Source organism: Rattus norvegicus, chromosome 8, assembly GCF_036323735.1.
Source record: "Rattus norvegicus strain BN/NHsdMcwi chromosome 8, GRCr8, whole genome shotgun sequence".
NCBI classification, from domain to species: domain Eukaryota; kingdom Metazoa; phylum Chordata; class Mammalia; order Rodentia; family Muridae; genus Rattus; species Rattus norvegicus.
In genome coordinates this window covers 47695125-47767213 of record NC_086026.1, presented here as the reverse complement: position 1 = coordinate 47767213, position 72089 = coordinate 47695125, and the positions used below count along the sequence as shown (strand labels likewise).

The 72089-nt window shown below is 38.3% G+C and overlaps 2 protein-coding genes and 1 pseudogene across 9 annotated transcripts; 1 reads left to right on the top strand and 2 right to left on the bottom strand.

Moving 5' to 3' along the window:
* Or8b53c-ps1 (olfactory receptor family 8 subfamily B member 53C, pseudogene 1) lies at positions 12547 to 13478 on the bottom strand (annotated as a pseudogene).
* Vwa5a (von Willebrand factor A domain containing 5A) lies at positions 21367 to 54862 on the bottom strand. Of its 8 annotated transcripts, none has more exons than NR_172059.1 (20): positions 54730 to 54808; positions 51112 to 51169; positions 50794 to 50996; positions 50298 to 50520; positions 50004 to 50179; positions 49615 to 49729; positions 44330 to 44499; positions 43579 to 43667; positions 43266 to 43410; positions 42588 to 42667; positions 39179 to 39293; positions 38297 to 38461; positions 37915 to 38015; positions 37357 to 37616; positions 35803 to 35871; positions 35611 to 35709; positions 35021 to 35151; positions 31888 to 33027; positions 30893 to 31022; positions 21367 to 23750 (listed from the first exon to the last, which is right to left on the bottom strand). NR_172059.1 is itself a non-coding variant. In XM_063265319.1 (20 exons), exons 3-20 carry the CDS (start codon positions 51152 to 51154, stop codon positions 32354 to 32356), a joined length of 2391 nt encoding a protein of 796 aa, XP_063121389.1. In that variant the 5' UTR covers positions 51155 to 51169; positions 53749 to 53829; positions 54730 to 54855; the 3' UTR covers positions 30915 to 32353. The 8 variants fall into 8 exon arrangements, 7 of the variants coding, with proteins under 7 accessions (XP_063121389.1, XP_063121388.1, XP_038937251.1 ...); XM_063265319.1 differs by lacking the exon at positions 21367 to 23750 and adding an exon at positions 53749 to 53829 and having other exon boundaries at positions 30915 to 32433; positions 32901 to 33027; positions 54730 to 54855; XM_063265318.1 differs by lacking the exon at positions 21367 to 23750 and adding an exon at positions 53749 to 53829 and having other exon boundaries at positions 30915 to 32433; positions 32901 to 33027; positions 35611 to 35727; positions 54730 to 54832.
* Positions 54863 to 66861: 11999 nt separating this feature from the next.
* Positions 66862 to 67797, top strand: Or8g51 (olfactory receptor family 8 subfamily G member 51). Its single transcript, NM_001000596.1, has one exon. It carries the CDS (start codon positions 66862 to 66864, stop codon positions 67795 to 67797), a length of 936 nt encoding a protein of 311 aa, NP_001000596.1.
* The last annotated feature ends 4292 nt before the right edge of the window (positions 67798 to 72089 follow it).

The window sequence follows — 72089 nt, the reverse complement described above, 5'->3', positions numbered from 1 at the left end:
AGAATTAATGAACTGCCCAAGGCTGAATGAAGAAACCATTTGATTTAAGTATCTTAGCAGCTTTGTGTGTGATGGACAATGGTGTGAAGGTGTCGCAATGGTCTCAGACTCAGAAACTATATGGGTATCTGCCCTGCTAACTGGCACTTATGCACAACAGACCAAATTCATAGTCCTATCAAAAGACCTTAAATTGAGAAAAGACAAAAGACTCAATATATATAGCAGATATGCCTTAGCTATCTGAATAGCCTATGGACATGGAATAGAAGACAGCACAGACTCCCAACTTAAAGGGCCAGTAAATATCTTCAACAAAATTATAAAAGAAAACTTCCCTAACCTAAGGAAAGAGATGCCCATAAACATATAAGAAGCCTACAGAGCAGAAATTGTGGAAATGACACCCTTCACAATAGTCACAAGTAACATAAAATACCTCCTAGTGTCGGTAACTAAGCAAGTGAAAGATCTGTATGACAAGAGTTTCAAGTGTCTGAAGAAAGAAACTGAAGATCTCAGAAGATGGAAAGATCTCCCATGCTCATGGATTAGCAGCATTAATTTAGTAAAAATGGGCATTTGCTTAAAGCAATCTACAGATTCAATGCAATCCGCATGAAAATTCCAACTCAATACTTCATAGAGTTAGAAAGAGCAATTTAAAAATTCATTTGGAATAGCAAAAAAAAAAAAAAACCTCAGGATAGCAAAAACTATCCTCAACAATAAAAGAAATTCTGAGGGACTCACCAGTATTACAGAGCAATATCCATTTTAAAAAACTGTATGGTATTGGCAAAAAGACAGGCAGCTAAATCAATGGAATAGAATTGAAGATCCAGAAATGAACCCTCACAACTATGGTCACTTGATGTTTGAGAAAGGAGCTAACACCATACAGTGGAAAAAAGACAGCACTTTTAAAAATTGGTACTGGTGGGGCTGGGGATTTAGCTCAGTGGTAGAGCGCTTACCTAGGAAGCGCAAGGCCCTGGGTTCGATCCCCAGCTCCGAAAAAAAAAGAACCAAAAAAAAAAAAATTGGTACTGGTTCAACTGGCAGTCAGCATGTAGAATAATGCAAATTGATCCACTCTTATCACCCTGTACAAAGCACAAGTTCAAGTGGATCAAGGACCTCCATATAAAACCAGAGAAATTCAAACTAATAGAAGAAAAAGTGGTGAAGATTCTCAAACACATGGGCACTAATGGAAAATTTCTTGAACAGAACACCAATGGCTTATGCTCTAAGATCAAGAATCGACATTTGGGAACTATTAAAATTGCAAAGCTTCTGTAAGGCAAAGGACACTGTCATTAGGACAAAACAGCAACCAATGTATTGGGAAAAGACCTTTACCAATTCTATGTCTGATAGAGGGCTAATATCCAATATATACAAAGAACTCAAGAAGTTAGACTCCAGAAACTCAAATAACCCTATTAAAAGTTATGGTACTGGTTGGGGATTTAGCTCAGTGGTAGAGCGCTTGTCTAGCAAGTGCAAGGCCCTGGGTTCGGTCCCCAGCTCCGAAAGAAAAGAAAAGAAAAAAAGTTATGGTACAGAGCAAAACAGAGAATTCTCAGCTGAGGAATATTGAAATGCTAAGAAGTACCTAAAGAAATGTTCAATATCCTTATTCATCAGGCAAATGAAAATCAAAACAACCCTGATATTCTACCTCATATCTGTCAGAATGACTAAGATCAAATGCTCAGGTGAGAACAGATGCTGGTAAAGATATGGAGCAAGAGGAACACTCCTCCATTCTTGGTTGGATTGCAAGGTGATACAAACACTCTGGAAATCAGTCTGGAGGTTCCTCAGAAAATTGAACATTGTCCTACCTGAGGACTCAGCTATACCTCTCCTGGGCATATACCCAAAAGATGCTCCAACATACAACAAAGACACATGCTCCACTATGTTCATAGCAGCTTTATTTATAATAGCCAGAAGATGGAAAGAGCCCAGATGCTCTTCAATAAAGGAATGGATACAGAAAATATGGTACATCTACACTATGGAGTACTATTCAGCTTTCAAAAGAAATGACTTCATGAAATTCATATGCAAATTGGTAGAACTAGAAAATATCTCCCTGAGTGAGGTAACCCTATCACAAAAAAAAAAAAAAAACCCACATGGTATGCACTCACTGATAAGTGGATATTAGCCCAAGAGCTTGCATTACCCAAGATAAAATCCACCGACCACATGAAGCTCAAGGACAACCAAACTATGGATGCATCAGTCCTTCTTAAAAGGGGGAACAGAAATATTCACAGGAGGAATTATGGAGACAAAGTTTTTAGCAGCGACTGAAGGAATGCCCATTCAGAGCCTGCCCCACCTGGGGATCCTGGCCATATACAGCCACCAAACCCAGATACTATTGCTGATGCCAAGCAGTGCTTGCTGACAGGAGACTGATCTATCTGTCTCCTGAGAAGCTCTGCCAGAACATTACAAATACAGAGGTGAACGTCAGCAGCTAACCATTGACCTATAAACTAGGTCCCCATTAGAGGAGTTAGAGAAAGAATTCAAGAACATTAAGGGGCTTACAACCCTATAAGAGCAATAATATCAACTAACTAAAGCTCCCAGGGACTAAACCGCTACCCAAAGAGTATACATGGACAGACCCATAGCTCCAGCTGCTTATATAGCAGAGGATGGCTTTGTTTGGCACCAATGGGAGGAGAAGCCCTTGGTCCTGTCAAGTCTGGATCCCACAGTGTAGGGGAATATCAGGTCAGGGACGTGGGAAGGGGTGGGCAGTTAGAGAGGGGGAACACCCTCATAGAATGGGGGGATGGGATTGGATAGGGGGTTTATGAATGGGAAACCTGAAAAGAGGATAACATTTGATATGTAAAGAAAAAAATCATAAAATCAAAAGAAAGAAAAGAAAAGAAGACCTAGAGATCAAAAACCTCAAGTCCTAGATGGACAGATATCCCCCAAGTGCTTGAGCTGTAATTTCACAAATGCAAATCAACCAAAAGATAAAGGATCCTAGTTGTGCTGCGCCAAAACTGGTGCCTACTATTAAATGCACTTAACTGAGGAATGGCCAGGCAAACATGGTTTCAGATCCCTACTAGTGCTTTTAGATACCTTTTCAGGGTGGACCGAGGCCTGAAACAGCAAAAAGAGATATCAATAGGAGAGGTATTTCCTAGGTGTGGAATTCCAGTCCTCCTATGTTCTAACTGACATAGGACCTGCCTTGGGTGCTCAGGTAACACAGGGGACAGGAAAAGTCACTGAGGCAGATTGGAGTCTACATAGTATTGACAGTCCCCAAAGCTTAGGGAAGGTAGAAAAGATGAATAGAACTTTAAAAAGGACCTTTACTACATGAAAAATGGACACTACAGGGACTGAGTGGTTCATCCATTTTCCCTTTATAGGGGTTACCCTATACATTAAGTTTAATCCCTTATGAAATCATGTTTGAAAGAACATTTTACCTAAACTAAAATATGAGTGTTAGCTGAAATTGATGATTATCACCTACATGACTCTCTTGAACTCCTATCACACATGCAAAAGCCGCTCTGCTAAAACCTGAAGGATGCCCCAGATGAAAGTTTATTGGTTGAATGCTCAGGGCTTCTAGGTACCTAGAGTATGAGTTCTAAAGTCATTAATAGACCGAATGCATGCGTCTGCATAGTGAACCTATAACAGTAATGCAGGTTATTAATTCAAGCATTGCCCATGATAAATGTGTCATGCTTTTCTTGTGACAAGAAAGAAAAGGTAAGTGTAGAATCCAAAAGCTATGTCAGCCAAAGAGAAATGAGGGACACAGTGGTAACCAGGATAGACTCTCCTTTTATGGGTAACATCGTTAGACACCTAAGACAGCAGAATACACGGCTAATTTCAGAAGACCGTTGGCAGCTTGCACAAGCATGGGATGGAGGAGCCTGTGAGGAGAGGAAACAAGAATCAGAGCTGTGTGAGAGGAGAAGGAGCCTCTTTCCACAGCCCTCTTCAGTCATTCCTAGCGTCCCCCTTCAACTTTGATTGAGCTTCTGCAGTACCCTTGACTCTTCCTCATTTCTTCTTTTGATTCTGCTTTAGCCAAGGTGACTCAATTCGATACTATCTCAAAATGAAACTCAAATAGACTCTCGAGATAGATCTCAATCCTGGGGGTGATACAAAAATTGATACTGCTGTCTTACCTAATTTAAAATTAGAAGGTAGATATTTTAATGTCTGGGAAAGGCTTCTACTTGAAGCCATGTGTTACTAACCAAAAGTCAGTGATAGAGATGGGATAACTGCTTATGAGCCACAGGGAGTTTGATGATGAAAAAAAAAAAAAAAAAAAGAAGCCATTGGTCTTGCTGTCGCTTTTGATTGCCTACAAAAGAGAGATGATAAGACTCTAAACCTATTGCAACCACCCACTTTGGTTTTATGATATAGAGAAATCAAGAAATGCAATAAAGGCTGCTGATGTAGAAAAAGTATCAAGGATCTTAGCCCTACAAACTATATTATCTGTTGGGTAGGATATTCTCAATGAAGTAATAGTTGCATGACTATTGTGGTAACATCTTAAGGCTTATAGAGCTTGAGATTTATAGCCTTCAGTTGTATACCCAATGCTAGTCCACCAGGATTCAATAGAAAATACCAAAACAATGGTCATAGACGTGTCACCGATTAAACAAATTGGGGTACACTATAAAATAAAAGAACATAAAATGTGGAAAGGAATAAGTAGTGAAGAGAAAACTGATGGAGATGGGAGAGTGAAAGGAAAAGGTGAGAGAAGATAGCAAGCAGAATCTGTTTTGTACATATATGACTTTGTCACAGAATCAATAGAGAAAGATAACAAATGTGCTCTACATAGTTTGAATAGAGAAGAACTTTAACAGAAAGCTGATTTTCAGTTATGTATTGATAGTAATCATTTTAACACAAAATAATAAAGGATACAACTATTACCTACATCAACAAGTGAATTAAATTCATCTGATGAAATTCAGTTACCATTCACTGCTCAAATACAAAAGGAGTAATCTCAAAGAGAAAACCTCTGGGAATGGAGACTGAAATGTCAGGTACTTGAGTCAAGGATATGGCTCCAATCTGAGCACTCTAGAGGCTCTAGAAATAGGCATGCTGATACACATTGATGACAGCCTGGTCTAGTATTAGCTTTTTTTTATTATTATTATTAACTTGAGTATTTCTTATATACATTTCGAGTGTTATTCCCTTTCCCAGTTTCCGGGCAAACATCCCCCTCCCCCCTCCCCTTTCTTATCGGTGTTCCCCTCCCCACCCTCCCCCCATTGTCCCCCTCCCCCCAACAGTCTAGTTCACTGGGGGTTCAGTAGCTTTTTAGAGCAGTCAGGGCTACATAGCAAAGCCTATCTTAAAGCAAGGAAAACAAATTTTATACTATAATGTAAGCTATAGAATGAGATAATATATATCAATATATTTATATATAAAACCTGAAATGAAATGCGCTTCAGAAAACAAATCTACTGGAGAAAACAAACACTGGTAAAGAGATTTGAGGGTATACCAAAGAGGCCACTCTAATAACTATTTAACATTAAAAAGGACTTAAGGTAAAGATGTCAGGAAAATAAATCTTTAAACCATGAAACACTATGTTCCCATGCACAAAACTGAATAGGACAAAGAACATGAATGGCTAATTTTATTAAGAAGTGAAGCTTTGGAAAAACACTCATAAAGTTGTTCTGAAACTGCCATCCCACTGAAACTGGAAAAAACTGGTCCATGTGGGTAAGCATAATTATGATACTCTGCTTTGCTATCTATAGAGCTTGAGTCCCAGCTTTTCTTGTAAATACATAGTAACATTTGCCTTTAGCTTACTCACTCCATCTCAGATAAATTAAATCTCCAGTGGATTGCTTGTGACATATAGTAAATTACTACAATGCTCAAAGAAAGTGGTCATTATGAGCATCAATATGGGATACAGTGAGCTACTTCCTGGAAAAACCACCACTTCTCTCTGGCTATATGCAAATTAGGTCTACATTTAAGCAAACCAGTAACAGATAAAATAATCTACATATGTGGGAAAAGACACATACCGAGAAGCTCAGTGTGATATAGAAACAAGAATAAATTCTCATAATTCAGAAGGATTAAAATTGAGCTAGCTTTAAAATAGGGAGTGATAGAAACTGTCTAGCACTCCCTGTGGTAGACAAACAGGATATACACCATGACAGCTTATCTGCCCATATACTATACATTTGATTAACTTTCTGTTTTTTAATGAAAGCATAATATAGAATTATATCTATTTGGGCTATATGCAGCTTTAGAAAATAAGGACCAATAGTATTGTGACATGAACTTTAAGGGGAAAATTATTTTTAAATTTTATAGAGAATTTCAGGTAGTTAACTGAAAAAAATGTTTTAGGCACTGTATTCCCCTGATAGCATGTGGAAAAAGTTGTATGTGGTGCTGCTCTGGATCCAGCCATCACAGAAAGAACCATACTCCTTCCTCATACTTGTACTTCTTGCTGTTTAACTTAACTTGTCTAATGACACTAAATGTGTCACTCACTTCTCGTCTATGAAGACAATGAACTGGAAAAGATAGAATATATCTATTGAGTTTCTGTTGAGTTCACTAGAAGATAGCAGCATTGGTCATCATGGACGGCAACTGCTTCCAGTCTTTGAAGCCTCTTCACATAGGGGTGGGGACACTGGGACTTCACTATCACTTGTTCAATGATGTCACAGAGACCCTTAAGATCCCTGAGAAGTTTCACACTCTCCCTTTTTCCTTCCTCTGAAGCTCGGTAGTACCAACTGCCTAACACATGGATTAAAGGAAGAATGCTGGTTGTCTTTCTCTTTCCTATATAGAAGATAAATATACAGAGTACTTAATCAATGCTACAAGGAAGAACTACTCTGAATTGGGTTACTGAAGAATGTTATTTTTTATCCCTGTTAGCTTAGCCTACTAAATCTTTTTTCTGTTCTAAGCTATGCAGAGCTTTTTGCTCTGTCTGTGCTACCAAAGCTCACCTGAAAGGGATGTGCAGGAATGGAGCGTGCATTGTAAATATTCCAGAAGGGTGTCAGGATTTCAGTGCCCAATAAATTGGCTTCTAAACTTTCACTCTTTCCATTGAATCCTCCATTGTTTCCTCGGTGTACCTCACACTCTCCCTTAGAGAAAAAAGCATGTCAGTCCCACAACAGTAGCACATATTGCAACTCCTATCACAAATATACTACCAGAAAAATTACTCCTGACAACCCCAATATTCAGGTCAACTCTGCATTAGTCTTTTCTAAAGTCCAGATCCTCCTTTAAAAGCACATTCTTTCAGAGTCCACTGTCTTCCAAGAAACTTAGTGAAAGAGATTTTCATTGGAAGATCCAAATCCACAGATGTTAAAGTAACAAGCCATAGGTGAACTCTTCAGCAACAGGCACAAAGTTCCTGAAGATGAGAAAAGATAAGAATGTGGAGTGAGAGAGGACTCTACTAAACAGACAGACACAAGTCTAATCTCTAAAGGTAAGGACTGTCACCATCTTATGTTACCTTGTATTTCATGGCTGAGAACATAGTGTCTATATTTGCTGTGGCTCAGATATGGATCCGACCTATAGATACAAATGAACCTACTCCTACCCTCCCAAATCCTCTTCACATGGATAGTGAAGTTCTGGCTTACCTAGGCAGGGTCTATGCATATGTGAGGATTCTTCCCTGTGCTCGTGGCAGATTCTATACTTGCTGAGAGGTCCATGAAGAACACGAATTTTCCACAGACCTTTGAGGCCTCAATTTATGCGATATCTGGGTAGAAGTTTACCATTGCTCAAGAAGCTCCCCCCCCAAAAAAAAAACATCTGTATAGGAAGGAGAGGAACTCTATGAAGTACAAGGAAACTCAGATGTTCTAGTCCTAAGAATCAGTTACCAATTCAATAGTGATCTCAGAGATCTCAAATATAGAACCCTGATTTTTTTTCCTTTTCTGATTTTGCACAGGACTAAATGTGAACTTTCAGTTTAAAACTGAAAGGAGCAGAATAGAGGGGGCACAAGAAAGGAGAAGGTGACTGACTGTTAAAGTCAGTAAAACAGAAGAAGTAGTGTGTGCAAATTCTAGGCATCTTAACATTTAAATAGGATATATAGCATGTTCCTAACATGAGTTTAAAGATATAGTCAAGATCCCTAACAGAAGTAAATCTCTACTAAATTTTATTCATTGGAAACTAATGGCATGGATCATTGATTAAGTCTTCATTCAAATTTTGGGGGCCAATATAATCCTCCTATGCCTACTGCCTAAAATACCAAATTCCAAGAGCAAAGTACTCAGAAAAATTGATCTAGAACACTAGGTGAGAATGTTATAAACATGAACAGGATCCATATCTTTAGATATGTACCTTATGCACTGTTTTAATTTGTAAAGTATATTTCTCCCTATCCTGGGAGACATGTGATTATCTGACACTAGAATGATTTTGAGAAGCAAGAATGTTGCCCACAAGAACGATGAAATGGATGTCCACACTGCCTAAAGAAGGTCATACAGTTAGGTAGTCAGCCTTCCACATATGGTGTCTACCTGTTCTTTCTAATTAACTCAAATGATCTCACTTTCATAAGTCAGAGCTTCCTTGTTTACAAATGAGCGTCTCTACTTCTTAGCCTCACAGCCCTTTTCCACAGTATCTAGATAGTAATTCTTATTGCAAGAATATTGTAATGTCAAGTGATAACAAAATGTTTAAGGAATTCAAGTTAGGACTTACCTCACACCTTACTGTTAATTATAATTTTATACATTATCCTTTTTAACTTTTGGCAATTATTTGTTCGAAGTTTAACATTTTACTTAGTTCATTAGAGCTATGCTTCATGTTGGAATAACATTAAATGGTTTTTGTGAGGTAGGCTACCTCTTCTGCGGCACTTTTGCTTCTGAAATATTAGAGAACAGGCAGACATTTGGCAAATATGTGTACTGGAAAGCAAAAGGTAGGAATCAAAACTGGAATGTATTATCAAGACTGAGATATGACCAACTATATCCTCCAATAGCCTGCAAAGCTGGTCACAGAAAAGACATGAGGAAATATTCATGGGATCGAGGACATGTCACAGAAGGAGTCTGAGACCTCAATTATTCATATTGAGATCCAGAATCAAGAGGTTCTGTAGGGTGAATTTTAATGATCCTGACTGAAGACCAAATATGAGTTTAAATATTTCATATGAATCCAAAAAAGATATCAAGAAATCAATAATCTCAACCAAAACAGAGCATAGATCGACAGGGGAGATGTAGTTATCAGAAATACAGAGAAGCTGTAATTCCCCTGAGTGACCTCAGATACAAGGTACCAAATGATGCGGGAAGAACAGAAAGCCCCCATTTTGGTACAGTATGAAATCACCTTTGCCAAATATTTATAATATGACGTTGGGTATGGAAACACAGCTTTTAGAAACGTCTTCATAGTGTTTATTGTCACTGCAGAAAAAGCCAACTCCAGATGTCACATTATTAAAATCATTGACCTCCAAGGAGAACCCATGAATACAACTTGAAAATGAATAAGTTTTAATACCCTTCTTGGGTATGTATGATCCCTGCTAACCAGCGCAGAATGGGCCAGATAAACAAAAGAGAGCAAAGCACCAATATACATTATGCTAGCTTTCATAAAAGTTAAGTGTATCTTTAAGCAAATGATTAAAATGGCAACTACTATATTTAGATAATAACCAAAACTCACTGAGAAGCTAAGCTTAGTGTAAGAATAAAATCATTAAGCTACAAAGAAAGGGTTTGAGGGATGGTTTTAACACTTAATTTCTTCATGACACAGGAGATCTATAAGAATTCTATGTTAAATTTGGCAAAATTACTACTCATAAGAAAAGAAAGGAAAAGAAAAGAACAAATGAGCAAAATGGCAGCAAGATGGCATGCAGATGTGATAAATTAATCACCAATCATATTTACCTAATGTGACATTATTATGCATCTAAAAATAATTATAATATAATTATTTTCCTAATGTACTAATTATACTGTTAAGAGGAATTACAACTCCCTTTATCTTCCTATTATTTGGAGATCTTCTATCTAAAAATCTTCTGATTTGTAAATGTACATTACTATTTTATTGGATTTTTTATTTACATTTCAAATGTTATCCCTTATCCCTGTTTCCCATCCATAAACTACCTATCCAGTGCCCCCTCCCTGATTCTATGAGGGTGTTCCCATACCCACTCACCCCTTTCCACCTCCCTGCCTTGACTTTCCCCTATACCACAGGACCAAGAGCTTCTCCTCAATGCCCAAAAGGGCCATCCTCTGCTACATATGCAGCTGGAGCTATGGGTCTGTCCATGTATACAGTTTAGATGGTTGTTTAGTCCCTAGGAGCTCTGGTAGGTTGGTGTTGTTGTTCTTAAGGGGTTCAATTCTTTCTCTAACTTCTCCATTGGGGATTCCATTCTCAGTTTAATAGTTGGCTATGAGCACACACCTCTGTATTTGTCAGAGTCTGGCAGAGCCTCTCAGGAGCCAACTATATCAGGCTCATGTTAGCATGCACTTCTTGGTATCAGAAATTTTGTCTGGGTTTTGTGGCTGTATTTGAACTGGATCCATAGGTGGGGCAGTCTGTGGATGGCCTTTGCTTCAAACTCTGTCCCAAATTTTGTCTCCATATCTCTTCCTGTAAATATTTTTGTTCCCCCTTCTAAGAAGGACTGGAGCATCCTTACTTTGGTCATTCTTCTTGAGCTTCATGTGGTTTGTGCATTGTACCCAATATATATATATATATATATATATATATATATATATATATATATATATATATATATATATATATATATATATATAAACTTAAAAAGATAGACTCCAGAGACTCAAATAACCCTATTAAAAATGGGGTACAGGCTAAAAATTCTGAACTGAGGAATATCAAATGGCTACAAAGCACCTAAAGAAATATTCAATATCCTTAGTCATCAGTGAAATGCAAGTCAAAACAACCCTGAGATTCTACCTCACAAAGGTCAGAATGGCTAACATAAAAATCTCAGGTGACATCAGATGCTGGTGAGGATGTGGAGAATTAGGAATACTCCTCCATTGTTGCTGGGATTGTAAGCTGGTATAACTACTGTGGAAAACTGTCTAGTAGTTCCTCAGAATATTTGATATAGAATTACCTGAGGATGCAGTTATATGACTCCTGGGAATATACACAAAAGATGCTCCAACATATAACAAGGATACGTCCTCCACTCTGTTCATAACAGCTTTACTTATAATAGTCAGAAGAGGGAAAGAACCCAGATTTCCCTCAAGATAGGAATGGATACATTTACACAATGGAGTATTACTTAGCTATTAAAAGCAATGAACTACTTGAAACTCATGGGCAAATAGATGAAACTAGAAAATTTCATCTGGTGTGAAGTAACCCAAACACACACACACACACACACACACACACACACACACACACACACACCACCCCAAAAATGAAGACCATAAAATCATACAGTTTTATATTTTTAGTATTAAATAAAAGACAGGAAGGTTAAGATTTAAAAGATGCTTACAAAGACTATGAGGCAAAACACAAATCTACAAAGTTCCCTCTGAGCTCAGTTTGTGTCACTCATCTCCTGTGTAACATGTGCTACCTTAAGTGAAGTTTACACACCCAGTGAGAGTCCATGGAGAAAGCTGGTATTCCTTTTCCAGCAGTTGTCCATTGGAGATGGTTTCTTGCTTCAGTGTGGGAGACTTTGTCATCTCCTTCTGCTTTCAGAGCTGGGATCCTGTCTAGCTTTAATTATGCAGCCAGGTGCATGCTGCCACCACCATCCCTCTCAGTTCATTCATGCTTCAGTCCTGCCGTGTGTGTGGGGGCTTTTGCCGTTCACCATTCCCTCCAGCCCTTAGCCCTTTCTGCAGCTGTCTTGTCATGCCGAGAAAGACTATGTGCCCCATTCTTCCCTGGTGTCTGTGTCTTAAAAATGTTTTTCCGCCTCTTTCATGATGATCCCTCAGCACTGGGGGGTGGGGGGGAGGATTGCGATGTACATGTTCCATCTGATCATTGCACAGACACAGATTCTCTGCACGTTAAACATGTGTGAGGTTCTGTGATCACCCCCTCCTGCGGCACTGGCAAACATCTCAGATGAAGCCTGAGAACTGCCTAATCTGACCATAAAGAGTTTGGAACTTATATGTCAGGTTGATATTTTGTCTATTCAGCAAAACAACATGAGGGAAACCTCACTGCTGGTGCCTGTGAGGGTCACAACATGTGTGTCATTTTGGTTCTTTTATTATTACTTTTTTTTTTGCCAGATTCGTATGACCTGGAATACATTTTCACTAAACTGACAAAAACCAAGAAACATAACACACCAAAACAAAACAAAACAAAAAAAAACACCTATTCCCAATTAAATTAAATTTCCGATTAAAAAAATTTCCTTCTCAGAGTTTTTCTTAATGCAACTTTAACATCTTTGTTCCTCAAGCTATAAATTAATGGATTTATCATTGAATTAAAGTGGTATAGATAATTGAAGATGTATTTCCATTATTCATTTTTCCAGCTAAGTTGGGTTTGAGATACATAAATGCACCAGATCCAAAGAACAGAGAGACAGCAATTATGTGGGAACTGCAGGTGCTGAAGGCTTTTGACATGCTCTCAGTGGATTTCATTTGGAATATATTGAAAATGATGAAGCCATAAGAGATAAAGATGATCACAGTGGGCAGAATGATGTCCTTTCCTACTACAATTAACACCTCTATTTCATTGACATAGGTGCTGGTACAGGAGAGCTGCAGCAAAGGGAGGAGATCACAGAAATAATGGTTGATTGTGTTTCCATCACAGAAAGTAAGTCTCAGGACACATCCAGTGTGGATCAGGGCACCAGAAAACCCCATTAAATATGAAGCAAGCATAAGATAGGAACACACCTTGGGAGACATGACTATGTTATACAAGAGTGGATTGCAGATTGCCACATAACGATCGTAGGCCATTGATGTGAGAATGTAACACTCAGAAATGACACAGAAACAGAATAAATAGAACTGGGTCATACATCCCACATAAGAGATAAGATTTTTTGTGACAACAAAGGTCATCAGCATTTTCGGTGTAATTACAGAAGAGTAACAAAGGTCTATAAAAGATAAGTTAAAAAGGAAAAAATACATAGGGGTATGTAAGTGAGAATTCAACACAATAAGAATAATTAAAGCCAAATTTCCCAATGCAGTTATCATGTACATTACCAGAAAGACCAGAAACAAGGGTATTTGGAGGTCAGGCAGACCTGTTAATCCCAAGAGAATGAATTCAGTTACCACAGAGCCATTTACCAAAGCCATCCTTTTATAAGATATCTTTGGAAATATAAATAAATGGTGGATTAGAAGATCGTGCAGGACTTACCACCATTGTGTTACAGAACTGAGAGCAGGGCTGACAAAATCAAGGGGAAAGCAAGAAGTATGATGCACACAGCAGCATCACCCTTATCTATTTCTTTTGGTTTTTTGGTCTCCGTGACACAAATAGAAACTCTAGCCTCTGAATTTTACAATCCATCCAGACTGAACTCTGGGTTAATTAGAATCATGAACACTGTTTCTAATTTAAAAAAAGAAAAAGAACCAGAATCATGAGCATGAGGTTCCATAGCATGAGAACTGTTACATGCACAGTGAACTTACTAATTTAAACTTTACAGCACAAGTATCTACTGACTTAGAAAAAATACTTCGTTTTCTTGTCTTGGCTATTCATCTGGAAATTTCTTTCAAATCTTAGGACTTTACAAAATGAGAAGAAAGTGACACAACTCCGGTTCTTGGACTGTACACGTATGAAGGCACTAAAACAAAGCACATTCGGAGACATATTACATGAAATGAACTCCACATGTAAAATCTGTTATATTCACAAAAATTGAGAGTATGATGATGTCTACTGAAACTGCAGAAGGAAAAATTAGATGATTATGATAAAAATAAAATAACGTTCTATTATCTAATATAATTAATTTCTAGACTGCTTAGTGTGGATATACCATGTTACATAGCATATTCAGATTTCCTAACATGATATAGTAAAATAAGATTATCATTGCATACATACACACACATCAACACATCAAACCTTTCTAATAGAAGGGAGCATGCGCCAATTAGCTTCATTGAAAAGTAACTTTACAAGAATTGCAATGAAATGTATATATACATACATAATCTTTTAAACCATTTCATTCAAGTTGTTTTAAAGATTAGGAAACTAATGTGACTGTTTTCAAAGCTTGCTTTGTCATTTCCCGCTGTCTTCCTTGATAAACAGTTTTTTGAACCACAGTATTGGTCCATTTTCTTCTAAAAGATACAGCACAACACATTCTCTAATTCTACAAACTTTCTCATACTTAAAAAAATAAACCTTAATCCACTAAAAAAACTAGTGGAAAATGAAGATCCGGTCTACAACCACACTAGCCACTGAGAAACCAGACACTTCAAATGAGTTTAATGACATACTACACAGGGCTATATGCAAAGTAGAAGCTTACTCAGTATTTTTCCAGGACCAGAAAGTAGATATCAAATGAGAATGAGATGATAGCAGTTTCATAGTATTCCGTGAGTGGTAATTCATATCTTGGGGATTTAAGTTGTGCACAGATTTCTCTATGGGGATTGTGCATATTCTGTGCTTGAGCCAACTCTGAATGAGTATCTTCCAACCACTTCCATCTCCTCAGGGATAGCTAGTGTTTTGATTCTTTCCTTCATCGTTCATGTATCTCACCTGATAATTGTACATACCAGCCCCTAACTATTTGATGAAAAATATATCAATAAATATAGTATCACAATTCAGGAGTTATCTTTCTTGACATATTTTCAATTCATGTTTTTAAGTTTGGTCTTCTTGGAATAGATCTAAGCACTTCAGATATGATAAGAAAGTAGTCTATTACCAAACTAATTTTCTCAGCTCTCAAAATCCATGTTACATTTTGCATAATTTCTACAATTTTGCACTTTCTATAAATTCCTGCTTGATTATCCTTGCTCTCCTTAGACATGCACATTAGTGATGGAGTTGGCAATTTCTAAGCCTGTTGTAGAACAGAGTGTGGACTACAGACTTAAATGATCTGTATTTGATTATCTCTCTCATACACTTCCTTACTACGATAGTTTGTAGAGGTTCCTGAACATCTCCATGCCTCAGGTTTGACTTTGTAAAACAGGAATTGCAAATTCATATCCATCCTTGACTGGGTCATCATGGTGATTTAGGAAAATAAGTGGAAGGTGATCAAATAATGCCCCTGACCATGGGAAATAGTGAAATATCATCTCACATGTGGTATGCTCTTGGACTTATGAAAAGGCTCTGTGCATATTAATTCATTATTATTTGATAATGTCTTAAATTAAAGGACTTTTAAAATGTAATGCAAAAAGGGGATTATTAACACCCCACAGACAACTGCTTGAGGAGGAGGTTTTGAAATGTGCTCACATTAACTTTATTAACTCTATATATCTATTAAACATCAGAGAAAGACTTTTCACTGGAATTAGTTATTCAGTGATACTCATTTTGAAATATGCTCACAATATCTAATAATTTGTAGAAGGAATATTTCTGGCAAAAAAATCACCTAATTTGTTACATTTATTTATTATCCACAAGCCTGTTGCAGAAGTCAGAACCTTATATTATATTAATATTGCATATGGTTTACATAAAGACATTCACACTCTGTCAATGTTCAGTTTATTGAGTAAAACTTGTTAAAAATTATGTCAAGTCAATTACAGTTCTCATAATTCTAGCACTCAGGAGGCTAAGGCCTGAGGATTATGAGTTCAAGATCAGTTTGTCATGCTCAACCACTGTTCTACCAAACATACCTTTCAGCAGTGTTCAACTTAATTAATAATAAAATTTCTGAACATTGGCAGTAGAACCCAACTATGTTACTGCCATAAACAAGCAGGTTGTTCTTCAATGACAAGATCCTTATGGGGAGAACCATATAACAAGAATGCAGAAAAAAACAGGAAAAAAATCAATATTGGACCATAATATTGTCTCTTCTTGCTCTTTCTCTCAAATTTATGGTCTTCTTTTTCATTGATTGTTGTTATATGAAGAAATATATAAGTATATACACACATATTCCTCAATACGCAGTCATTCTTTTCACTACCCCTAGACAACCCTTCTCTCAGAACCTCTTTTCATGCTGAGGCTGGTCCTTGGCACTACAGGAAACTCAACATTGTCAAATAACCTGGACACTTGGGGGCTCTTAGAGACTGACCCACCAGCCAGAGTGATTATGAGCTGGACCTAGGTCCCTGCATATATGTAGCAGATGTGCAGTTTTGTTTTCATGTGAGTCCCACAACAACTTGAGTGTGGATTGTGCCTGAATCAGTTGCCTACTTATGGATCCCTTTGTCCGAACTGGGCTGACTTGTCTGGCCTTAGTAGGAGAGTATGTGCCTACTCCTGCAATGACTTAATGTGCCAAAGTGGGATGATACTCCTCCTCATTCTTAAAGCAGGAGAGGGGGAAATAGCAGGAGAAGCTGAGTGAGGCGGAATGGGGAGGAATGGGAGGATAATCTTGGGTTGTAAAGTGAAGAAAGAAAGAAAGAAAGAAAGAAAGAAAGAAAGAAAGAAAGAAAGGAAGAAAGAAAGGAAGAAAGAAAGGGAAGAAGGAAGGAAGAAAGAAAGAAAGGAAGAAAGAAAGAAAGAAAGTAGACCTTTTGTGCTATATGTTCTGATTGTACTTTCCCCTCCCCCTACCAGTTCCTCCCAACTGCCTATTTAATCTGGATCCTTACCATTTTGGTTCTCTTTAGAAAAGAAACAAGTATCAAAGGAAAAATAATAAAATAAAATGAGAAGGTATGGTAAGGTAAATAAAAAAAATAAAAAACCCAGCTACACAGGAAAAATAGCCAAGCACAAAGTATAAGAAAGGCATACAAGCAAAGAGACACACATGTTCATATTTTAGGAAAGCCATAAGTGTCCCAATCTAGAAGCCATAATATAGAGGAGAAGGAGAGAGAGAGAGAGAGAGAGAGAGAGAGAGAGAGAGAGAGAGAGAGGGAGGGAGGGAGGGAGGGAGGGAGGGAGGGAGAGAGAGAGAGAGAGAGAGAGAGAGAGAGAGAGAGAGAGAGAGAGAGAGAGATTTTCTGAGATTTAGCATTAAGAAATAACCTCCAATGATGCCACTGGGCTCATTTTGTGTTAGCCATGCTAGGCATGGATCCTGGCTTTGAGAAACACTTTATTTCTCAATGAGACTTCTTTGGAGAAAACTATTCTTTCAATTGCAAGTGGCTTTAAATTGGAAAGACCTTCTATGTTACGGATCGGGTGTGAGTCCCGACTCTTCTGAGCTCTAGGACCCCGTCTGGGTCAGACCTTGTGTTTGCTGTGGCATCTCTGTAGGTTTATATGTATACCACTCCTCTTTCTTCTAGAAGGTCTTGATTCCTTGATATCATCCACCATTTCTGGCACTGACACTTTTTCTGTCTCCTGTTCTTTTTTCTTTTCTTTTCTTCCATTTTTATTAAATTGGGTATTTCTTATTTACATCTCAAATGTTATTTCCCTGTTCATCAGCCCCCAACCCATCCCCCTCCCCTTCTATATAGGTGTTCCCCTCACCATTCACCCCCATTTCCTCCCCTCCCACCAATGCCCTACTCTGAGGGTCCAGACTTAGCAGGAACAAGGGCTTCCCCTTCTATTGGTGCCCCAACAAGGCTATTCACCGCTACCTAAGAGTTGGAGCCCAGGCTCAGTCCATGTATCATCTTTCAGTAGTGGTTTAGCCCCTGGAAGCTCTCCTTGGTGCCATTATTGTTCTTATGGGGTCCTAAGCGCCTTCAGTCTTTTCAGTCCTTTCTCTGATTCCTCCAACAGGGATCCCATTCTCAGTTCAGTGCTTTGCTGCTGGCATTCGCCTCTGTATTTGACATATTCTGGCTGTGTGTCTAAGAGAGATCTATATCCAGTTCCTGTCAGCATGTACTTCTTAGTTTCAGCCATCTTATCAAGTTTTGGTGACTGTGTATGTATGCCCCACATGTGGGTCGGGCTCTGAATGGCCATTTTTTCAGTCTCTGTTCTAAACTTTGCCTCCCTATCCCCATCTATGGAAATTCTTGTTTCCCTTTTAAAGAAGGAATGAAGCATCCACATTTTGGTCATTCTTCTTAAGTTTCAAGCGGCCTGTGCATCTTGGGTAATTTGAGCATTTGGACTAATATCTACTTATCAATGAGTCCATACCATGTATGCTTTTCTGTGATTGAGTTACCTCACTCAGGATATTTTCTAGATCCATCCATTTGTCTATGAATTTCATGAAGTCATTGTTTTTGATAGCTGAGTAGTACTCCATTGTGTAGATGTACCACATTTTCTGTATCCATTTCTCCGTTGAGTGGCATCCGGCATCTTTTCAGCTTCTGGCTATTATAAATAAGGCTGCTATGAACATAGTGGAGCACGTGTTTTTGTTGTATTTTGGAGCATCTTTTGGGTATATTCTCAGGAGAAGTATAGCTGGGTCCTCAGGCAGTGCAATGTCAAATTTTCTGAGGAACCTCCAGACTGATTTCCAGAGAGGTTGTACCAGTTTGCCATCCACTCAACAATGGAGGAGTGTTCCTCTTTCCCCACATCCTCGCCAGCATCTGCTGTTGCCTGAGTTTTTGTTCTTAGCCGTTCTGACTGGTGTGGGGTAGAATCTCAGGGCAGTTTTGATTTGCATTTCCCTGATGACTAATGATGTTGAACATCTCTTTAGGTGCTTCTCAGCCATTCGATATTCCTCAGCTGTGAATTCTTTGTTTAGCTCTGTACCCCAATTTTAATAGGGTTATTTGGCTCTCTGGAGTCTATCTTCATGAGTGCTCTGTATATTTTGGATATTAGGAGATATTAGCCATCTATCAGTTGTAGGATTAGTATGGTCTCCTGTTCTGAAGGGCACTGTGAACCCTGAGGCAATAGATTTGATGAATACATCCCCTTTACACCTGAGTGTGCCAAGGTCTCTCAATCTCCACATTTTGTCTGATTGTCAGTTTCTGTATTTGTTCAAATCTGCTGTGAGAGGAAGGTTCTCAAATGAAGCCTGAGAAAACCATTAATCTATGAGTATAATAGAATGTCATTAGGAGTCATTATATTGCTTTTTTTTTTTTCAAAAAACCCAAAAGCTGGGTTCTCTGGAGTTTAACTTCTTGAATCCTTGTATATTTTGGATACTAGCCCTCTATCAGATTGATGATTGGTAAAGATCTTTTCCCAATCTATGGGTTGCCATTTTATCCTATTGACAGTGTGCCCTGCCTTACAGAAGCTTTTCCATTTTATGAGATCCCATTTGTTGATTGTTTTCTGGCCTTACTGGAAGATGATGTGCCTAATCCTGTAGAGCCTTGATGCCCCAAAGTTGGGGAATAATGAGTGTACCTTCTCAGAAGCAAAGAGGAGGGAGGATGGTTGAAAGAACTTTGCAAGGTGGGGAGAGTGATAGGTAACATCTGGGGTAGAAATAAGTAAAATAATAATTAATAAAATCTTGAACATAAATAATATGGGAAGAAAAAGTAATAAGAAATTAAGCAGAGATAACTTGGAGGAGAGGATAGTCTGGTTCCTCTTATCCAGGCAGGCAGAAATCCAAGAACATGGAGAAAGTTAGTCATCCTTTACTGACATCTTTTCCAGATAATCTGGATCCTCAGAATTCTAATAGTTTCTTTTTCTGTAAGTGCTAGACACTGGTGTCGGACTCCATATATCATAATATCTGTTAGAGGTTGAAGAATGTTTGTACTTGAAATTAATACTTGGGTTAAAATTATCTTTTCTAGCAGTGGAAATAATTTATGATAAAATTGGTCAAGCTATCTTATTCATTATATTAAAGACCATAGTCCAATTACTCAATAACCTTCCTACATAGGTTTCTTGAGGAAATGACTTAGTGGATGAATGGATACCATTTAAACATTCAAAGTGTAAGTGTATACTATCATTGAATTAATAGTGAGGCTCTAGAATAGTATAATCTATTTTGAGTGTGTATATACGGGTGCGCTTATGTTTCTATGTTTAAGTAAGTTTGAGCAATATGAAAAGGAAAATCAGAAAAAGTGACATTTATAGCTCATTTTCAACCATGGTTGCTTTGGCTGTTTGGCACCGAGAAAAAACGTGTCTAAGCTTGTGATATATTTCCTATATTGTTGATTTGTTTTCATGGTATAGATTTAAGTTTTCTGAGAAGTATTTTCCAGAAATAAACAATATGCTTTGTCAGCCTTTTGATTGGGGTAGAGTGGGAGGGCAGTCATTGCTGGGGTTAATATCACTTAATTCTTTCCCTTTAAAGATGCATTTTCTTCATAGGGATTTGGCCATAATAAGTATGCATTGGTATTAAGTTTGTTCATACTCTAGCTTTGTTTTTTGTGGACTCTAATTAAAACAAAGCACACAGGTCCAATTCCAAACAAGTTAGTGATTTTTCTAACATGTTTATGACAGGGTGTGGAAGAATGACTGCAGAGTGCTGAGGCATACTGCAGAAATTGCTTCACTTGACAGATAGTTTTTAAGGAATCTACAATGTTCATGTGGTCAGCAGTTTGGACAAGGCTGGGAGCCAGTGTCTCAGGAAATTTTTTTTCCTGCATCCCCATCTTAATCAACAATGACCTCGTAATCTCTGTATTAATATTAAATTCTATGCTTGTTATCTTGTCAATGAAGGTAAGTTTTATTTTGATATTAGACCTTGGACAAAGCAATGGCCTTATTGTGCCTAGAATGACTGTAAAACATTTTTTAAAAGACATATATATATATATATATATATATATATATATATATATATATATATATATTTCCTTTTCTCCCACATAATAAAAGACTCCATAAATACTCATCTCACTATTAAACTGAACTTAAAGGTCACCATATTCCCCAGCTCAGCCTGGCCTTCTGGGTTCCTGATTTGATAAAAAGAGAACTAGACTCTATCTGAAAACAAAATAAATAAACAGTTCAGTTTCCTTCAAGCTAGCTCATATGAGCTGATCGAGTTAATTTGCTGAAATAGACAAGAGTCACTATGAACAGTCCATTCCTCTAGTCCAAGAACAATGAACGGGATGCATATGAACCTTGCAATGAGAAGGTATAACTAATTTTATTTTCCTGCAAATACATTACCTTCCGAATGGCATGCACTTAAACAATATGAGTCTCAAACATTGCCCTGCTACGTGTCCAAGATGCAGAAATATGTGCGTCTCCCTAGAACATACTCCTTAGCCATTTTTCACTTAAAATAAGTTAACAAATAAACTCAGAATATTATAGTCAATCCCTCCTGTGTGAAATCCACTCTTGGACTTAGAAAAATCTATGATATACTGTTTGTTTCCTTTCATCCTTGGCTACTGCATGAATGCTGACCTACTCTATTCTCGGTACTTCTTAGTTTTCCCAGTAGGTTCCCATTGTTATCACCCAGAGTTCTTCATTTTTTCATTCTCATGTTAAGCACACAGTCACTCATTAAATGCTATCTGTCTGAGCTCTTTATAAAAGAAGCAAGGCACCATACTTTAAAAATTTTTGTGACTGTCTGAACAGCTACAGGCTATGCCCTGGAGCAGTGAAAATGTGGGCCGGAGAGTATTAACAATGGTTGGACATGAACTAAACATTAAATATTATGAGACTTCTGAACTCCCCTCACAATCTTGTGTTAACTGTCAGGAATATATGCAGCTGAAATTGTAGTACCCCTTACAAATACTGAAACTACGTCATTACGGATGATTAATAAGGATTAGCAAAGTTCTTGGGAAAATTAGTTGGGCAAAATTAATAACAAATATCCAAAACCCAAATGTATTCATTTTATAAAAAGAACTAATTGGATTCTTCCACATATCATAAAGACAACTTCAATTACAGAGGCACCAACATTCTTTATACATGCAAATAAACAGGGATGCCTGAGTATAAATCAGAGAAAACAAGCAAAAGTCTGTATCCATCATTTAAAAGGTCAATATTATATCCAATCATTAAGGTATTATTAGATTTTCCTAAATCTATTAACATAATCCTTGATCGTTTATATGCAGAAAGAGTTGTTTTGCACAGAGATGTCTGAGAGATGTTGGTTTTAACAAATACTACTCATATCTGAACACCTCCAATTCAAGTGAGCCCTCCATACCCTTCCTTTGATAAGCAGAGACCATCAAAGTTGCTGTGTTTCATTTATTATCAGATACCATGGTGTTCTGTGATTCCATAGGCTCATTAGGTTGCTCAATTGATTTCAGGAAAATTCATTCCTTAAGGATCAGAGAGTTCCAAGTGTGTTACATGTTAGTATGTAAGGGGCAGGGGTTGACAGTGAGACCCTGGCAGAAGTTTAAATACTCAAATCTGTAGTCCTGGAAACGGTTTTGTTTATCCTAGTGGAATAATTGGAACTCATGTTTCCTTTTATTACTAGAGCGGTGTGCTAAAGGTAAAAAGACTTTCCTTGTTTACTTATGAAGAATCATATCTTGTGGGGCATATGCAATCAAGACCAGAACACTCTCGTCCTGGATGAGGAACTTAAAGCATTCTTAAAGTTCTCTTAGGCACAGCCTAGAGTTCAGAGATAGCTTTGAGAGAGCTATTAGTTTGTCACCTCTATTCATCTTTAAATTGTAGAATTATGGTTATGGTTTCGTTGCAAAGAGATGTTACAAAGTGGGGAATATATTCCTGCAAGACTATTTGTAGAGCAGGGAACACTTTAATTCTTATATTAAAGTGTCCCTCCACTTGTTGTCTTTTGTATTGTTAAGACTCAATTACATCATTCATTTCATCATTTCAAAATGATCTAAATATACATTTAAAGACGAAAGGTCATTACTTTATATTTTAAAAGGATTTTACACAGATTTTTTTCTGATGCAAAATATTGTTCCAAAATGGAGATTGAGACACAACCAAAAGTTAAAAAATATCATGAGATGTTTATGGAAGTTAAAACTTAGAAATGATTTATGTTTTTAAAAACCTGCCTAAAGAGCAAAGATTTTATATTTAATCAAAATAATTGTGTATTCTTTCCATCGAGTTTCCAATTAGGAAATTAAGTTTTGACAGACTCAAGGATTATTTAAAACTCAGTCCTTACTGACTGACCTTCATCTAAGTGTTATTTTATACTGTTTATTCTTCAAGTCTGGTGTACTTGACATTCTATATTTCAGTAATCACACATGGAGGCCAAAGCCAATGTGACCACTATCACAACCAATATTTTGGAAATTTCCAATATGGTAGCTAAATTACAGAGAATGATCAGATACCTTCAAACTAGCCTGAAACTCAGAAATCACTAATCCTTGTCTTCAAAGAGGCCATACAGACTTTGGAAATTGGACTTCACCCATTGTACATTCCTCAAAGTGGTGGGGATCAATACAGAAGAAAATATCTTCAGTGCTTGCAGGGAAGCCACAATGCAGACAAGACCAGCAACAGTTGACCTTAGGAGTAAAGGGGAGTAGTTAAAATATCAGCATCAGGCCGGCTTCACACTCTAGCCGGAAAGCAAAGCCAAACAACATAATGATCTTCAGTAATACTGAACGTAAAGGACTGCAATACCAAAAACTAGACAAGACTGTAGAATGTCACAAGGAATCAGTGCTTATAGACCAGCCCATGAAACTCTTAATATGGGCTATTATCATTCAGAAAAGATAACCATAGCCAAGCCAACTGTAATATAAGGATAAATTCCCTCTTGACACCCCAGCTGCAAGGTAGAATGCACAACCATACCTCTCCGAAAAATCTAAAGCCCCCCTCTTCCACTAATACATGAACTGGAGAAAGAGTTTTGTCACACATTGTAAGGAGGGGAAAACATGGTTTATTAAATATAAGTAAAGGAAGACTGGTAACAACTTTCAATTCTCCCAAAAGTTTTCTCATACTACAGCTCTCAGGGGAGATTTGAAACAAAGGATGGTGTAGAGAGAATGGTAGGCAGATTCACACAGTATATCTATCAGTTAACAGAATGACTAGAAATTAATTCCTACCAAAGCTATGTGTAAAAAACACAACAGGCACAGAATATGCTGATGCTAGGTAAATATCTTACAAAGCCTCATCTCATAGTCACCTCATAGATAACTTGTGGCCTAGGGGAGATGAGCAACTGTAATTTTTTTTCCAGTTCACTAACCTGTTTTTATCCCTGAGGAATCCTTTGCTTACTTTTCCTTCCTTCCTTCCTTCCTTCCTTCCTTCCTTCCTTCCTTCCTTCCTTCCTTCCTTCCTTCTTCCTTCTTTCCTTCCTTCTCCTCCTCCCTTTGTCTTCTCTTCTCTTCTCTTCTCTTCTCTTCTCTTCTCTTCTCTTCTCTTCTCTTCTCTTCTCCTCTCTCTCTTCTCCCCTCTCTCCTCTCTCCCTCTCTCTGTCTCCAATCTCTTTCTTTTTTCCTTCTTTCATCCCTTTATTCTTTGTTTCTTTATGTATTTATTTCAACAAAAGTTCTTCCTTTTTATTAAAATCCACAGATGTCTGATCCTATATCTTTTCTAGACAGAAGAACCTAATAATCTCAGCTGGTACCCCAAGATTCTGATCTAAGACCTAACCACCTCAAACCTGTGAATCAGCTCACAAACTTACTTATCTATGTGCATGAACCTGGTTGGGGGGATGAAGCGGGGACATTTGTGTACAAGCCAGAGCTGGACATTGGGTGTTTATTTTGGGATGAATTATAATGATAATTTGGCATGCACTGTTTAAACTTGCTGAGAGCAGACTCTAAGCACAAGATGGACTATCCTTACCTCACGGTTGCTACTGCAGTTCCTCTCCTCCAATTTTTTGCAGTCCCTTATGTATACAATAACATCAAGTGCTAATACTTTTATTTTTGCTAATTTTTATCCCCTTGATCTCTTTTCATTGTTTTATTGTTCTAGCTAGAATTTCAAGTACTATATTGAATAGATGTGGGGAGAATGCTCATCCTTTTCTTGTCTCTGATTTTAGTGGGATTGCTTCATGTATCTCTATATTTAAGTTGTTATTGGCTGTTGGTTTACAGGAAACTGCTTGTATTTTGTTTAGGTATAGGCCTTGAATTCAGGATCTCTTCAATATTTTTAATATAAAGGGTTGTTGTATTTTGTAAAATTCTTTCACAGCATCTAAGGAGATGATTATGTGACTTTTTTTCCTTTGAATTTGCTTCTATAGTGTATTACATTAATTGATTTTCATATATTGAACAAATCTTGTACCCCTGGGATGAAGCTACTTCATTGTGGTGAATAATGGTTTTGATGTGTTCTAGAATTCAGCTTGCAATAATTTTATTGAGTATTTTTCCATTGACATTCATAAATGAAATTGGTCTGAAGTTCTCTCTTTTTTTTCTTGCATTCTTCTGTGGTTTAGGCATCACAGTAATTATTGTTTCATTGAATGAATTAGGTAATGTTCCTCTACTTCTATTTTATGAAATAGTTTGGGGAATATTAGTATTAGGTCTTCTTTGAATGTCTGGTAGAATTTACATTAAAATCATCTGGTTGTGAGCTTTTTTTTTTTTTTTTTTTGGTTAGGAGGTTTTTAATGACTTCTATTTCCTCAGGGGGTACTTACTGGCCTGTCCAGAGAGCTTACCTGCTCTTGATTTAACTTTGTATGTGGTATCTATCGGTCTAAAAATGTCACCCGTTTCATCTTGATTTTCCAGTTTTGTTGTATAGGTTTTTGTAGTAGGATCCCATGATTTTTGTTTTAAATTTCCTCCATTTCTGTTGTTATATCTCTGTTTTCATTTCTGATTTTTTTTTAATTTGGATACACTTATGGGTCCTTTAGTTAGTGTGGCTAGGAGTTTATCTACCTTGTTGATTCTTTCAAAGAACCAGCTTTTGGTTTTGTTGATTCTTTGTCTCATTCTCTTTGTTTCTATTTGGTTGATTTCTGCACTAAGTTTGACTATGTCCTGCCTTCTACTCCTCTTGGGTGTGTTTGCTTTTTTTTGCTCTAGAGCTCTCAGGTATATTGTTAATTTGCTAGTGTGTAATCTTTCCAATTTCTTTACCAGGGCACTTAGTGCTATGAATTTTCCACTTAGCACTGTTTTCCTTGTTTCCAATAAGTTTGTGTATGTTGTTTCATCATTTACATTGAATTCCAAGAAGTCTTTAATTACTTTATTTCTTCTTTGACTAAGTTATCATTGAGTAGGGAGTTGTTCAATTTCCACATGTATGTGTGGTTTCTGCTGTATGTTTGTTTTCTTAGTGAAGACCAGTCTTAGGCCATGGTGATGTGACAAGATGCATGGGATTATTTCAATCTTCTTGTAAAAATTCAGACTTGTTTTCTGACTGATTTAATGTTCAATTTTGTAGAAAGCATCATGAGGTGTTTGGAAGAAGGTATATTCTTTTGTTTTAGGGTAAAATATTCTGTAGATATTTGTTAAAACAATTTGGTCATAACCTCTATTAGGTTCATTGTGTCTCTGTTTAGTTTCTGTTTCAACGACGTGTCCATTAATGACAATGAAGTGTTGAGGTCTCCCACTAATATTTCCTCGCTTTTAATATGTGTTTTGAGCTTTAGTAAATTTTATTTTATGAATTTGTGTGCCCTTGCATTTGGGGCATATGTGGTCAGAATTGAGACTTTCTCTTGGTGGATTCTTTTCTTTGATGAATATGAAGGTCATTTTTCATCTCACTAATAACTTTTGGTTGAAATTGTATTTTATTGGATATTAGAATGGGAACTCGAGCTTGTTTATTGGGGCTATTTGCTTGGAAGAACTATTTCCAGCCTTTAACTCTGAGGTACTGTCTGTCTTTGTTATTTAGGTATATTTACTATATGCAGCAAAATGCTGGATACTGTTTGAGTATCCTGTCTGTTAGCTTACGTCTTTTTGTAGGTGAGTTGAGTCCATTAATATTGAGATATTAAAACAGATGACTGTTGATTCCTGTTACATTTGTTTTTATAGGGGACATTATGTCCTGTGGTCCTCTCTATCTGGCTTTGTTTTGAGATGATTAATATCTTGTCTTTTCTTTGATGAGATACCTCCTTGTGTTGGAGTTCATTTTGTTTTGTTTATTTTTAGAATCCTCTGTATGGTTGGATTGATATGTTTGTTCTAGAATAACAGAGCTTTGCTGGGTATTATATCCTGGGCTGGCATTTGTGTTCTCTTAGAGTCTGCATGACCTCTGATCAGGCTTTCTGGCCTTAATCTCTCTTCTGTGAAGTCTGGTGCAATTCTGATACATTTGCCTTTATATGTTATTTAGCCCTGTTCCCTTGCAGCTTTTAGTATTCTTTGTTCTGAGCATATAGTGTTTTGATTGCCATTTGAGGAGAGGATCTTCTTTTCTGTTCCTATTTATTTGTTGTTCTATAGGCTTCTTGTATATTTATGGCCATTTTTTCTTTAGGTTGCAGAAGTTTTCTTAAATGATTTTGTTGAAGATGTTTTCAGGACATTTGAGGTGGGAATCTTCACTCTCCTATATTTCAATTATTCTTAAATTTGGTCTTTTCATTGTGCCCCGAATTTTATGCATATTTTGGGTTAGGAGTTTTTATGTTTTGAATTTTTTTGACAGTTGTGTCAATCTCTCCTAAGGTATCTTCTACACCTGAGATTCTCTTCTCTTGTATTCTGTTGGTGATACTTACATCTGTAATTTCTGACTTCTTTTCTAGATTTTCCATTTCCAGGGTTGCCTCCATTTGTGTTTTCTTTATTGTTCTGATTCTTTTAGGTCTTGTTCAACTCATACACCTATTTGTTTTTCTGTATTTCTTTAAGAAATTTATTTGTCTCCTTTTTAAATGCTTCTACTTGTTTACCTGTGTTTTTCTGTATTTCTTTCAGTGAGTTCTTCATGAGACAGGATTTTAGGTCAACTTCCTGATTTTCAGGTGTGTTATTTTATTCACTTCTGTGGTGGGAGAACTGGGTTCTGATGATGCTCATGTATTTTGGCTTCTGTTGCTTACAGAGTTGTGCTTGCCTTTCATTATCTGGTTATCCCTGGTGTTTGCTAGCCTGGGTGATTCTGTCTGCAGTCTGCCTCTTTTGTCCCTGGGTTGCATCAGGTCTCCTGGTAGGCCTGTGGCCCTTGCTGTAGCAGACCTCCTGTGGAGCCCTGTGACTGTGGGGTCTTCAGAGGGGCAGAAGAGCTTCTGATCTTTTGTCCTGGCTACAGCAGATCTTTTAAAAGGCCCGGAAACCGGGAAAGGGAATAACACTCGAAATGTATATAAGAAATACTCAAGTTAATAAAAAAAAATAAAAATAAAAAAAAAAAGGCCTTCAGGCTGTTCTATCTTCAGAGGAGCAGTCAAGCTGTTGGTCTGTATGTAACTGTTCTCCCAGGAGGCCTATGGACTATAGTTTCTGTTTCCCTGTGTGCAGCAGAACTCCAGGGAAGCTTTCAGAGTGTTGGTTCAGTTGCCATGCATGGTATGGAGCCCCTGGAAAGTCTTCAGACTGTGGTGTCAGTTGCCCAGTTACTTTGTGAGCAGCAGAACTCTTGAAATTCCTTTAGGCTGTGGTGTTATCGGGGAAGCAGACTAGCTAGCAGACTGCCCCAGGCAAAATGCACAGGCTGGAAGGGGAGTGGAATTTGGGTGGCTGGGGTTTTATGGGGTTAAGTTTCCCTAGTCCATTGGTCTCCATGGGCAGCTGTCACTCTTGGGCAGGGATTCTGCCAGTTGCCCTGTGTGCAGCAGACCTCCTGGGATGCCTTCAGCCTCTGCTGTCTTCAGGGGAGTTGACTAACTTCCAGTCTACCTTGGACAGTTAAACTATTTTTAACTTTCACAAAAATATTCTGCTGTGGAACTCTTGATCCAGATTCAAGCATTACTTTACATAACTTTCAGTGAGGCTTCCCCAGTCATTTCTTCCAGATATGGTGAAAACCCAAGTTGATGTTGTTTGCTGTCTTTGATCTCTAGCCTTTTACTTAACAGCCATACCCAAGTGGGTGCTGTGCTTTGCCTAGGCTAAATCAGGAACTTGAGCTTGTTCCTTCAACAAGGCTCGCCTAGTCATTACTGAAGGATGTTGAAAGTTCCAGATTTGATAGCATCTTGATGTCTACCTGCTGTTCGCTTATGTCCTTTTAGTTTCACCTATTGCAGGCTTAATAAACTCACTCATTCGAAATTTAAAGTGCAGCGGTCATAGATATTTGCTCTGGAAAAAACAGGAGTCTTCCTGGGTCACTCTCCATCTTGCTTCGGAGATAGTATTTATCACTAAACTCGGAGATTAAACCATCTAGTTGACCTGACCTGTGAGTTCTTTGGGATATTCTGTCTCTGTCTGCAAGCATTGGGATTAAAAACAGCTCTACCATATCAATTTTATTATATAGTCTTGGAGGATCCAAACTCAGGTCCTCAGACTTCCACACATGCAGTTTATACATTAGGTCGTCTCCCAATCAAAATCTGTTCCCTATTAAGCTAATTTTCTCAAGTATTTTGTCACAGTCTCAGAAAAGAAAAGGAGAAAGAACACTGATTGCCACAAGCATCCTCAATCCTAGCTGTTCTTCTCTATCTCTTGAGTTGAGCCTGTCTAGCAGCCTCATTCATAGCACAGGCTTCAGCTGAGAACTCCCAGTCATCTCTCAAGGTGTATACAGATTCAGGAGGAACACTTACCTCCTTGTATTAGTTAGACCAGTATACTCAGGAAATAGAAACAGAGACCTGGGATTAAAAATAAAACTAAATCTATTCAAGATATCCATAGTAGTTTGAAATGGAAAATGTATGAGCAATGCCTCTGTCTCTCTGTTCTATTCATCGTGATTTTCACCTTTCATCCAATACTTATGAACATAAAGCTTACTACTATGGTCCTGATAATCACTCAAAAACAAAAGTGAGTTGCCACCTAACAGTTCTGACAGGCAGGGGGCAAATGGAGGCCTATGGCAGCCAGTGGTTTCAGAAATTACTCAGCAGACTTTTCTCTGAGGGAACTAAGCTTAATGCACTAGGGCTGACTATCCCTGTAGCCAGGGAAGAACTCTTAACTCTTTTAACTCCTTGAACAAAGTGAGAAACAAAAGTAAAGAGAGAAAATTCACACACACACACACACACACACACACACACACACACACACACACCCGCACACACTGAGTAAATGAAGCAAAAGCCAGACTATAACAACTCATATATACAAATATATTACATGTTGACCGACAGACAGATGGACAGACATGTACATAGTTACACATTAACTGAATGGAGAAAAGTTACAGCAAGCAGTCTCCAAGCATGTTACATATACATACATACATACATACATACATACACACACACACACACACACACACACACACACACACACACAAACACACACACGCATATACCTGGTGAGTTACTAACAAGGTTCAAATAAGCAGGCTCCAAGTTTTTTGTGTATATATATAGTTGGTGGAAGGAGCAAGCTCCAGCACACACCCATACAAGCTTTACACATAAACATACAAACAAATTTGATGGGTGGAACAAAGTTCCAATGCACCCTCCCACAAACTTTACACCTATACATACATACATGCACATGTATCCATATATACATACATATTTGGAGATGGAAGAAGCAGAGGTTCAATGATTTTATTTTTTCCCATCTCTTATATATTCCAGCAAAATCTTTTAAGCAGTATAAAATTACAATTGGATTACATTCTCTTTTCCTTCTAGCGAATGACTACGAAAAAAAAAAAACAGGATGTTATACAATATCTTTAGAAGAAATAACATTATGTAATATAGGTAAAGAAGAAAAATTATTACCAAGAACCCATGTACATTCATAATTAAGCAACTTGTTATAGATTTAAAATGTGTAAGTAAACAAGATAATTTTTTTTCGCCCAGCTCTTCTTACTGGCAGGCTGAAATTTCCACTTACAAAGGAAGGACTGATTATTTCATTTATCTTGAAGAGTAAGCTCAGACAGATCTTTAATGAATCTGAAATCTAAACTTTTATATAAAAGTCGGTCATATCAATTAAAATCCTAAGAATGCATATCTACTCATCAGCAATTCTTATTGAATCGTATCAGGAAACAGAAGGCAAAAATAGACATAAAAAATCAATCATCACCAGTCCAGCCTCAGTGATCCTCATGTTAGCCCTTGTTGCCATTGTTCTTGTCCTCTGACCATAAACCATCCCTAGCTTAAATGTGCCTCTCAGAACTTCGAACTGTTCGCTAGGATTTTTTAAAACCGTGTCAATAGGAAAAAAAAAAACTTAACATAGGTTCACAAAACTTTATTTTTCCAAATAAAGATTCTAAGGGTAGTGGTCACTGCTGAAAATCTTCATCTCTAAGTTGTTTCCTAGGGTAGTAATTGAATCATTAATCTGCTCCACCACCAGTACTTGAAAGATATCAAACATTATTATCGTTTAGTGCCAATGACACTGCCCAGGGTGGTGCTGGAATCCTGCTTAGACTTTTCAAACAATCCTTAGTTTATGAAGAATGTGAAGGCAACAGGCAGAGCAAAAAAATCCATTCACAGCATGAGGTCCTCAGAACATGTAATCCTACAGGTCCTACCTCAACTGAGGAGCATCCATCGTGGCTGTGCTAACTGGTAGGCCGATCCCACGAGTTTAAAGCCATTTGTTGACCATACTACATGGCTCTGCATAGAGAGGCAATAACAGTAATGCAGGTTATTAACTCAAGCATTACCCATGGTCAACACTGCATGCTTACTCTAGATCTTATGCCAACCGTTATATCATAATTGGCTTGGAAAACTTCATGTGTCATTCTGCACATGAATAAAAGTCTCAAGGAAGAAAACATGTTGGGAGACCATGCTAACTTCTCACAGAAGAAATGATAGGGGTAGAAAATCAGATACAAAGGTACTAGGAATGATCACCAAGGCTGTCAGTATGTCCTTGTTATGACAAGAAAGAAAAGGGAAGGATAGAACCCCAAAGCTATCTCAGCTGAGGAGAAGTGAGGGACACAGGGGTAGCCAGGAAAGGCTCTCCTTTCATGGGTGACACCTTTAGACATCAAAGACAGCAGGATTCACAGATAATTTCAGGAGACTATTGGCAGCTTGAACGAGCATGGGGATAGAAGAGCCTGTGAGGAGAGGAAATAAGAGTCAGAGCTGTGGCAGAGGGGAGGGAGACTCTTTCCTCAGCCTTCCTTAATCATTCCTAGCATCCCCCTTCAACCTTGATTTAGTTTCCTGCAGTATCCCTGGATCTTCCACTTTCTTCTTCTCATTCTTCTTTAGTCACTTCTGTCCACAGGAACACAGCAATGAGGACACACTAAATATCCACGACCCTTCCTACATGTCTGGGGACACTCTTAGTCAGCTAAGTATCCCCACTTGTGCTCCTTCCCTTTGCTCAGCTTGTCCCAACTACCAAGCACATTCTTTGCCTAATCCTGAAAATGAAGGATTAGCTGGAGGGACAATGTTCTGAGACAGCATAGTTGGGACAGCCATAGGGACTCTTGAGTGCGCTGCAACACATAGAGGCATGGCTCCCTGGGATGCAAATGGAAAGAAGGAAAGGGCGGAGGGGTTGTGCCCCTACCTGCATGATCATGAAGCCAGGCCACAGCCTTCCGTTCCAGAAGCTCCCACTCACACTTTAAGTCCTGGCCATTGGCATGGAGCCAGAGCACAGCCAGGATTGTGGCCCAGGCTGAGGGGTCCCCATGCTGCAAAACAGAAGGAAATTCCTATGATTCTCCAGGCAGGGCAGGAAGTCACTCAAGAGGAAACAAATAGATTTACTATCACCTTCCTCAACATTCTGCTGCTACTTGACATTTCTTTCACTGTTCTTATTGGAAAGATAGCTCAAGATAGCTTTCCATTACTACTAAGAAAATGATTTAAGTATAATCATCTAGTGTAACCATCATCACAGTCCTCAAAACACTTCCAAACACCGAGTGCTCAAATAATTGGATGGTGGAAAGAGAAGAAAATGTAAATTTGACTTCTTTTATGGTATTATACTCATCAAATTTTGTCCTCAATTGCTGAAAAAAAAATCCCTAAGAATAATCAGTAGGACATTTCCAAACATAAATATACAAAAGCATAATACAAAAAAAGTACAAAAGTAAAAGTGTTTATCTAAAGTTAGTCTATGGATTACTATAGTCTAATAACGATGGATAATTGATTCTTGCCAGCTATTGATGTGGTCACAGCATAGGGAAAATGGCATATGGAAATCTGTAATCAGAGCCCACAAATGAGGCTCATCCTGAGGAACTTTGTTCTGACCTATTGTTCACACTGCCTGTGGCTTCCTGACACCTCTGTAGCCCACGTTGCCCTGTTCTCTGTAAGTTTTCTTTCTCTACTCTTACATCTGATGATTAAAAATCAGTTGCAATTCTTGAGTTTTATTCCTGCTGCATAGTTTTTATTACTGGTGTTAGTACTAATTACAAATCATGATCTATCTCTGATCTCTATCTCTATCTCTATTCTACTACACTCTATGCTTTTACTGAATAGAATACATGGCCTCCTATATACTGGTGTTGAGTTCTCTTGGTGATCTACTTCTCCAACTAGCAGCAGATCTCACTTTTGAAATGTTAAAAAGGAATTATCATTTTGACAAGTATCAACATGAAATAATTTTAATGAAATATTCCCATGGCTTTACTCCACATAATTACGTCAGTTTATAGGCTACAGTATAGATACCTCTACTGATTAAAAATTTCCCTAGCATTGGCATTCACCGCATTCCATAGGCTCAGTAAACAGGCCTGACGAGGAGATATGATAGAAGTAGTATAATCATAGAACATCTCAAGTTTATGTAACTGTGTTTCACATTTTAATTAGTCAAAATTGTATTTTTTCTTCAGTATTTGATGTACGTCTGTTATTGAAAAGATATTTTTCAAGTATATTTAGACCATTCAGAAGGTAATCTCAAAATTTGAAATAAAGTTTACTGGAGTCATCCTATTTGGGGACATAAAAACAGCAATCATAAGGGAATTATTGGAGGCCCATCCTATAATTGAATTTAGCTCTGCATTGTCTGGCTTACACAGTGTTTGTCTTCTTTTTTAAAGATTTATTTATTTTTATTTATATGAGTAAACTTTAGCTATCCTCAGACACACACCAGCAGAGTGCATCAGAAACCATTAAAGACGGTGGTGAGCCAGCATGTGGATGCTGGGGATTGATCTCAGGACCTCTGGAAGAGCAGTTAGTACACTTAACCACTGAGCCATCTCTCCAGTTTTCTTAATGGACAATTTCTTCATCTATATGTAGCTGCATAAACAGAATCTGCCTTAATTAACGGAAATGAGAATGAAATAAATATAAGGGTATTAAGTGATTAAAACTGCCTTCACATTTGGTGAAGACCAAAATTTTACCTTTTGCAGTATAGTCTCGGTGAATAAGATTAACACAGTATAGTATTTAGCTTTCCCTTTGACATCCATCATTCTAGCCATGGCTTACAGCAGATAGGCTCTTAATTCTGTGTTCTATATGTTCCAGATAAGTAGAAGTGATTTAATCTTCTGCCTATTAGAAGTTAATGTCACCTTTGCATTACCTATGTTCTTATTTCTTACCTGGGCCCTGGTTCACTCCAATTTTCATTATATTCCTGACTTCATGAAGCACACACCCTTCCCCTTGTTTCTTTTTGCATCTCACCTGAGAAGGGTTGGCAGCCTTGGTGTCTTCCAATGTAGTGCCCAGGATCTTGGTCAGATTTTCATCCAGCTTCCAGGAGCCATTTGCATTTTGCAGAAAAATCAGCTGCAACACAACATTCTCCCCAAATGCTTTATTTAAAAAAAAATGAAAAAAGAGGAGTGCCATGAGAAATTATAGAGTCACTGGCATCAAAGCCTACCTGAGGAAATAAGAGGCTGAAGTGAGGATTCTGCAGAAACATCTAAACTATTTTCAGTATATGATGGATGTCCAGATGGTCTGGGTTCCAAACACAGCAGTAGAGTCTGATGGAGCCAGTCCCTAAAGACATATGTAGGCAGAAATAGCCAATGGGCTTAAAAAACTAGAGGACACTCAACTACAGTATGTTGGAAGATATCAAATGCTATATTGTAGATTAATAAAGCTAGACCCATTCTGGCAAATACATGGGGATGTCAAATATCACCTCCCCTCTGATACCTCAATTAGGTTACCCCTAGGTAGTAAAAGCTCAAAAGTAAGAGCACTGAAGGTTAGTTAATGGATATCACCAATCAGAGACAATAAACCGATGACCATTTCACCTTTGTGTTCATTTTGCGAGTTGCTTTTCTCGTTCGAAGAATCTGCCACTCCCTGATTTTCTATGGGTGCTGGACTTGGCATGCTAGAATACACAGTGCCTGCGAGAACAAACATTGCTGAGAATCGTTTTAGAGACAGAAACTCCCTCAGATTGTAGAAATCTGTCTCCACAGACGCCTTGGGATACTAACTTTCATGTCCATATGGAACATAGTCTGCTGCACATAATCTACGTTTTAGGCGTGAGTTTTTAAAGGGACCTGAAAAACACAAAAGCACAGTGAATGCTGCAGTAGCCTCGGTGCTCCCTTGCACAAGCAAAGATGTAAAGAGTAGAAGCATAGAAGACATCAGCTCTACTGCCTGTATCAGCCTCCATTACTATGATGTACTATTCTCCCGTCTGTGTCGCTGCCTCCATACAGATACTCCCCACTGAGCCTTCATTCTCCTTCCTATTGAGATTTGAAAACCTTTCCCATGTGCTAACAACACGTGTGCAGCATCTTACCTTCAACACAAGAGAACTCTTCCAGGTAACATTTTAAATTAAGATACTTTTACTTCCTGTCCTACAAAGCTATTTTATCTGTCCCCTTCAAAAGGAGCTCTATTGTCCCCTGAGCATCCCGGTTCAGAAGGTAAGGTAGGCAATTTTCTCAGCTCGAGAAGATATTCTTCAGCTTTCTCTCTCACCTGGGTTATCTTCCATGTGTCCTCACATATGTCAACTCTCAACTACTTCATTTACCTCTGACCAGTACCCAAAGTAGAAAAAAGTCACACCACAGGCTTCCAGTGTCACCTATGCAACATTTGACCTTGCCTTCTTCAGATACAATGACTTTGGCTTGAAGGCTACCTCATGCCCTCAAGTCATTGCTATCATGCAGAATTCTTTGATTTGTCAGAAATACTTTAATATTAGTTTTAAAATACAAAACTAATATCCCTAGTGTTTTAACTTATTGTTTCCTAATTTAAAACATGGCTTTGACCTGACCTGTGCTTAGGACCCAATGTCTCTAATTTTTCCAAATATGTCAACTTCCTTCAAAGTTTATTTTTCATTCAAGCAAAACTGAAATTACACGTATCCCCACCCTTATCAGTATATCCAATCCATTGCCATAATTTCTAATTCAGGACTAAATGGTAAAACCATATGTTAGAAATCAGTTCAGTCCCGGGCCCACTTCAGTCTTCAATTAAAGCTCCTGACCCCTGCTACAAATTATTCACACAGCACAGAACTTTTACTAAAGTCTACGGATATTTTTTAAAAAATAGCATCAATTTAACTGGACCTCCTGCCATTCCCCCAAAAATATTTTTTTATTCCTAATAAGCCACTGTGTCCCTTTCTGATCTCTTCTGATTTCATAAATTCCTTATTCTACCACTAACATTAAAAGATTCGAGACATCTACCTGCCGTGTGGCCACAGATTCAAATTACTTGTCTTTTTAATCCAGTGTTTACAGATATTTCTGCATTGTAATAAGTCTTGTGCTCTTTTGTACTTCTACAAAAAATCACCTCTCCCAGTTGGACATAATATGCTTTTCTAGAAAATTTACAGCAAGCCATATACCTTGAGTGTAGAAAGATGAGGGAAGCCCAGGAAATCTAAGAAATGTATTTCAATTTAAATTTATGAGATTCAGAAACTTACCATGGCTTAAATGATGTACTTAAATATCTGAGATACAGTAAATACAAGCTTAGATTGGGATAAAACATACCTGTGAGACGACTGCATGACCTCATAAACATAGATGTAGATGTAGCTATCATTGGCCTAGGAATGACTCTGTGGGCCAGAGGGCCCTGCACTGGCTTGTTAAGCTCTTTGTTTATGGCAACAAAGGCTGTGAAGGAGCTGAGAACTCCAGACTGAAGGCTGATGTTCATCACATCCTTTTTCTCTTCTTTTGAGACTTCATGGGATCCCAAATCCTTGGTCTGAATCAAGAACTTTGCCGCCAACCGATGAATGGTAAAACTGAAAGAAGATACTTTAGAAAATTAAAAAAAAATAACTGCAAATCAAGTCCCCATGACTCTTAAAAGCTAGTGATTGCAGTCAGAAGGAAATGCGGAGAAAAAGAGTTTAAATGGATGAATCAGAAAGAGAAGAGCTTGAAGATACAGCAGAGGTCAAGTCTGGGAAGGACCTAACCGTCAAAGGTAGCACAATAAAGGAAGAGGAAGAAAGGGAAGGGAAGGGGTAGGGAGGGAAGGGAGAGGAGGGAGGGGAGGAAAGAAAGTGTGGAGAATAAGAAGCAAAGCTGAACGCTTACTTGGCATTTTCCTTGGGTTGTAGGGAAAATGCCACCTTGTTTTCCAGACTCTTGCCCTGGAGGGTGTGCTTGAGGCACACTGCTCCTCTGCTCTCCGCTTGCTACAAATGAGAGAAAAGCAGGGCTGACAAAACAGACACATGACCTGGAAAATGGTGAGAACTAGGGAAGCTCCTCAGATCAACAGGATGTCAGGCTAAGCTTCAGGCAAAGCGTCAGGCAGTGCAGGAGCTTTTAGCCATGGCGTACAGGAGTGGATGAGTGGCTGGCAGCCGGGACAGTCCCATATCTTGCAGAAATCCCAAGTGATCACCAGTGTTAATAAAAGCAGTGATACAGTCTCCCCTGATTAAAACAAAAAGGAATAAGAATAGGGACTCACAGGCATAGGCCCAGTCAGTTGGGCATAGATGATTAACCTCTGACCCCTAAAGATGGTAGGCTGCTCTGGAGAGAGCATGTTAACAGACAGACCAGGAGGCAATTCCCAACTCAGGGAGATATCATCCAATGCACACTGTAGCGCAAGCTTGAGAGACCCAAGAGCCTGTTGGAAGAGAGAGGAGGCAGAATTATACATAAGAATGATAATAATTACTGGCATCCATGGAGCATTTACCAGGACCTAGGACATATCAGGTCTAATAACCAGTACACAATGAGAAATGCTATTTTTTTTCCTCTACTTATGTGCATGGGGATGTTACACTTGAGAGATATAAAGGTGAAGATGTGTATGAAGGCAAGATATAAGAAAGGAGAACCGTGCGAAAGAGATAGAAAAGAGACACTAACAACATGGAAAGAGAGTTGTGAAATATACTTAGTGATATATTCCATTTTTTGTATTCTAATAAAGGAAGGAGACTTATGTTTTTGAGTCTATGAGACATACACAGTTGCTTGTCTTTTCGTTTGTGTCATTTGCATGAGAATGGATTTCTATTGAATTAATTCACAGTACAGTCTATGGTTCCAGATAGAGCAGCCAAACCTTTAACTTTTTTCCTCTCTGGTCTTCAAAACAAAAGTCAAAACGGCCTTAATTATCTCCTCTCTGGATTACCAGCAGCCACAGTCAGATGTCAGACTTCCAATGGGAGAACAGAACACAACTAAGAAGTGTAGCCTTTAGGTGTATAGCTTGAGATGCATGAGAATGTGTCCTTCAGGAGAATGAATCATCTGCCTTTGCAGCTGTCTTTTTGCCCTATCTCATGCCCACTCTGGATTATATAGCTCTGTAAACTCGGTCTGTTCTCACCTTAGCCTGCATCCTGTCCTTGCCTGTGATAAACTCTGCAGTGCCCCCTGATACCCGGGCGATGTTTTTGATTAAGCTGGTGGAGGCTCCTTGTCCAATACCAAATGAGAAACATCTGCAATGACAAAATGATGAACAATAGAAATGGATTCTCTATAGCAGAATTATCAACTTACATGGTCTGGTCAAAAACACATGAAGAGATAAGGTACTTACCTCAAAACCAGTGCAATGCTCTCATTTAGAAATTGTATTTTATTTTTATGGGCTATAATAAATGCCTAACTGATACAATTTAATATCATGAGTCTTCTATGAGGAAAGACATAATTTCATTTTGCTAATAAATATCTAGGGCCCAGAGAATTTGAAGTATCTGTCCTAAGGCTATTGTTACTACAGGGCAGATAGGGTACCAGTTAACTAGCAAGGTTGCGTATAAAACAATAACAGCAAAAAAAAAAAAAAAAAAAAAAACCCAAAATATCCTTACATTACTCATTAAACTCAATAGCATAATTTTTAATGGTGAGGTATTACATAAATAGTGATTACTAATATGATCAAAAAGTCTAGTCTGCTACTTTCTCTGTCTTCGTCTTCCAGGCAATTGAGGAAAGAAGAGATAGGAAAGTATAAGAACTTGAAAGATGGATGAAAGGAAATGAGATAAATTATTTTAAAAAATTAAAAATAAGGAAGCATGATGGCACACACCTATAATCTGGGATTTGAGGATCTCTGATAAGAGGCCCAAATGATCGTGGCCCTAGGCCTGTAGAGAAGTAAAGAAACCCAGGCCTAATGCAGAACAGCATCTGGACTATGGGAGCATCGGAGGAATTAACGCTGTGTGTGTGTGTGTGTGTGTGTGTGTGTGTGTGTGTGTGTGTGTGTGTTGCGGGGGCGGGGTGTTATGTGTAGAGATGAATTTAACTCCAATGCCAGTCCTGGCTGCACAGTAAAACTGCTGCACAGAGAGCCTGGTATATGGACTGAAGGAGGAAGGAAGGAAGAAAGGGAGGGAGGGCGGGAGGGAGGGAGGGAGGGAGGAAGAAAGGGAGGAAGGAGGGAACTAAGGATGAAAAAGATCTCTAAACTGAGCTGAGTAGATGCCCTAGTGCACTGGAAAGGAAGAATTACCACAGATGAGCAATGTGTGAGGCACAGTCCTAGACACATTTGTATCAAGGGGCCAGGGGGATAGAACGGAAGGCTCAGAAAGAATCTGCACATGTGCATATGATCAGGGTGACAATCAACACTGATTTTAGTGAGGAAATTAACAGTACAGGATCTAACAAATATCTGTGGGAAAAATGAACTTGAAGTATATTTTAGAGATTCTAAAAGAAATTGTGCCTGTTGCCAGGTAACCCCAGATTCTTAGGACCCTAAACCAGGAAATTTGAAAATTCATATATTTGGGATATAGATTGTTCAAGGTTAGCCAAGATGACAGACTCAATTAGATGCTATCTCAAAATAAAACCTGAATAGAAGCCTGGGCTAGATCTCAGTAGTGGGGGGTTGGAGAAGTGATATAAAATTGGTTGTGCTGCATTTCCTAATTTAAAATTGGAAGTTAAATAGTCTAATGTCTATAAAAGGCTTCTACTTGTTACTAAACAAAAACTCAGTGCCAGAAATGGTATAAGGGCTTATGGTGCATTGTTCAGAACATTTCAGTTGAAAGGAAAAGCTACTGGTCTTGCCTTCGCTATGGTTTCCTACAAAGGGGAGATAATATGATTCTAAGGCTCATGCCACTACCCAGTTTGCTCATATGATATACAGAAATCAAGAGATGCTATAAAGGCTGCTGATTGAAAAATAAAAGGTATCAATGATCTTAACCAGCTGTGAGCCCTGCAACTGTGATATCATTTGTTCCGTAGGATATGCTCACTGAAGCAATGCATAACTATGACGCCAGATCCATAGAACTAGAACGGGAGATTTATTGCCTTCAGTTGTGTACCCACAAGTTAGGCCAACATTGTTCAAAGGATAGTCCCAATACAATGTTCTTAGAGGTGTCGCTAATTAAACAAATTGGCTCATACTATATAATAAAAGGACATAAAAGGTGGAAAGGGACAAGAACAACTTCAACAGGTCCAAAAAAAGGGAGCAATCTCAAAGAGAATCTTGAGAGAATAGAAACTGAAATGCCAGGTGCCTGAGTCAGGGATGCAGCACATAATTGCAATCCCAGAACTCTAGCGGTAGAAATAGGCAGACTGACACACTGAGGCCACCCAGGTCTACTCAGGGATTTCCAGACCAGTCATGATTTCCAAAGGGAAGACTATCTTAAAACACAAATGCAAGGAAAACAATTTTGATTGTGCAATGTAAGCTACCAAGTAAGCTACCATTTATATACCGAGTATGTACTTATTGATATATTCATATTGAAAACCTAAAATGAAATGTAACTCAGTAAAAACGGAAAATCCATTAGAGAAAACAATAACCCTTGCAAAGAGATTTGAAGGAACGCCAAAAGTGGCCACTCTAATAGCTATTAGAAATTGTATAAGGTAGAGATACTAAGAACATACAACTTTAAAGGATGGAACAGTATTGTTTCCTGCACAAAATTGGGTAAGGCTAAAGTACATAAATGATAATTCTGTGATGAAATGGAGCTTTGGAAATCATTTTTAAAGTTGACGTGAGTTAAATTAATAGAGCTTGTAAAACTGTTTTCCATCCACCGAAATTGGATAATAACTCCTTCTACTTAAAGAATGGTATGCACGAGTAATTATGTTTCTACAATGGTGCTTTGCTTTCCGTAGAGTTGGGCTCCAGTCCATCCTGGTAAATACATAATAACATTTGCCTTCATCTTACACAGACCCTCGAATGTAAGTGAATTACCAGTGGATTGCTTGTGACACGTAATACAATTACTACAATGCTCGGACACAGGCATTATGAACATCATCATAAAATATAGTGAGCTACTTCCTGGGAAACCCAACATGCACTACTTGACTATGTCTACATGCAACAATCTGGTGAGATTAAAAAGTAAATATGATGTATGTGTACATAAAGAGACACACACTGAGAAACTCGGTATGATAGAAAAATAATGAGAAATTCTCAAAATCCAGAAGAATAAATATTTGATTAACTTTCAATTTTAACTTGTCAATCCGTTCATAATGAAAACATGATTCAACATATCTTTCAGAGCTTTAGAAAAAAATAAAGAACAATAACATTTTGGTATAAACATTAAGTAGAAAAGTATTCTAAATTCTTACAGAGAACTTCAAGTAGTTAACTGAAAAATCCTCTATTCACTATGTCCCCCTGACAGCATGTGGAACAAGTCACATGCGGCATTGCTTGGGCTACAGTCAGCACAGAAGGAACCACACTCTCCTCATACCTGTGTTTCTTGCTGTTTAACTTAACTTCTCTGATGACACTATATGTGTCACTCACTTCTCCGTCTGTGAAGACAAAGAGCTGGAAAAGAAAGAATAGATTCATAGAGACTCTGCCGAGTACATTAGAAGTCAAGACATTGGTTATCATGGACAAAACTGTTTCCAGGTTTTGAAGCTTCTTCACACAGGGGCAGGGACGCTAATGCTCCACTGTCACTTGCTCCACGTTGTCACACAGACTCTTCAGACTCTTGCTACTTCATCTGCAGCTTTGTGGTACCAACTGCCTAAGCACTTGGAATAAAGGAAAAATGCTGCCTTTGATCTTATTTTCTCTTTATTGTATAGTAGATAACTTTACCCAGCATTACTCAAGTCTATAAAAAAGACTACTAAGAACTGGGTTATCAAAAATTTCCCTCTTTATCATTCTGAGGTTATCCAGTTTGTTTTTCTCTTTCCTTTTTAAAACTATGCAGAGCTTCTCTCTCTCTCTCTCTCTCTCTCTCTCTCTCTCTCTCTGTTTCTCTCTGTCTCTCTCTCTGTCTCTCTCTGTCTCTCTCTCTGTCTCTCTCTGTCTCTGTCTGTCTCTCTCTCTCTCTCTCTCTCTCTCTCTCTCTCTCTCTCTCTCTCTCTCTCTCTCTCTCTCTCTCTCTCCCCGTATTTCCAGTGCTCACCTGTAGGGGATGTCCAGGAATGGAGGATGTCTTGTAAATGTTGCGGAGGGGTGTCAAGATTTCAGTACCCCCTAAATCGGCATCTAAACGCTTCACTCGTTCCACTGCTTCCTCAATTGTTTCCTGAGTGTACTTCACACTCTCCCTTGGAGAAATAATCATGTCTAGTCACATGGCAGTAGCCCACATTGCACATTGTTACACTCCTGACAGCCCCAACGTTCAGGTCAACTCTGCATTAGTCTTTTAAAAAGTCCAGATCCCCCCTTTAAAGCACATTGTTTCACACTCCTCTGTCTTCCAAAAAACTTACGGGAAGAATTGTTCATAGGAAGATCCAAATCCATAGATGTTAAAATAACAACCCATAGGCAAACTCTTCAGCAACAACAGCAGAGTTTCCTGAAGATGAGAAAGAGAGAGTGAGCTAGAGAGAAAGAAGGCTCTACCTGTTAGCATTTCTTCTAAGCCCTGCCCAACAGGTACCTAGCAATAGCCAAATAGGAAGGAGCCTAGCTTGTTTTAAAAGGACTATTTTCTCTCTGGAGCTCTCTGATCCCTCTCTCTGTTTCTCTCTCACTTCTCTCTGGCCACTCTCCCTTCCCTGCTCTCTTCATCTCTTCTAGGCTGTCCTCTTCTCTTTATCTCTCCTCTCTCTGTGTCCTATTCCTGTTCTTTTCTGTCTCCTTTATGTCTCTGCCTCTGCCCCCTTCTCGATCCCCTTCTCATGCCCCCAAATAAACTTCATTTTATACTAGACCTAACATGCGGTTGGTACTTGAGTAGGGGATGCCTTAGCATGAGCCCACTTTGTCATCCCCTCCTGCTACTTCATACTTCATTTTACAAAGCATATCACTACCAAACACAGAGACCCAAGTCTAGTTCCTAAAGGTAAGGAATGTCACTATCTTAGGTTACTTTGTATTTCAAGGCTGAGAACATAGTGGCTATACCTGTTGTGGCTCAGATATAGGACCAACCCACAGCTACAAATGGCCCTACTCCTACCCTTTCAAATCCTCCTCACATGTCACTGCATAATAGTGAAGGTTCTGGCTTACCTTGGCAGCCTCTATGCGTAGCTGAGAATTTTCCTCTGTTCTCATGGGGGTTTGCATACTTCCTGAGCGGTCCATTAGAAACACAAATTCTCCACAGACCTTTGAGGCGTTCACTTCTGGGATGTCTGGGTAGAAGCTCACCATTGCACAAGGAGCTCCCATCAAACTATCTGTATAGAAAGGAGAAGAAGCCTGTAAGGTACAAGGAAGCTGGCTGTCCTAAAGTTCCCCAAGAATCAATTGCCAATTCAATAGAGAACTCAGAAAGCTCCAATAGAACACTGTGTTCTCTCTGTGTGCTTTTCACACAGGATTCAATTTAAGCTGCCAGCATGAGAATGAAAGGAGCACAACAGGGGAGAGGAAGGAAAACAGGTAGGTATTAACAGACAATAGCACAGCAGTATCAGTGTGTGCAAAATCTGGACATCAAAACACTCCTGTAGGACAACATAGCTTACCAGCTTCCAGCATGAGCTCAAAGATACCATCAATCAAGATCCATTTTACCAAAAGCAATCTACAGATTCAATGCAATCCCCATCAAAATACCAATCCAATTCTTCAAAGAGTTAGACAGAACAATTTGCAAATTCATCTGGAATAACAAAAAACCCAGGATAGCTACAGCTATCCTCAACAATAAAAGGACTTCAGGGGGAATCACTATCCCTGAACTCAAGCAGTATTACAGAGCAATAGTGATAAAAACTGCATGGTATTGGTACAGAGACAGACAGATAGACCAATGGAATAGAATTGAAGACCCAGAAATGAACCCACACACCTATGGTCACTTGATTTTTGACAAAGGAGCCAAAACCATCCAATGGAAAAAAGATAGCATTTTCAGCAAATGGTGCTGGTTCAACTGGAGGGCAACATGTAGAAGAATGCAGATCGATCCATGCTTATCACCCTGTACAAAGCTTAAGTCCAAGTGGATCAAGGACCTCCACATCAAACCAGACACACTCAAACTAATAGAAGAAAAACTAGGGAAGCATCTGGAACACATGGGCACTGGAAAAAATTTCCTGAACAAAACACCAATGGCTTATGCTCTAAGATCAAGAATCGACAAATGGGATCTCATAAAACTGCAAAGCTTCTGTAAGGCAAAGGACACTGTGGTTAGGACAAAACGGCAACCAACAGATTGGGAAAAGATCTTTACCAATCCTACAACAGATAGAGGCCTTATATCCAAAATATACAAAGAACTCAAGAAGTTAGACCGCAGGGAAACAAATAACCCTATTAAAAAATGGGGTTCAGAGCTAAACAAAGAATTCACAGCTGAGGAATGCCGAATGGCGGAGAAACACCTAAAGAAATGTTCAACATCTTTAGTCATAAGGGAAATGCAAATCAAAACAACCCTGAGATTTCACCTCACACCAGTGCGATTGGCTAAGATCAAAAACTCAGGTGACAGCAGATGCTGGCGAGGATGTGGAGAAAGAGGAACACTCCTCCATTGTTGGTGGGATTGCAGACTGGTAAAACCATTCTGGAAATCAGTCTGGAGGTTCCTCAGAAAATTGGACATTGAACTGCCTGAGGATCCAGCTATACCTCTCTTGGGCATATACCCAAAAGATGCCTCAACATATAAAAGAGACACGTGCTCCACTATGTTCATCGCAGCCTTATTTATAATAGCCAGAAAATGGAAAGAACCCAGATGCCCTTCAACAGAGGAATGGATACAGAAAATGTGGTACATCTACACAATGGAATATTACTCAGCTATCAAAAACAACGAGTTTATGAAATTCGTAGGCAAATGGTTGGAACTGGAAAATATCATCCTGAGTGAGCTAACCCAATCACAGAAAGACATACATGGTATGCACTCATTGATAAGTGGCTATTAGCCCAAATGCTTGAATTACCCTAGATCCCTAGAACAAACGAAACTCAAGACGGATGATCAAAATGTGAATGCTTCACTCCTTCTTTAAATGAGGAAAAAGAATACCCTTGGCAGGGAAGGGAGAGGCAAAGATTAAAACAGAGACTGAAGGAACACCCATTCAGAGCCTGCCCCACATGTGGCCCATACATATACAGCCACCCAATTAGACAAGATGGATGAAGCAAAGAAGTGCAGACCAACAGGAGCCGGATGTAGATCGCTCCTGAGAGACACAGCCAGAATACAGCAAATATAGAGGCGAATGCCAGCAGCAAACCACTGAACTGAGAATAGGTCCCCTATTGAAGGAATCAGAGAAAGAACTGGAAGAGCTTGAAGGGACTCGAGACCCCAAAAGTACAACAATGCCAAGCAACCAGAGCTTCCAGGGACTAAGCCACTACCTAAAGACTATACATGGACTGACCCTGGACTCTGACCCCATAGGTAGCAATGAATATCCTAGTAAGAGCACCAGTGGAAGGGGAAGCTCTGGGTCCTGCTAAGACTGAACCCCCAGTGAACTAGTCTATGGGGGGAGGGCGGCAATGGGGGGAGGGTTGGGAGGGGAACACCCATAAGGAAGGGGAGGGGGGAGGGGGATGTTTGCCCGGAAACCGGGAAAGGGAATAACACTCGAAATGTATATAAGAAATACTCAAGTTAATAAAAAAAAAAAAAGAAAAAAAAAAGATTCTAAACAGAGAAATCTCATCAAATTTTATTCATAAGAAAGAGATTACGTGGGTCACTGGGATTAAATCTTCATTTGCATAATATTTAAAATGATAAGTGCCACAGGCAAGCTATTCAGAAATATTGCTCTAGAAAACTAAGGGAAAATGTTACAAACATGAACTGGATCCATATCTTTAGATACATAGTTATGCAAATGAAGCATTGTTTTTAATACGTAAAGTTGATTTCTTCGTATCCTGGGTGTCAGGTGAATACCATGACACTATTACTTTTTTGAGAAACCAGAAGATTATTCAGGAGAATGGTGAAATAAATGTCCACACTGGTGAGAAGCTGGTCATACAGTCAGCCAGCCTTCTATGTATGGTGTCCGAGTTCTTTCAAAATAATTCAAGTGATTTCGCTTTCATAAGTCAGAGCTTCCTTGTTTATGAATGAGCATCTCTTCCTTTTAGCCTTAGTTTCCTTTTCTGAAGTATCCTATTACAGGGTTACTGTAAGATCAAGTCATACAATATGCTTAAGGGCATAACTCATACTGAGCAGTTAATTGTAATTTTATACATTATGCTTTTTAACTTTGTGCAGTTATATGTTTTAAGTTTAAGTTTAACACTTCACTTAGTTTATTAGTGCTATGCTTCATGCTAATGTAACATTAGAGGGTTTGGGGGAGCTAAGCTACCTGTTAAGCTTCCCTTTGCTTCTGAAGGATGTGAGAACAGACAGACATCTGGCAAAATATGTGAACCAGAAACAAAGAACTCGGAATCATAGATGGAAGAAATTGTCAAGGCTGAGATATGACCAACTCTACCTTCCGGTAGCCTGTACCATCTGCTCACAGAAAAGAGATGAGGAGATCTTCAGAGGACTAAGGAGGGGTCCCAGAAGGAAGGTGAGACCTCAGTTATTACATACTGAGGTCCAGGATTATGAGGTTCCATAGGGAGGGTTGAAATGACCAAATATGAGCTGGAATATTTCATGAGATTTCAAAGTAAAGAAAGAGATCAACAAGATCGACAAAGACAGAAGAGCTACAGAGGACATGAGGCAGTTGCAAGAAATACAGGGAAGCTGGAATTTCCCTGAGTGAACTCAGAGATAAGTGACCAAATAGTGAAAGAAGAAGAGAAAGTCCCAATTTGTGGTAGAGTGTGAAATCACCTTTGCCGAATATTGATAATACGAGGTTGGTGAGGGGTTGACTACAGAAACTGAGCTTCATAGAAAATTCCTTATAGTGCTTAATGTCACAACATAAAAAGGCAAGCCCAGATGTCATTCTGGGAAAAATTATTGACACCCAAGGAGCTCTCATGAATCCATCTTGAAAACGAATAAGTTTCAGGGCCCTTTTTGTGCTGTGTATGATCTCTACAACCCAGTGCAGAATGGGCCAGATAAACCAAAGAGAGCAAAACAATACGTGTGTGGTGCCACCCTTTTTACAAGTATGGTGCACCTCTAAGGAAATATTTAAAACACCAACAACAACTAAATGCAGATTAAAAATCAAAACTCCCTGGAAAGCTAAACATAGTGTAAGAAAAAAACAATCACATAAGCTACAAAGAATGAGTTTTAGTGATAGTTTCCAAGTTTAATTTCTTCATAACAAAGAAGAACTAGAAATAATTCTATGTTAAATTTGGCAATTCCTACTAGTTAAAAGAGAGGTAAAAAAGGAAAGAGAGAAAGAAGGAAGGAAGGAAGGAAGGAAGGAAGGAAGGAAGGAAGGAAAAAAGAAAGAAAGAAAGAAGAAAGACAGAAAGAAAGGAAGAAAGAAAGAAAGGAAGAGTGAGCAACAACATGGCATGTAGGAGTGATAAATTAATCAACAAAACATATTTACCTAAAGTGACATTACTATTCATTAAGAGAAATTAATATTTGCATACCATATAGGTTCTAGAATTGCAATTTTCCTACTCCAATGGTTACTTTAAACTCTTAAGAAGAATTATAACTACCTTTTTCTTCCCATTATTTCGAGATTTTCTATCTAAAAATCTTCTAATTTTTAAATGTACATGATTTTAATAATGACATCACAACTCATCATGTAACGGATAGTACAGATGTAACTCCTTTACATTTTAGTTGTTTAATAATTCTGGATAATAGTATAAGTCAACATAATCTTTATATCAAATGAACATTTTAATTTATTTCAAAGGAAATTAAATTGCCAAATTGAGCATTTACTTTACTATTTGTAGCCCAAATACTTTCAAAACAGTTGAAACAAATTAATTTGCTTTTACATGATCTGACAGTGTAAAAGCCACCACACAATGTAAAGCAGGAGACTTTATCAGGCTTGGACATCACTGATGAAATCAAAGGAGAAGTGGTCATGGGATCATTTTTTTATTTGTCCTTTTTGTAAAGAAGAGTCATCGTCCCATGTTGATAATGTGCTGAGTAATTCCTTGTGAATTATTTGGTTATATTTCTTTCTCTAGTTATCCAATAATCTATGTGACTTAGCCTAAGGGACATAATTACCTTATTACCTATTAGGCACACTCATGTTTCTATGTGGAAGCAAAAAGTCGACATTCAATTGACCATATACTGATCCTGGATAAAGGGTAGAAAATCAAGGACAATTGGAAGTTATATCCTAGAGGGGAACCATACTGGGAGATAAAAATACCTCGCTTCTTGTCCTGCATTCCCTTCTCCACAGCTACACTGGGGCTGTGCACTTCACGGTAGTAAATCAGGAGTTCCACATCCCGGTCAAACTTATGCCCTTCAGTCAAGGAAACCTGAGTAGGGAACCAGCAGAGGACCATGTTAGAATTCCCACTGATTGCTGACTGAGTTGCAGTCAGACTTCGGGTTGCAGGTTTCTTCCATCAGAAGCACAATCAGAAGCAGAGGAAAGATTATGAGAAAGAGGCTATGTGTTACGCAGAATAGGGATGTTAAATTGTTTGCCTCACCAAGCATTGCCAAAAAAACAAGCAAGGTGTGGGAAGGCTGAGCGGGGACCAGCTCAACAAGGAAGCTTGTGGAGACTGACAATGGTATTCTCTTCACCTGAGCAGAAGTCTTGTCATCTGTAAGGTACTGAATAGGGCTCAAGGAGCAGTTGGATTGGACCCTCTCAATACCATGCTGGGAAGTGATGGTGGCAACCATGCTGAGTGTGTAAGGCAGGGCCTCCAAAGGGACAATGGGCTTCTGTACATTCAAGCAACTGCTCGCTGACTGTTCTACAAAGAAAGTATATTAATGTTCCCTTTCATATCAACACTTTCCAGCACAACAAAAATTCTGTGTATTTTTCCAAGTCATTCTACCACTGGTTTGTCAAAGGCATAAATTACTTACCAGAAAGCTGATATCTTGGATTCAAGACTGCTGGGAGCAGGTAGCGCAGGGCCCCATCTGATTCCAATGGCAGTTCCTGCACATACCTCAAGGTAACTGCAACCTTAGTTCCAGGCTGCAGGTTCCCCACATTGCAAGAAAAGACATCCCTGGAATAATCATCCTCTTCCAATAAGTATGCTTGGTGGCCCTGGGAGAGTGCCTCCTCATACTTGCTGTGCGCCTAGAGCAAGGGTAAGCAGGGTGCATTCAAATGAAATCAAAGGTAATCAGAAACATATGAACCATTCAAAGGGAGTGTCATGGATCCTGTGAACTTTACAATTCATCTGGTATCTTCTACTTCCTTCCTTCTGCCTTACTGATTTTGGGCACATAGCATTTAAAAAGGAACAAAGAAAAGGAACAGGCAAAATCAGCACTTATGAATTGTTTAAAAAGATAAACATATATGCAATTTCAAAGAGAGAAAAGATAATGTGTTCATCCCTCAGACCTTCGTCTTATCCTGCAACTCTGCCACGATTTTCTTCCCATCCACCAAGGCTTCAAAGCTGTAGACAGCAGAGTCTTCATCCATAGGAAACACAAACATTGCCTCTATTGGGACTTTCTCCTCATTCTCATAATGTAGGGTTGCAGCCACAGCAGCCACAAAGTCATTGATGGACAAGGTGACTGAGATGCTCTTCAGTGGTACTGGGGAAGACATGAGGGTTTAGGAAATCAACAAACTTTTCCTAGAGTGATACCCGTAGGTGAGGAATTGCTCTGGGTACAGCGCTCATCGCTAAGAGTTGTAAGCCAGGCTTACCTTTCTCCTTGTTGCCAGTGATTAGGCCCCAGTGATGCTCCATGGTAACTGCCTGTTTCTGTGAAAATGGCACACGATTAAGAGGTCCAGGTTAGAGGTTACACCATCAATACCAGTAGTTATGAGTTTTGATCTTGCAGTAACAGCTTCAAATTTTTAGCGTAGCAATAACCAATAAGATGGTGAAAATGAGAAGGGATGACAGGGGTGAGGTTGCTGGTTAACGGTGCTCAGGTGGAGGCTGTAATTGTCCACTAAGCAAGAAATCTGTAAACATCTTGAGGTAGCTTCAAACACCATTCAACTCCTACTGAATGAACTATCCAAAGTGACCTGGATAGGAGCCATAATTTAACCTCATTGAACACCAGCATTCTCCACACAGAATCAAAGCAATATATTTGTGTACATTATTTCCAAGGCTAAGGTCTGGCCCAAAGGAGGCATTTATCAATGAGGATGGATGCCAGTGTTGTTCTTCTTGACATTGTTATTATTATTTACTGGGAATCGTTTCATTTCAAAATCTGTTTTTTCAATTTTTAATATATTCTTGTTTCTATGTTATGCATAAGAGTGTTTGACTAAAGGCATGTCTGTGTATCACGTGCAGGCAGACACTCTTACATATAACATTACACAGAGTAGAGGCCAGAAGAGGATGTGGAATCCCTTGGAACTAGAGTTATAGATGGTTATGAATGGCCATGTAGAACCTGGGACTTGCACCGTGGTCCTTCAGAAGAAAAGGCAGAGCTTGTAATGACCAAGCCACATCTTCAGTACCTCTTCCCAGATCTTTACCTGCATACCCATGTGATTCAAATGACATACTGTATTACACTCCTCTTACTTAATCACTTTTCCTTAGGACTTAGTATTGAAATTACCCACTGTTTTGCTCTTTATATATTTATTCTCTAGATATTGTCATGTGATCACTCCTGGTTCAATGCAGAGAAGAAATAAGAGACTGTAGCATGCACAGCTCTAAATAGCCATCTATATTGTCTTGTCTGTATTCCCACACAGGAATACCTATCACCCTGCAACCTTACTCAGAAAGCTTCTGAGAGGCAGGGGCTATTGAAATCACTGTTTTCAGTCCATTGTACTCATGACCTTAGAGCAGGGGTTCTTACCTACCTAAGACATGCCTGAAGGTCCTGTCAAATCAATCAATATCTAGCACAGATCATGGAGGGGGACATACAGTCCAATCCCTACCTGAGGAGTTTTGCAGTTCATAACTACATGGGATGGGAGAAAATTTTCCTTCACGGAATTTTGTCCTTGGTACACTGTACCTACTCCAATTTATGACCCCATACCTATTCATATGTAGACACTATTGGATTCAATAGATTAAGTAAAATATTGAAGATATGCAGTTGGGAAATGATCTGTTATGGGTCAGGAGGAGCTAGACAGTGAGGATGGGGCAGGTATGGGGACATAATCAAAATACATTTCACACATCTATACAATTTTCAAAAAATAATTAAAAATACTATATATTTGGAAAGACATTCTCAAGAATAAAGAGATTATATGTACAATATTTTTCTTTTGAAATAGACTTTGCCAATTATATTTCCTAAATTGACTATGATATATAAATCTTAAGTATGATATGATGACAAAGAGATAGAGTGATTTTTTCCAGGTTATGATTTACATGATTATTTTATCCAGAGTGTAGATATTGATCTAATCCTAATGATAGCTTGTGATAACCCTGGGAGCTTTTGTAGGACTTTCTTAACCTGACCATGCACTAGCTTGTCTCTCCCCATTGTCATTCTATGTGACCTCAGTGCCCAATACCAACAAGGGTGGTTTTTGTTGGAACTGCATCATAAGGAGCCGAAAGGGCACATCTGGGAACCTTATCATGTTTGTCCAGAAGCACAGTGATGGTTCCAAGTTCCCTAGAAGTCCAGCCCTGTCTTTCAGACTGGCTGGAAAACCCTTTTGAAAGATCAGCTTTCCACCCCAGAGCAATTCCAATCTAAGATTCTGAAGGCTGTGTAGGGGACCTCAAAGTTGTTCAAGACATCCCAACAACAAGTTCATATTTACCACCCACAATTCCAGAAAAGATTTGGCCAGCATTTTACTAGGCTGAGCTCCATGGATCTCCATTTCCATCCACACAGGGTCTCCTTGCAGGTGGCTGCATGGAGTCACCTAAGATTGGGCCTGCGGGATCACCCAGCCATCTTTCAGTCAGTCAGAGCAGCTTGGCCAGTGAGACCTGAGCAGGTGTCATCTTCAAGTCTAATGTAGGGTCACACCACAGTGAACTTGGCTGCTGCCTGGTCACAGGCACTGGGCACATCCCTGCTGCAGGGCAAATTCACATGCACCAGCTGTGTTCTACATCTGTAATTTGATCACTAGGAAAAGTCTGACAGAATTAGAATGGCTCAGATCTGGCCAGCAACAGAGAGGTAGTAGGCAAGCAAGGAAGAGGAGGAGGAGGGGGAGGAAGAAAAGGAGGGGAGGAGGGACAGGAAGAAGAGGAGAGCAAGCACAGTAGCACAAGAAAGGACTTTCCCTGGGGCCCATGAAGGAGCCTGGAATATGGCAGAAAAATTTCTGGTACCAGCTAGAAGCTTATAGTAGGAGAGTCACCTAGGAGCAGCACAGCTGAAGAATAGACTAGACTGCGTCTGGCAGCAGAGATCTCAGGCTGACAGTGGCCACTGCAGGAGGCTAAGAGAAGAGAGAGGTATCAATTACAATGAAATATTTATTTCCTGATTCCAACCCCCTCCTAGTCCTCCCGGCTTCCAGAGTCAATCAGATGTGACAAGTGGTAACACTCCTTGAGTTAAAGACTGGCTACAGATAGGACCAAAGTTATAGCCTTAAACTGGATGCAGCTATAGCGGTTCTAACAGTAGTTCCAGTGGGCAGCTTAATTGCAGGCAGAAAGCTAGGTGAGTCAGCCTGCCACACCCCTGCTGTTTACAGCTTCAGGGAGATAGTGAAACCTGTGCTTCAAGCCAAGGAAAGTACTGTGTGGATTGAAGAGCCTTGAATAAAAATAGTTATCTAACCCTTAGCCTCTCCATCTAAGACCCCAGCTCCAGATATGTACAGAAGGCACAACTTCAATTTCCCCAAGAGCTGTAGGGAAGGTTTTATGGGCTGCAACGGATCAAGGCGGGTGGATAATCAAAGCTGCACTTCGATAGGAAAAAGTAACCTGAAACCAGAAGAAAAGAAAAAGAAAAAGAAAAAGAAAAAGGAAAACAAACAAATAAACAAAAAACTCTTCTTGTAAACTGAAGGAAGAGGTTGAAGAGGGAGGTCAGAGAGAAACAGGGCTGGAGTGTGGAGAGAAGTAAGGAGGAGGGGGAGGAGCGAGGGAGAAAAAAAAAATTTTTTAAAGTTTTCCAGCCGATATCGATTTCCAGAAGGAGGCAGGGAGCAAGCGTATGAATCTGAAATTGAGGTAATTTATGTACTAACAACCAAGTAAAATCTTCTGGAAACACACCCCAGTGTGAGTTTCTGCCCCACAGCAACTCAGACCCCACGGTTTCCCACTAAAAGCCATTTATAATAAATACGTTATGCTGTTAACTAGGAAAAAAAAAAGGCTTTTACCCTTTAGAGAGATCGGGCAGGACTCTTCCCAGAGAGAGCAAAGTTCAGCAATCACCAGCCTCCTGAAGTCTCAGCAGCTTCGGAAACCAAAGTGAAAGCAACTTAAGCAGAACTTCCAGGAAGACCCGCCCCCTTTTAGGGACCAGCTATAAAGTTACACTTGTATGAGCGAAGGGATGGACTGAAAATTCTTACCGAAAAAGTGAATTTCTGCTTCTGCTTTGATAGGATGAAAAGTGTTTTGTTTAAAATTTAAATCAATTGCTCAATTTTTTTTTCCCTCTGCATGGTCTACTCAGACACTTGGAGAAATTGAAGATAGTCAAAGGTACAGGATTTGTTTTTCAAGGTTGAATGCTGAAAATGTATTATCTAGAAATTATATAACTATTGGGTTTCCGAACCTGGAACAAACACTTGAAGTACATATTTAACATACCAAAGCAGACCTGGCCTCCAGGTTGTCTCAATATCCCTCAGTTCCTACATGGCATACCTGACACTTAACCCTGAACATTTCAGCCTGGGCTTCCCCTTCCCCAGAGACGCTTTGCTACATAATTCAGACATTGTGATCTCTCCCTCTCTTTTCTCTGCTTCTCCTTCTCTCTCTTCTTCCTCTCACCCTTTTCCTTTTTTTCTGCATGCTTTCTAGTTTTCTCTCTTTCTCTTCATCCTTCCTTCTATCTCCCTCCCCATGGTGACTTTCCTGATCTCCTTTACAGCCAGGGAATTTGCCTGCTCAAGAACAGTTTCCCAATAACCCTGCATTTACATGTATTTTTAAACTGGCTTGAATTGGATCCTTTCTTTGTTTGAGAAATAACATCATACAGCTCAGTAATGAATTTGCTCACTAAGAGCATCCTCTCTCTGTTCTGCATCCAACTAATAGGAAAATTATTGAGTATTATAACGTATCATTGGCTTTAGTCTATATTTTGTACCCAGAGACAGAACACATGATGCTAAGAAATATTTTTCCTCCTAAACTTATCCCGCTAAAATGAACTTGTGTCTATAAAATGATGATTAAATCTGTAACTACTTGGGCTGTTTTAAGTTATAATAGTTCAAAATGGGTATGAAGCTACCACAAGCATATACAAGTGTGCATTAAAGCATAGTGTGAGCTCAGATTTCCTTCTATGACTAATGGATATCTTTATATGCCTGACTGACTGTAAAAGGGAATGAGTCTGTTTGGGAATCATATCCTCTACAGTGTTTCTCCTCTCCACTCTAACTGTTCTCCACTGCCTGCAGTATCTGTGCGGCAAAGTCCTTTCTCTGAGCCAAGTGGATTTAAAGCAGAGCTCTTTCTCTGAGCCAAGTGGATTTAAAGACTAGGACTTGAAGTTGGCTGCAGAGCAGATGAAAGTGTTTGCTTGGAACTTAATGCATGAAGGAGCACATCCAGGATGCTGGAGATCTACGAAATAAATATGTAAAATAAAAGTATACATGAAATTAATGGACTTTTACCAATTTTAAGCATGAATGAATTTTATTTACAAGCTCATTTGTGCTATGTTTAAAGTGAAAGAAAAGTTGAATCATTTCCTATCACACATTCAGTATAGTTAGCAATCAAGTATTTTATGGAGACACATGATATTCACTCTTTGGCAATGTACCTGGCCGTGAATCAATTTAAATGGAACAGAAGAATACACTGTGTTTCTTAATCATAGACATTTTCCAAGAAATGCATGAGCAATTTCTTCACAGTGCAAAGCCTCAGATGCTGTGCATTGCATCCATTATCTCAGCACAGCGCTTGATGCAACCGGGAGACAGCGAAACAAAAGCAAACAAAGCTAGCATTGGTACCATTGCTCATTGACAGTTTCATTTTTTATAAACAGTGGCACAGTCATATACAGTGGGAAATGCATGAGTCTGATTACCAGCAGAGCTCCTTAACACAGCCCAGCAATATGGACCAGACTGATGCAATCCCTATCCTTCTATCTCGAACCATTTGATTTGGTAGTTTGTATGTCGCACTTTTTGGAACTTTTTGCACTATGATTCATTTTATCTCTTTTCCTGAGAAAATAATGTCTGAGTCTTTGTAGGAAAAATCCTACAATTAACGTTATCTGGCCACTCTTTGGGAGCCTTCCTTTTGCCCTGGAGATCATTAAGCTCAGATAAGCACTGAGCTAGATGAGGTCATTACTCTTGGCATTTTCTTAAGGGGTCTGCCCCTGAGCAAATTCACAGTATAATTGGTGGGGGAACAACTGACAACCTCTTACTGGCCAGAAGACTTGGCTACAGGTCAAGGTCTCCTTTCATTGTAGGCTTAAGAGCTCTTTGAAGATGTAGTCTAAAGATTGAGGACCTACAGGGTATACACCTGGAATCCAAGAATTTAGCTTGACTTAGTAAACTTTTAGATTTGACTAAAATAAACTTTTTGTACTTCATAGCATAGATAATGAAACATGTAGTAAAGGAAGTTAGGTATTTGTATTTGCTGTTCATAAAAGACCAGTTGAGATATTTTCTGTCTGAAGGGAGTGCTTTCAAATAGCAAACATTTTCAATGTAAAAGCAATTTGTCATATAATAATTGTGCTTGCTTTATAGGAGATAATTTTAGATTCTTTAAATTGGAGTTCTAGGGTGTATAACTAGAATCGATCTATTTGTAAATTCTAATTGTGTCTGATATTGTAACTGGACATGTAATGCAAAATCAAGCTTATAATCTGAACCACTTGGATCATCATTAGTCTGTCATTGCTCTGAGAAACTTGTATAACTAAGGAAGCACCTGGTTCCTAGCAAGTCAGAGCTACAGAAGAGGTCTTATTGATAGTCAGAGGTGTGAAATTACCCTGACCATCCCCGGACTCCTTCTCTCCTCAGGGAAATATCCGCCTTCCCCTAGGAAGGCTAACCCCTCTGGCAAAACAGAAGGAGTAAATGTATGGTATGGTATAATATAGTAAACCAGTAATTTAGTCACTCATTACTGAAATTTCTTTTTGTAAATATATTCATTTTAGATTGCTTTTCACATAGAAAAATTAACTCTTCTATATTGTTTTCCTGTTAGTAAATGACAAGTAACTATCATAGTTAACTATCATAGTCTAGGCTAGCTATCTGTTCTAGTGGGAACGTAATATTTTGGTGTGTGGGGAAGAAACTTTCAAGTAGTAACTTTCAGCCACTGGACTGTCAGATAGTGCTTTGTGAACAGAAAAGAGAAAACTTTGGTTTTACTGAAGCATCATTGTTCCTTTAAATTGTGAGATGAGATAGATAATGATGTCCTTCTATTGTCTCCATTCTATGACTTTTCCTCTTGAAGGTAACAGCAACTGCATGAATTTTTTTCTCTTGTTTTCTAGAAAGGCTTCTCTGATGCTTTATGGCCACATGTATTAGAGAACTCTTGCCATATAATCAGTGATGACTGAATTCTTTCTGTTCCTGTATATTCAAAGGCTTCAAGAATGGCACTAAGGGGGCTAACACAGAGCTCTCCAAATAATGACTTGTGTTCTGTGTTGTGTTACATATGTCCACAAGTATAACATGAGACTGCATACTCCTTACTACAGAGCATTAGCACCTAATCCTAAGCCTGGCTGCACCACATCTGTAATAGCAACAGTGCTATTACCAATAACATGAAGCAGTGTTGGCATTGCCAGTAGCTTGCCCTGGAATACATAAGGGGATCATCTAACTATAACATCAGAACTTGTAATGAAAGACAGACTCTCCCTCTTTAAAATGTAGACTACTAATTTCTACAAACTAAAAACTGCTCATTGTATTCCTTTTACCATCTGACAATATCCATATTTGTGTACCTATTAACATTCAATATTTTATGTTACGTGAAATATGTATGACTTATCAAATGCCCTTTAACACATGTAATCAAAACTTTGGAATGATTAAAAAGCATAACAAAGTATGTCCTTTCAGGAAATATTTTGTAATTGTATCTAGAATATAATATTTTAATTTAGCATTTCATATATGCACACAAATGACATTAAGTGTGATCAAATTAGTATGTAATGTAAAATAGTATGCACAATATTTTCATAACTAGAAAAGGCTTCCATCATGGTGGATGGAGAAGTCTTTAGAATGTTAACAATTCTGAGCTTCTTTATGTAGTCCTGTCTTTATTCCAGAAGCTCCTGGTAGAAAAGTCATCTTGACTCCGCCCACTCCAGCATTTTAGGAAGGAATGCAAATGTTTAGTTGTTATATATGTCCCACAACACATGGTTATAGTCAGGTCCAACACTACGTCATCATATGGACTGTAGTAATAATGCCGCTTTTCATGGTTAAATGTGCCTTAAAACTGAGCCTTGTATTGGATCACATGCCTAATTCCACGACTTGGTCCTTATTAATGAAAAATATGTATCCTAATTCATTCTGTTATTATGGATTTTATTTTTAAAATTTAATGGGTAGATTTTATCAATTTGAAAAATAGTCTTCACAAAGTAATCACCCCAACCAACAATTTAAAATAACCCAAAGCATGTTAATTGAAAATTTTATTGCAACTCTTTTCACAAAATTTTGTCAACAAATACTAATTAAAGCATTAAGTATAATTTACTTTAAAAGATACTGTGAAAGTGCTTCCCAATGCTATTTTCCCATTTTTAAAGTGTTGAACTAACCTCCATAGTCTTGTTAGGGAAGTCCCATGGTTCCATAGTAATACATCTTGCCATTTGCAATGACATGGATAGATCTCAATAGACATGAGAGGCTCGATAGACATATTATGCTCAATCAAATAAATCTGCCTTTAAAGGACAATAACTTCATTGTGCTCTCATATGACATGTCTGTAATAGTAAATCTTATAGAGGAACAAAAAAGAGTGACTCCAAGCTCAGGGAGTAGGAAATATGCAGTGCTTCCATGAATATATAGCTATAAATGAGAATATGAATATAGTCTTGGTGTCAGTTGTATTACTTCGTACCTATGGTTAAGAATATGGTGTGCTATAGGGAAAGAATTTCCTTATCACAAATAAATAAGAAAGCCGACAAAAAGGAAAATAATAAGAGATACAACAGACTATGTAGAGGGTGGATAAGTTCATTATTCTAATTGCTACCATTTATCGGAAGAAAAACCATTTAGGTAAATGACCTGAGGTCTTTCTGTGTTATATCTGTCTTCTACCCACACTGATTAACATAAACCACTGGATTCATAGGTATTACAATTTTTTCTTTTTCTCTTTTTTCTTTTTTTTCACATCTTATTCTTATTTTAATTGGATATTTTGTTTATTTACATTTCAAATGTTATCCTCCTTCTAGGTTCCCTCTTCCCATTCCTCTTTCCCCTACTTCTATGAGGATGCTCCCCCTCCCACCTCACTGCCCTAGCATTTCCCTACACTGGGGAATCAATCCTTCAACAGAACCAAGGGCTTCTCCTCTTATTAATGCCAAACAATGCCATACACTGGAGCCATAGATCCCTCCATGTGTGCTCTTTGGTTAGTGGCTTAGTCCCTGGGAGCTCTGGTTGGTTGATACTGTTGTTCTTCCTATGGGATTGCAAACCCCTTCTGCTCCTTCAGTCCTTTCTCTAACTCCTCCATTGGGATATTCCTGCTCAGTCTGATGGTTAGTTGCAACCATTCTCATCTGTATTGTTAAGGTTCTGGCGAGACTCTCAGGAGACATTCATATCAGTTTGCTGTCAGTAAGCACTTCTCCGCATGAGCAATAGCGACTGGGTTTCGTGGCTGCATATGTGATAGATCCCCAGATGTGACAGTCTCTGGATGGCCTTTCCTTCAGTTTCTGCTCCACTCTTTGTCCCTGTATTACACCTTTAGACAGGAATGATTCTGGGTTAAATTTTTGAGAAGGGTAGGTGGCCCCATCCCACATTACTACAATACTAATATATTTATTTCATTAATGTGCAGTGTTAGAGCTTGGCTACTGCAAACCTTGTTTGATCTTATCTATTCCCTTGTTACACACTCAAACATTTAGTTTCAGAATTTTATGGTTATTGTCATGTTACCATGATACAATCATGTTGAGCAGGAGGCATGTATGCATGTTCACCTTCTATAGAGACATGTTTTCAATCATGTATCAATAATTTATATGTATGTTTATAATAAGCTAAATGTGGTTAATACAGATATTTTATGTTCTAAGTTTCTCCCTTGTCATTTACTTCATAAATCACATTGCTCATCTTTAACTCTACAATTCAAAAAAACTATTTACAGTCTTCCATTTTGCTTTATTTTCTTGGTGCATTTCTAGTCTCTCGTTTTACTGTATTCAGAATTTCCATTATATACCTATATGGAAAGCAACTGCAGGAGTAATTTATTACCTATTATGAAATATTTATAAAAGTTCATTTTGTACTTTTTCTGAATCACCACTTATTTATAAATTTACTTAAGTCAATATGTACCCCAGACCATTAATTGAGATCCTTTAAAATATTGAAAACAGTAAACAGACATGAAAGCAACCACATTTACTAACAATTACAAATCATTATTTCACAATGCCTTAAATAAGCTGAAATGCATTGACATGGCTTTAAATATTTTCTTAATTATTTTTAGCTTGAAAGTCAGTGACATAAATGCTTCATACAAACATGTCCACCAGGGCTTAATTTCTAGACTTATCCTAAAGATAACGACTATTTCAAAACAGCAAGAACCATATACCAGGGGGATAAGAGTGTCACATGAGAAATGGAAGATAAAATTTTAATTGCTCTTAGCTTCCCCATCACTCTATGCAGTTTATACCAATAATAAAGTCTTGAGAGAATATATAAATACATATATATGCCATATACATGAATATATATTTATTTGTGACACATCTTTTTTTATCATCAAAACTGCCTTAACTTTATTCTACTGATTTGAGAAATTCAAACATGAATCCTGGCACTTGATTCTCAATATGTGATCTACTTGGAACTTGAGATCTGTATCTTGGTCCTCTGAGTAAAAGAGATTGGGGAGGTTTTATTTGAACTATCATTACCTACTACAGAACTACTTCATGAGAAGGTCACTGGCCCTAAAGCTCACAGAGAACTGGGAGAGAAGTTCCCCAGTAAAGAAAAGGTGAGCAACTGGATTCAGTTTCACCTAGTGCCACTCCATGTTGGAATGAGACAGTCTGAGATCCAGTCTCTAGACAATTTAGGAAAGTAGCTGAAAAGATCATTCATATTTTGAAGAGATGTATCAGAAGTCAAGAAAATAATTATGTTTAAACCTAATATGTTTCATGTATGCTTAATAGATGATTGTGACGCTAACACAAATTGTGTCTAATTGACTTTCCTATTTTCCCTGAGGCAACATAATGCATTAATTTTCCATCTGTATTACAGGTCAGGCAGATACTGACCAGTATCTTTAGGTAGAGTATAAATAGCTTTAATATAAATACTCAATTTTCCTGACTAAGTTTACTTTGTAATACTCTATTTATGTCACACCTTCAATTTAGCACCAGTCATAGAGGAACTCCTTACCTATCTCTTCCACCTTTTAGACATCTTATTTGTTTTAATTAAACATTGATATCCTTGGGATGTTTTGATGATTGATATAGATACATAATATTGAACATGAGAACAATTTATTTAATATTTAAATTTGAATGCTATTCAATCAAGCAATCTATCTTCCTTTTCCCTTCAAGACTGAAATAGTCCAATGACTGGCAGCTTTATCTATGCCTTTCTCTATACTCAACACCTCAAACATCATTTCAGTATGTCACCATTGAATGTTTATTAGTGTCACATTCATATACAAAGAATATCTTCTTTGTACAGTTATCTTCCAGAAAGTATAGGTTATTATTTTATAACTATTGTAATATTTACATATGATTATTAGCTAACTTATTGATAGACTTTTTCAAGACAAGCTTCTAAGTCAAAGACTAATTTTAATTGCTCTCTCTGTTCACACAACTATGAGATATGTTTCTCTGCTTGCATATGCAAATGTAACTGTGAAATACTCATGAGATGATTATAAAGTTTAAGCAAAGATTTTGTTAAAGTAATACAGAACTATTTAAACAATTTATTGATGAATCTATTAAAAGCCAATAAACACTTTAAGTTTAGTGATTTCATGGTTATGTTCATGTGACATTACTAATATTTTTTTTAAAGGAACAAAATTTTGTTTCATTCTCCAAAGGAAATTTTATAGGAGAAATCAACACAGACAAATTTGGAATACAATATACAAATTTAATTGAATCAGTCACAAAAAGGAAAGCACTGAGTTTATGAGATCATGTTAGACTTCAGGGCAATTAATCAGTTGGGATAGGTCAGACACCCCCCATGGCTAGTGCCATGTCTAAAGTGTCGTAATAAGTTTTGGTGGAGCTTGTGTTCTAAGAACCTTTATTTTCTAGCACATCCTGATCAGCGGTTGAGAACAAAGAAAATTAGTCAGTTGGCCAGAAAAAACAGTGGAAACTATGAAAGCACATGTGTTAGTATGAGTCTTGATTTGTTTTGTACTCGAATGATAAAATACTAAATATTCAATGGTTAGTGACCAAAAGTGAATTTGGTTCAAGTCTGTAGCTGCTGGAAAGGTGAAAGTACAGTAGCCTCCTTTGGCCTGATGCATAACTGATGACTGTGTTTTATAACTCTTCTCAAGTAAAAGATACAGAAGAAAGGCTCTAGATTATATGTCTACCTTCTGTCTAACTCCTACTGCATTGAGAATAGTTATTTTAATTTTTTTAAATTTTGCATTAGAGGAACAAATACAAGTGATAGTATGAATTAATGACTGAACACAACAGTGGACTGTAGAACAGAGAAAAGACCCGTTGTTGAGAAACCTGAATATTTGGTATAAATTACAAGATACACACAAGGTTGACATAGACGGGAAGGGATTCCAGGCAGGTAGAAAGGTACAAGAATGTGCTGAAATCTTTCTTGTGGTCAGGCTATTCGACTGCTCTAATGAGGTGTTAGCTTTTTAAAAACATATCCTATAGTGTGGCATATTATAAAGTTTGCATTCTCTAATGTAATTCAGTGTTTTAATTTATCTATTAAATTACACATTCCTCATCATGTTCTATTGTAGAATGTTTTCATCTCCATCCTCAATAAAACTCTATGAGCAGTGACATTGGTACTTCCCTTTCTATCCTACAGTTCCTTGAAGACATCAAACTTCTTTCTGTCTGTATTACTGGCCTACTCTTGATACTTTAAAACATGGTCCCTGACAATGTATTGCCTTGCATTCTTGGTTCCTTTCACTTACAATGTTTCAAACTCTTCAAAGACATGATCTATTCAGGAATTTTAAGTCTCTTTATTGCAGAACAGTATTCCATTTTATGGAAAAAGTATACCTTACCTGTACATTCATCAGTGATGAACATCTGTTTTTTTTCCAAATTTATGATATCATGAGTACTTATACTTAATCATTAGTGTACAGATTTTTATAAGAATGTGTGTTTTAAATTCTTGTGGGTATTTCACTAGATTGCAATTTCTGGGATATATAACACCAAAATTTATATTTTGAAATGTTTCAAATTGTTTTCCAGTCAGTAATGTTTTAAAATACCACCAAAAACATATGAAGATTCTAATTTGTTTAGATCCTTATAATACTTTCAGCTTTAATTGCAATCATCCTGATCAATGTAAAACATTATTTCACTGTAGATTTTATTTGAATTTTCTTAATAATGAATGATTAAGAATAGTGTTTCCAGTGCTTATTGGTTAAGTGTACATCTCTAATAGAAGATTAGCTATTCCCAGCTTTTGGACATTACAAATTGAATCATTTGACCTTTTTATTGTCAAACTACACTAGGGTTAATGTGCACTACCTAAAAACTTTTCCCATGTCTTAATCTTTTTTCCATGCTGTATGCAATGTTTTCAGACTTTATGTAATATTCACTTTACTAATTTTGTATGACAGCCCCTGATTTTAGCACCTTATCAAGAAAAGAGTAGCAATTTCAAACTGGTAAAATTTTAGTCATCCTTCCTTCAATGTTAATATACCTTTACCTTCTATGTTTACTACCAATGGACCATTTTGAATTAGCTTGAATGAATGACTGGAGAGTTATATATTAACAACGATTACCTCATATCATGTAATTTTAAAGTAATTCTGCACTGCCTTATTATAAAGCCATTGTACACAAACTTTTTAGATGTAAGCTTGATTCTGGGATGTCAAATGTGTTACATTGATTTTCACATTTATACATATAACAGCCCTATACTATGCAATCTATTGGAGCATCACAGCGAGACTCAAGACAGGAGCGTGGACAAGGTCTTCATTCTGCCCTTTCAGGTTAGTTCTCATTTGCTTGGATCACATAATTTTCATTGAATAAAAATTGATGGGGTATAATAATTCATGCACAAGCAAATTTAAAAGAAAATCAGGAAGGTGATAGCGATATAACTGAGTTTGAGATTGGTCAGGAAAGTATGTCCATTACCACAATGATTTTCATTGACTCATGATGATGGATGCCTTTCTTTTTCTGCATGTCTTCAATTCCTTTCCATAGAAATTTACAATTCTAACTGCCATGTCTAATATTTCCCCTATTTGATGTCCATATAAACAAATTGTAATTTTATATTTTAGTGAATTTAATAGTTTTTGAGTTTGACTTTAACCTTCTGTTCTAAAATTACAGAGCATTTAAATGTTTCTTCAAATTCCTTCATATTTTAATTGAAAATTTCTATTTTATTGAAATTTTATTTATTTATTTTCACTGAATATTTTTTATTTGTATTTCAAATGTTATCATCACCTTTCCAAGTTTCCTGTCCATAAACCCTCTATCCCACTCCCCTTGCCCCTTCTTCCTTGAGGGTGTTCTGCTATGAATTCACCCACCTCTTCCCGCCTCCCTGCCATGACATTCCCTTACATTGATGGGTAGAGCCTTGGCAGGACCAAGGGCTGCTCCTCTCATTGGTGACCAACAAGGCCATCCTCTGCTACATATGCAGTTGGAGCCATGGGTCTGTTCATGTGGATGCTTTGAGTGGTGGTTTGGTCCTTGGGAGCTCTGGTTGGTTGGTATTGCTGTTCTTATGGGGTTGCAAACCCCTCCAGCTCCTTCAATCCTTTCTCTAACTCCTCCAATGAGGACTTCGTTCTTTGTTCAATGACTGGCTGTCAGCGTTCGCCTCTGCACTTGTCATGCTCTGGCAGAGCCTCTCAGGAAATAGCTATATCAGGCTCCTGTGAGCATGCACTTCTTGGCATCAGCAATATTTTCTGGGTTTGGTGACTGTATGTATAGGGGCTGGGTTTCCAGGTGGGGCAGTCTCTTGATGGCCCTTCCTTCAGTCTCTGCTCCAAACTTTGTCTCCATATCTCCTTCTATGAATATTTTTGTTTCCCCTTCTAAAAAAAAAACTGAAGCATCTGCACTTTGGTCGTCCTTCTTGAGCTTCATGTGGTCTGTGTATTGTATCATTGGTTAAACTGAGCTTTTGGGTTTATATCCACTTATCAGTGAGTGCATATCATGTGTGTTTTTATGATTGGGTTACCTCACTCAGGATGATATTTTCTAGTCCTACACAGAATATTATATTATTAAGATCCTGAAATAGAGTCATTTTTTCTTTACAATTAAAGGAACTTTATTTTTAATGTCTTATTTACATTCTTGATCTAGAATCTACACTAAAACATTGAATAAATATGTCAAAATTGCTTCATTTATTAATTCATGGTGAAAGTTTTCCACAGATATTGTTTGGGAGGTCCTGGATGATGCTGCTATTTTCATATAAACCAATATTTACAAGATAGGCATGGGGTGTTATAAAACTCCACTATATTTATTATATCTGTTTGTTGAATGTTCAGGGAATACAAATAGACCTAGACATGTTAGATATGACACATGTTAAAGTCTTGAACTGTTAGCATATATGAAGGGCTGTTGAAACAGGAAAAAAAAAACAGAAAAACTTGAATTCAATGTTCCACATCAAGAGCAGAGAGATAAACATTTTTTCTTACTTTCTACAGGAAACATCCAGATGCCAATGGCAGATAGCAATCGCTCCACAGTGACTGAGTTCATCCTCGCTGGCTTAACAGACAAACCAGAGCTGCAGCTGCCCCTGTTTCTCCTCTTCCTTGGGATCTATCTCTTTACGGTACTGGGGAACCTGGGCATGATCATCCTGATCCTGCTCAGCTCTCACCTGCACACCCCCATGTACTTCTTCCTCAGCAGTCTGTCTTTCATTGACCTCTGTTACTCCACTGTTATTACCCCCAAGATGCTGGTGAACTTTGTGGCAAAGAAGAATATCATCTCCTATCAGGAATGTATGACTCAGCTCTATTTCTTCCTTGCTTTTGTTATCTCTGAGTGTCATATGTTGGCTGCAATGGCGTATGACCGCTATGTTGCCATTTGCAATCCCTTGCTCTACAATGTCACTATGTCATACCAAGTGTGTTCCTGGATGGTAGGTGGGGTCTATGCCATGGGCTACATTGGTGCAGCAGTTCATACTCTCTGCATGCTAAGAGTGGTTTTCTGTAAGGCTAATATAATAAACCATTACTTCTGTGACCTTTTCCCATTGATGGAGCTTGCTTGCTCCAGCACTTACGTCAATGAGGTAGTACTCCTGTGTCTCAGTGCTTTCAATATCTTTATTCCAACCCTGACCATCCTGGGTTCTTATGTCTTCATCATTGCTAGCATCCTCCGTATCAAATCCACTGAGGGCAGATTCAAAGCCTTCAGCACATGCAGCTCCCACTTCTGTGCTGTTTCTGTCTTCTTTGGTTCCCTGGCATTCATGTACCTACAGCCCTTCTCCGTCAGCTCCAAAGACAAAGGCAAAGTGTCCTCTGTGTTTTACACTACTGTTGTGCCCATGCTGAATCCCATGATCTACAGCCTGAGGAACAGGGATGTCAAACTAGCACTAAATAAGTTATTTCAAAAGAAGTTTCATGTGTAGAGAAATATTTACCTTCAAAAACACACAAATTGTATCCAATAAATTTTATTTTCTCTCCCTATCCAATTAAGCTCCAAACAGGCAAGTTTAACTCAGTGTCAAATACTACCATCCACAGAAAGTCTCAGTGTACGTTAGTAGAATACACCTTTCATGTCTTCTCCTGAAGACTTCAGCAACAGCAGGAGCAATAGCATGACTTTTCTAGTCCATGCTTGGGATAGATTCTACATTGCCTTAGAAACTCTGGACTTCATGATCCTGGTGAGCTTCAATACCCTTAAACATGCTCAGTTAAGTAAATAAGCGTGTACATTTAAGTAACACATGGTACCCCCCACTCACAGAACATTGGTGGCTTTGTCTTCACCTATATGGCAAAATGCCTCTTTGCTGTGTCTCCTCTACTTCATTCAGTGATATCAAAACTAGAAACAAGAAGAGAACATCTTTTTTTTTTTAAATCAGAATAAAGGTCGTTGATTTTCTTTAACCCTTGTCTTTTCTTCATCTTATGTGTTTTCTTGCTTCAACAATCTTGATATATGTACTTCCATTGCAATTGCTTCTTAACATTACATGGCATGTGGGTCACTTATCATATATATATATATATATATATATATATATACATATATACATATATATACACATATATATATGTTTTAATCATAGTTTTAATAATTGAAGAAAACATAAATTGGACAGAAACTTCCAAGTAGAAAACTATGAGTACTTGAATTCAATTTCATCTAGAACAATTTCAACTTAGTGTCTGTCAGATCGTAATGAACTCTTGTCTCTAGAAATTATAAGAATATACTCACAGTAGCAGAAAATGATCACATATATTCTGCATTGAGTTTACCTCAGAAGACAGGAAATTATCATTTTCCTATTTCAAGCCACACTTTTTCTAGGCATGTGTGGTAGTTTCACAGGAATCAATAGGGAGTGGTGCAATTAGGAGGTGTAGCCTTGTTGGAGGACGTATGCTGTTGAAAGGATGGACTTCGAGGTGCCCCTTGATTAAGATATGCTCAATGTGGCATATATCCAACTACTTTTGAGACAAGATGTAGACCTCTCATCTCCTCAAGCACCATGTCTGCCTGCATGCAGCCATGTTTCCCACCATGATGATAATGGACTAACCCCCTGAAACTGTAAGCCAGCCCCAGTTAAATATTTTTCCTTATAAGAGTTGCCATGCTCGTGGTGTCTTTTAAGAGCAAAAGAAGAAACCTAAGATGGCATGCTTAATGATAATCTTAATTTTGATGTTAAAACAAAATAAAATTATTATCTGTTTTTGTCTCCTTCTAGCACAGGAAGACTGCATACTTGATTTGAATTATTAGCCATGTAGATATTATGTGTAATTAACTTTTATGTAAAAATATAATTTTCATAGATAATTTCTCTTCATAAATTTCTGTTTTAGAATACACCCTCAAAGTGACACAATTTACCAGGTTTTACTTTATCTTGTTTTACTAATTGTCGGTAACTTTCTTGGTTTTTTTTTTTCTTTTTCTTTTTCTTTTTTTTTTGCAAGGGGCATACAGTAGGTTTATTCTCAGCTTCTTGAAGATTCTTTATAGTGTTCAAAGTAGCTGTACCACTTTGTATTCCTACCAGGCTTGTCTTTTTGTTTTTACCCTCCTTCTATCTTTTTTTTTATTAACTTGAGTATTTCTTATATACATTTCAAGTGTTATTCCCTTTCCCGGTTTCTGGGCAAACATCCCCCTCCCCCCTCCCCTTCCTTATGGGTGTTCCCCTCCCAACCCTCCCCCCATTGCCGCCCTCCCCCTAACAGTCTAGTTCACTGGGGGTTCAGTCTTAGCAGGACCCAGGGCTTCCCCTTCCACTGGTGCTCTTACTAGGATATTCATTGCTACCTATGAGGTCAGAGTCCAGGGTCAGTCCATGTATAGTCTTTAGGTAGTGGCTTAGTCCCTGGAAGCTCTGGTTGCTTGGCATTGTTGTACATATGGGGTCACGAGCCCCTTCAAGCTCTTCCAGTTCTTTCTCTGATTCCTTCAACGGGGGTCTTATTCTCAGTTCAGTGGTTTGCTGCTGGCATTCGCCTCTGTATTTGCTGTATTCTGGCTGTGTCTCTCAGGAGCGATCTACATCCGGCTCCTGTCGGTCTGCACTTCTTTGCTTCATCCATCTTGTCTAATTGGGTGGCTGTATATGTATGGGCCACATGTGGGGCAGGCTCTGAATGGGTGTTCCTTCAGTCTCTGTTTTAATCTTTGCCTCTCTCTTCCCTGCCAAGGGTATTCTTGTTCCCCTTTTAAAGAAGGAGTGAAGCATTCACATTTTGATCATCCGTCTTGAGTTTCATTTGTTCTAGGCATCTAGGGTAATTCAAGCATTTGGGCTAATAGCCACTTATCAATGAGTGCATACCATGTTTGTCTTTCTGTGATTGGGTTAGCTCACTCAGGATGATATTTTCCAGTTCCAACCATTTGCCCACGAATTTCATAAACAACTTTAATTTATTTTTCTCCTTAGTTTCAAAGCATATCATTTTGATATACTCAACAAAGTATGTTTGCTCTGTATTTTTCTCATTTAATAAAAAATATTACTTTTTAGTATTTTTAGGAAAAGTTACTTAAAATTAACATACTGACTGATTACACACACACACACACACACGCACGCACACACACACACACGTGTAACTTATTTACAATCCAGTCATCATCCCCCTCTTTGTCCCCCCTCCCAGAGCTATTCTTCCTCTCTGTCTCTGAGATGATGGATGCTTCCCCACCACTAGGCCTCCCCCTTCCTGGGGTCTCAAGTATCTCAAGGATTAGGCAAATCTTCTCCCAGATTCTGTGCTTTGGTTGGGTGTAAGTATCTGCATCTGACTCTTTCAGCGGCTGGATGAGCTTCTCAGAGGCTAGCCATGCTAGGCTACTCTCTGCAAGCACACCATAGCCCCAGTAATAGTGTCAGACCTTGGTGTCTCCCCATGAAGTGGATCCCCCAAATTAGGCCAGTTACTAGACTTCCTTTTTCTTGGTCTCTTCTCCAATTTGTCCTTGCAGTTCTTTCGACAGGAACACTATTGGGTCAGAAATTTTGACTGTCAGTTGGTAACATCATCCCTCCTCTTGATGACCTGTCTACAGGAGTGGTCCCGTCAAGTTTTTTCCCTACTGGTGGGCATTTTATGTAAGTTACTCCCATTGAGTCTGAGAGTATCTCAGCTCCCAGATGTCTGGTACCTTCTAGAGGGTTTCTCCAGCTCCCACCTTCTGAGGCTGCATATTTCCATTCATTCTGCTGGCCCTCTCGGCTTCTCTCCTACACCCCCCCCAATACCTGATTCTGTTCTCTTCTTACTCCCTGCTTCCCTTTCCTATCCAAATCCTGCCCTCCTTCCCTCCCTCCCTCCCTCCCTCCCTCCCTCCCTCCCTCCCTCCCTTCCTCCCTCTGCCTCTCATGATGATTTTCTTTCCTTTGTTGTTAAGTGGGATTGAAGCACCCTCACTTGGCCTTTCTGCTTATTAAACTTCATAAATTCTGTGGGTTGTATCCAAGTTGTTCAGTACTTTTTGGCTAATATCTACATATTAGTGAGTACATACCATGTGTGTCCCTTTGGATTTGGGTTGCAAATCTTAGGATGATATAGTCTGGTTCCATTCATTTGCCTGCAAAACTCATGATGTCCTCATTCTTAACAGCTGAATAGTATTCCATTGTATAAATGAACCACATTTTCTGTATCCAATCTTCATCTAAGGGACATCTGAATTCTTTCCATCTTCTGGATATTGCAAATGAGACTGCTATAAACATTGTGGAGCACTTGCCTATGGTGGGGCATTTTGGAGTATATGGCTAAGAATGGTATTTCTGGATCTTCAATAGAACTATTTCCAATTTTCTGAGGAACCACCAGTTTTATTTTGAGAGTGGTTGTACCAGCTTGTACTTCTACCAGCAATGGAGGAATGTGCCTCTTTCTCCATATCCTAGCCAGTATATGCTGTCAGCTGAGGTCTTTAGTACAAGGTACACTCTCAACATTGTTTTGATTTGCATTTACCAATAACTAAGGACTTTGAACATTTCTATAAGTGCTTCTCAGCCATTCAAGATTCCTCTGTTGGGAATTCTCTTTTTAGCACTGTACCACATGTTGAAATTGGGCTATTGGTTTTTTTGGAAACTAGCTTCTTGAATTCTTCAGATATTATGTGTGTGTGTGTGTGTGTGTGTGTGTGTATATATATATATATATATATATATATATATAT

Bases quoted from the DNA above. Each gene is read 5' to 3' on its own strand.
- Vwa5a (XM_063265315.1), bottom strand. From the start codon at position 51,154: ATGGAGCATCACTGGGGCCTAATCACTGGCAACAAGGAGAAAG. The intron at 44,500-49,614 runs GTATTTTTATCT...CTTTCTATACAG, and splicing joins AATGCAGGACAAGAAGCGAG to ATAGTTTGATGGGAGCTCCT. The intron at 33,028-35,020 runs GTGAGATGCAAA...TCTGTTTTGCAG, and splicing joins AGGCTGCCAACCCTTCTCAG to CATGGGGACCCCTCAGCCTG.
- Or8g51 (NM_001000596.1), top strand. From the start codon at position 66,862: ATGGCAGATAGCAATCGCTCCACAGTGACTGAGTTCATCCTCGCTGGC.